We start from the raw sequence: 72089 nt of genomic DNA, 5'->3' as shown, positions 1-72089 counted from the left end.
AAACGACTACGCGAATTTACACTATTCAGGTACTAAAACGCGATGCTACAACTCTCAAATACTATAATACGCCCCAAATTTATGTATCAAACAATGCAAGTACCAAAAACACGCAAAGAAATTAAGAATTAAACTATGTAAGAAATGAGTGAGCTAGGAGTATACGACTTGCTGCTGCAGCTGCTTATCCAACGGCGGCAAGGAGCACAAAAGGCACAATGTCGACTTAAGTACAAGGAGACTGACTCTTCTTACTGTCTATGTTTAGAGCCTTTCGTGTGAGACCAGTTTTAGATTCCTATGCTTCACTTCAGGTTTACTGTATCCTTTGGACCTTCACATTACGATGAAACACAGAAATTGCATCGGAATTAAATACGAAAGCCACAATACCGATGCAAGTACAAGAAGACTGAATCTCCTTAATGTCTATGTTTTGAGCCTTTCCTGTGAGACCAGTTTTAGATTCCGATGTTTCACTTCAGGTTTACAGTATCCCTTGGACCTTTACATTGACGATGAAACACAGAAATTGCATCGCAATTAAATGCAAAATGCACAATGCCGACTTAAGAACAAGAAGACTGACTCTTCTTACTGACTATGTTTTTCAGCATTTCCTGTGAGACCAGCTTTAGATTCCGATGCTTCACTTCAGGTTTACTGTATCCCTTGGACCTTCACATTGACGATGAAACACAGAAATTGCATCGGAATTAAATACAAAATGCACAATGCCAACTTAAGTAAAAGAAGACTGACTGACTCTTCTTCCTATGAATTGATCCATTCCTGTGAGACCAGTTTTAGATTCCGATGCCTCACTTCATGTTTATTGTATCCCTTGGAACTTCCCATTGACGATGAAACACAGAAATTGCATCGGAATTAAATACAAAATGCGCAATTCTGACGTAAGTACAAGAAGACCGACTCTTATTACTGTCTATGTTTTGAGCCATTCCTGTGTCACCAGTTTTAGATTCTGATACTTCACCTCTGGTTTACTGTATCCCTTGAACCTTCACATTGACGATGAAACACGGAAATTGTATCGAAATTAAATACATAAGGAACAATGCTGACTTAGGTACAAGAAGACTGTCTCTTCTTACTGTCTATGAATGGAGCCTCTCCTATGAGACCAGTTTTAGATACCGATGCTTCACTTCAGGTTTACTGTACCCCTTGGACCTTTACATTGACGATGAAACACAGAAATGGCATCGGAATGAAATAAAAAGGCACAATGCCGACATAAGTACAACAAGACTGACTCTTCTTACTTTCGATGCTTAGAGCCTTTCCTGTGAGACCAGTTTTAGATTCCGATGCTTCACCTCAGGATTACAGTATCCCTTGGAACTTCACATTGACGATGAAACACAGAAATTGCATCGGAATTAAATACAAAATGCACAATGCTGACTTAAGTACAAAAAAACTGACTCTTCTTACTTTCTATGTTTTGAGCATTTCCTGTGAGACCAGTTTTGCGTTCCGATGCCCTACTTGAGGTTTACTGTATCCCTTGGACCTTCGCATTGACGATGAAACACAGAATTTGCATCGGAATTAAATACAAAAGGGACAATGCTGACTTAAGTACAAGAAGACTGAATCTTCTTTCTGACTATGTTTTGAGCCTTTCCAGTGAGACCTGTTTTAGATTCCGATGCTGCACTTCTGGATACTGTATCCCTTCGACCTTCACATTGACGATGAGACACGGAAATTGCTTCGGAATTAAATACAAAACGCACACTGCAACATTAGTATAAGAGGACTGACTCCTCTTAGTGTCTATGTTTTGAGCCTTTCCTGTGTCATTAGTTTTAGATTCCGATGCTTCACATCAGGTGTACTGTATCTCTTGAACGTTCACATTGACGATGAAACACAGGAATTGCATCAGAAGAAAATACAAAAGGAACAATGCTGACTTTGTACAAGTAGACTGTCTCTTCTTACTGTCTATGTTTTGATCCTTTCCTGTTAGATCAGTTTTAGATTCCGATGTTTCACTTCAGGTTTACAGTATCCCTTGGACCTTCACATTGATGATGAAACACAGAAATTGCATCGGAATTAAATACAAAAGGCACATTGCCGACATAAGTACAAGAAGACTGACTCTTCTTACTGTCTATGTTTTGAGCCTTTCCTGTGAATCCAGTTTTAGATTCCGATGCTTCACTTGAGGTTTACTGTATCCCTTGGACCTTCACATTGACGATGAAAATGAGGAATTGCATCGGAATTAAATACAAAAGGCACAATGCCGACTTAACTTCACGAAGACTGACACTTCCTACCATCTATGTTTTTGAGCCTTTCTAGTGAGACCAGGTTTAGATGCCGATGCTTCACTTCAGGTTTAGTGTATCCCTTCAGCCTTCACATATACAATGAAACACAGAAGTTGCATCGAAATTAAGTACAAAAGGCACAATGCCGACTTAAGTATAAGAAGACTAACTCTTCTTACTGTCATTGTTTTGAGCCTTTCCTGTGAGACCAGTTTTAGATTCCGTCGTTTCACTTCACGTTTACTGTATCAATTAGACCTTCACATTGACGATGAAACACAGAAATTGCATCGGAATTAAATACAAAAGGCCCAATTCTGACTTAAGTACAAGTAGACTGACTCATATTACTGTCTATGATTTGAGCCTTTCCTGTGAGACCAGTTATAGATTCCAATGCTCCACTTAAGGTTTACTGTATCCCTTGGACCTTCACATTGGCGAAGAAACACAGAAATAGCATCGGAATTAAATACAAAAGGCACAATGCCGACTTAACTTCACGAAGACTGACTCTTCTTACTATCTATGTTTTGAGCCTTTCTAGTGAGACCAGGTTTAGATGCCGATGCTTCACTTCAGGTTTACTGTATCCCTTCGACCTTCACATATACGATGAAACACAGAAATTGCATCGAAATTAAATACAAAAGACACAATGCCGACTTAAGTACAAGAAGACTAACTCTTCCTACCATCTATGTTTTTTGAGCCTTTCTAGTGAGACCAGGTTTAGATGCCGATGCTTCACTTCAGGTTTACTGTATCCTTTCAACCTTCACATATACAATGAAACACAGAAGTTGCATCAAAATTAAGTACAAAAGGCACAATGCCGACTTAAGTATAAGAAGACTAACTCTTCTTACTGTCTATGTTTTGAGCCTTTCCTGTGAGACCAGTTTCAGATTCCGATGCTTCACTTCAGGTTTACTGTATCGCTTGTTCGTTCACATTGACGATGAAACACAGAAATTGCATCGGAATTAAATTCAAAGGCACCATGCCGACTTAAGTACATATAGACTGACACTACTTACTGTCTATGTTTTCAGTCTTTCCTGTGAGACCTGTTTTAGATTCCAGTGCTTCACTTTAGATTTACTGTATCCCTTGGACCTTCACATTGACGATGAAACACAGAAATTGCATCGGAATTAAATACAAAAGGCACAATGGCGACTTAAGTACAAGAAGACTGACTCTTCTTACTGTTCGTCAGGATAGAAGTCAGGAGCGGAGGGCGTTGTAAAATGACAATTAATTGAGTGGAATGGACCCAGTTTATTCTTGTAATGATGGTACAGTGGTGCCTACGTGGGGCTGAGCAGCCCCAAGAGGGGTTGCCGTCTGCTCATCAGAGAGGCTGAGACTAGAGGAGCGACTACTCGGGGCCGAGGTCAGAAGCTAAGAGAGCGCGGAGCTGTTCCCAAGCCGCCCTCGCCGCTCCCGGCCGCGTCCCCACGTGATCCCACGATTAGTCTCTGATTGGAGGATTGATTCCGCCAACGCGCCTTGCTAGTAGCGTGCCCCCGTCAGCGCAACCAACCCGTGGGACTTGAGTCTGACCGAGGAGCACGTGGCAGGAATGTGCCGACCATGGTCTTCCGGCCAGCACCTTCCACCACAGTATGCCCAAGACGGCTACGGCCGAACATTATGCATTGAAAATTTATTTAAATAAAATTTTGTCGGCAATGATCCCTCTTGGGGGTCTCCTCCCTGCACATCCTTTCCCCTTCCGAAGAAGGCTCTCTGGATGAAAATGAATGAGCTTATTCTAATTGATTATTCCATTTAAAAAATATATGATCATTATGAAGGGTCCCATAACATAGTGATATCAATATGTGCAAAAGTTACAAAGTGGCCTGAAGGGCCTGAAGGAAGGTTCTTGAATAACAAACTTGTGAAGTTGGTGCGACGGCAGTGGGGCGGCGCCATGCTGTGAATGTGTGTCGGCGGTATCAGTGGTGGTGGGTACCCAGGCGATGATGAGGGGCACCGGAGCACAGCACACTGAAACACTCCACCCTCGTGGGGGTGAGAGAATGCTCCCAGGCCTAACAGTGACAAGGGGGTTTTTCCCCGTAATATTACTTTGAGTTCTTAAATCTAGGATTACGATGGTAATTGCCCAAGTGGGTGAATGAGAACATTACAAAATGACAAAAATTTAAAGAGAAAACAAAATGACTTACATGAGGGTTAAAACTCGACAGTTAAATTGTGATTCCTTAGACTTTACATAGAATTACAAATCCATTACAAAATTAGTTCATTGACCTGACACCTAGACTACAACTTAATTCTAAGGGGGGGGGGGGGGGGGGGTCATGCCTGATCGCATGCACTAAGGTTGGCAGGTAGTTTCAGGTGTGGGGGTGGTACTACTTCTCGGAAGGAAGTGAAACATTTGCAAAACCCTCTTTTACAGAGTATCCAGGATACTATAATCAGAATCATTACAATGATGATTACCGAACCAGCGCTGGGTAATACAACGGTGGTTAATCGCTTGGTTTGGTGCCAATCAGCAATATGTGAGGCCACTCGGTCAAGAGCAACTTGGTTGTGTTCCTGGGTAAGGAGATGACTGATTGATTGGAGTAGATCTGAATCGTTTGTATTCGGTAAATTCTTCAGCTTCCCGTGGTGATGGATTTTAAAAGAGATTTCAGGAAGGTATAAGGTAAATGTGGGAATGGTGACATGAAAGGTGGAGTGCAATTGGGCTGATATCCTCATAGAAGCAGCGTATACGTCACATCTTGAACTATTATACACTAAGCCACTATTATTCAGTGTTACCCGGTACGATTCAGTCTCTGACATTGAACGGTGGCACACAAGGGTGGCGGTGACAGTCTGTGGAACAGCGAACAGAAAACTGTTGCCAACAGGCTGAATTATTGGTTGACGAAGTGAGACTAGAACACGAGGCCATGGAGGTGTAGCAGTTTCAGCTAAAAACAGCGACATCTCGCACTCAGTAGTGTTAGTGTGTAAAATTAGCGTGGAGCATAAGTAATGTGTTGTATGGAAGCAACTGGATAGTTCAGCGCGAGAGAGAGTGGCGTGAGTTTGTCGATCCCGACTAACTATTAAAAATTCTTGAGTCTGCCAAAGTGGTGAAGGGTAGCCCAAGAGACTGGAAAAGTGTATATTTGATAGCACTCGTATTCGCAATTTGCGCACGTGATTGGCAACCTCATTCGCATCCGAATACCGTCCGAATTACGGGTAAGTCGGACCTCCAACGCAGCATAGTAAAAGGGGAGGTTGTTTTCCCGCACGGCATAAAGCATTTGTTTAGGGGCCAAAATTTGCGACGACACATTGTGTAGGATGTGCAAGAAGGGCTCTGAGGGTAACAGATGTGGACGGAGCTTTCCTTGCAGTCCGAGTTGAATGGCCGAGTGTAACATGTGTACGTGTAACTGTGCTGTGTGTATATTAAATAAAAGAATCTGCGTGGTCTTCACAATGTCCAATGTGATAGTCAGATTACGTAATCCCGAGCGAAGATGAGTCCACTCTGCTATGGGACGAAGGCCAAGTGTCGTTAATTAATTTGAGATTTTGTACGAAGGAAGTTTTCCTTTTTTCTTTTTAATGAATAAAATGAGAAGGAATCCTGTGATCGTGGTGTGAACCTGCACAGCCTAGGCACCTCCCACGCATTGGCCACTACGCAGGGGCACCCACCCCGCTAAGGCTCGACACGGCGAGACAGGTGAAGTAATTTATAAATTTCCGAAATAATATTGAGTGGTTTTTCAGCTGTAGAAAACCCGAATGAGGGTAGGACAACTCAAGTTAACTCAATAATCATAGGATCTTTACTTACAGAAGTGCTCAATAGAGAGATTAACTGTACTGAAGTCGGAAATGAATGTCAGCGAGAGCGAGTCTGTTGCTCGTGAATACAGAGGCTGGGCGTGAAGCAGTGGAGGCGGCGCAGCGCAGCTTTATCAGCGCTGAGCCGGCAGAGTGCTGGGCTCAGATAACAGCGTCGGAGAGCGCTAGTGGCTCTGCGTCCGAGACTAAGACATTGTAAGTGCAACTTAAAAGTAACAGTTTATTGCAAAGCAATAATAAACGAATAGCTGATGTCACAAAAACGTTTGATTCCATTTTAACAGAACAACTTAAGTGTTCAACGGTAAATTGACTACGTTGTTGATTAAAAGAAACTGCTACTGAACATAACGTACATACGTACGTACTTCTCTTTCCCCTTCCGAAGAGCGGAGGGCATAAACGATAAAAGCCTTGTTCATGTACTTAGTATATGAAAATAGAGGTCTGGTAACATCAACAAGTTACACCAAGGTAGTGTGGATATGAACAGTGTGAGTGTGTTGTAAGTTGTTATTGGGCGTATGAAGTGTTGTGTAAATGTGTGACTAATGGTAGCTGATTGCGGATACGAATTGAAGGCCAATAGGTGCTATCAGAGATACTTCCAGTCGAGAAACAATGAAACTTGAAAGGGAATACCGAATATGACACAAAAATAGCGTATAACCATAAAGTGTACTAACATTAATCATAACTATAAATTGATAACAATAAAACATGACATTGAAGTAATAATAATTGACAAGAAATAAAATATAGGGAATATTTCCCGAACATAAACTTCCGAATCGGATACGAAATCCGTCAGGGGATGTTGTTTCTTAGTCGGTTGACGAAGTGCATAAGGGACTACGTCAGTAGAATCCGACAGTGTGTGTATATAACAACATTGTTCTTAAAAGTGCAGTTTGCACTGTCAGATGGTGAAAAGCAACTAATCCGTTCAGCAACGGAAAAGGCTGCCATCTGGGGAACGGTATCTGGATCTTTGGCAGAATCCGATGATTTTGCAATGGAATTGCCATGTAGAAGAAAGTGGCGTTGTATAAAATGTAATAAAAGAGCGTCTGGGGCTCAGTTCATTTGTGGTTGAGTGCCAAAGGCGTAGTGTGAGTGCAAATTGTCTCACGGTAATTGATGTATGAATTGTTTTGTGGTCAACCGAGGAGCCTAGGATTCGGTGACGTGTAAGTACAAGTTCGCGGTGCGGATGAGCTACCTGCGAGTGACTCGACTATTAAGTTCAGCAGTGCATTAGTGCAATCTGCAGACTTGGATTGACGATTATATAATTTGCAGGGCAATGGGGCAACCTGCGGACAGTGCTAAGGCAATCTGTCTAATAATTGAGGGGTAGGCAGTGCATTGGAGCTATCTGCGATACCGTGGTTCAGCGGGCCTAAGGGCGTCCGTCTAACTTAATAAGAATTAGTGTAGGCACATGGGATTCCTGTGATACATGTAATAAAAGTATCAGCGGCGTTATCAGCGACCTGCTGTACTAGGAAAATGTCGACAGTTCAAGCAATAAAAATAGCTCTGAAGCTAGAATAGCATACATGCATAAATAGCGTCACTTTTTGTGCGCGCAGTACATAACACTACATAAAATGAAAATCATGAACTATAAATCACTAGCGCTAGCATAATGACATAATTAAACACAATGACATATATTGACAGGAAAATAAAAACACAATGATGTATAATAATAATGCTGTAAGTAGTCGGAACGCTCAACGTTAACATGTAACACTGACCATCTGGGGCTGGCTGCTAGGCTGCGTGTATGTTAGTTTTAAAACTGACGATAACAAATTGAACTGAAAGGACAACTAGGCACAGTTCCCGTAGCGCTTACATCACCGGCTAATCAGACGCAAAGTACGTATCTCACAATGGATCATCGGCCGATATTTTGGGGCAAGACTGCAACAAGGGAGAGCAATATCTCGGTGTAAATGGGTGGTAAGATTAAAAGACCGGTACTGTCGGAAGAGGGTACCTAACATGCTGTAGAGGCCTCCTCATCGACAGAAGAAGGAAAACAGGATAGAACAATGACCACGGCGGTAGAGTAAAATAAATGGGGAGGGCAAAAATAACTGCGTAGCAACCAAGGAACAATCGTCCACCGATATACGGCAGCCCGGACGATTGGTCGTTTGTGCCTCGTCAGTAGCGTGAAAAACCCGTGGCATTGCATTGGTTTGCCCATATCTGGCTGTAGTTTGTAGCTTACACAATGAATCAAAGCAGTAGTGAAATTTCACTTATAGGATTGGCAGACTAAGGTATGCAGAATAATGTAAATCGTTAAGAACTTCGTGTGATTTATCCAGCTAATGTGAAACAAAACGAGGAAAAGAATTTAAACAATGGATCACATTGGGATGTTTGAATGAATTTTGTTTGCCGTGTCTTCCGGCTGCATGAAAGAAACCAACCTGGAGCTGTTAGCGAGCGCGCAGCGCACGCGTAGGTGCGGAGTAGGCACCGGCACGTCAGCGGTTATGTGAGACGGCGTGTAGCCGCGAGAGACCGGCCGCTACTGCAGCGACAAATATCACGCGCTTAGCGTGTACCAGAAATAACGATGAATTAGAAATTGCTAATTATCTAGAATAAGAGTTTTTTAAAAAGGCTGTTAGTTATATAAAATGATGGCAAATACATCGTAGTCTGTCATACACGGAGGATAGGGCAGTAATTTGCGGTTTGTTTTTGTAACTACTAGGACGCGCCGCGTGTTGAGACGCTGGAGGCGGCAGCGCACGTGGTGATAAGATACGTCATCGCGCGGAGCGCTGTTACTGGCTGAGAAAGAATGATGGCCGCTGGCCAGTTCTTGGCGAGGAGAAGGGACAGCGCTGAAGAGAGGAGGGGAGGCGACAGCTGATGTGTTGCCCCGCCAACAGCTGGTCCCGTAAACAAAGCGTACGAGGCGTATGCATTTCAAGTCCTGGCTTTATCTGTTCCGATTACTTACGATTAGCTGCAGCAAATACAGAACTACGACATATAGTACAATACACTAGACGTCAACGTAACAAGTATTAAGAAAAGCTCGGAGTAAAAATACTCCACATGTACTGGTTTGCCAAATAGATGGCAATAGAGGACATTGAAGAATCTTATTCGGAGTTAGCAGCCGCGGTTCTGCCAACACCAAGTGTAATGGTTGCATTTGAGGCAAGTCAGTTGCGTGACGTCTAATGCGTGGCATTGCTTGCAAAACATAAAACATAATCATACATATAAAAATGAGCAAAAATACATGACACTGGAAGTTGACAATTGAGAATGGCTGGGAGCTCCGTGGTGGTCAGGCACGTCTTGCTTCCAAGTCCCTGGAGAAATTGACTTAAACTAATCTGCAATAAAACATAACATAAAACTCTAATTAGGCGTGATTAATCACGCGGCCTCAACCCATAAGGGTGTCTATTCCGCAAAGGGTATCTACAACCCTGTGGAGGTAATCTCCTCCGTTTTTTCTTTCGTCTTTGTTCCACTTGAGGTGGAGGTGACACAGGCGGATCGGGGGCTGCGACCTGTTGTGGTGACACAGCCCTACCGTGGTAAGGTTGCAGGCGGTCAAAGTGCACTATCACCGTACGATCGGTTAATTGCAGTTCTGCATTGACTGGTGAGGTCAACCGTACAATCCGATACGGGCCTTCAAAGCGGGGAGAGAACTTTTTAGTTCGTCCCTTTTTGATTGCCGGGTTTCGTAGTAACACTAAATCACCTGTTTGATAAGTCGGTAAAACAGCATTTTTGTTCTGCCTGTGCAACTGTTTATTAGTAGCTTTGATATTATTCCTCTTTACCTTATACCAGATCGCTTTTAGCCGGCGGGCTAAACCTTTTACTTCCTTTATTTCTACACCTTGAGGTAGTTTGTCTATTTCGAACGGCGAATTCATCGGCCGTCCAAACACAGCTTCGTAAGGGGTATACCCCGTGGATTCATGTATTCGGGTGTTGTATGCAGAAGAAATATACGGTACATATCTGTCCCAATCAGAGTGCGTTTTTGCAACATAATAGGATAACATTTTACAAATTGTACGGTGTACGCGTTCAACGCGACCGTTGGCTTTAGGATGGAAGGGAGTTGTACGCCATTTTTTGATTCTTAATAATTTACAAACTTGTACAAATAAAGCAGACATGAAATTGGTTCCTTGATCCGTTAAAATGGCATCAGGACTTCCAAAAGGTAGTATCACACGATTTACAAACTCTCTCGCCACAGTTTCAGCTGTCATGTGGGGGAGGGGAACCAAAATTAGATAACGTGAAAAGTGATCAATAACAGACAAAATGTATTTGTTACCTTGTTGCGACTGTGGAAAAGGACCTTGTAAATCTAAAGCAAGAATTTCGAAGGGTGAAGATGCCTGAGGAAGTGTTTGCAGCGGCACTCGCGGATGCCTATTTTGTGCTCGTTGTGCACACGGCAGGCAAGATCTTACATACCTGTCCACGTCACGTTGTCGGTATTGCCACCAATAACGTGTCGCAATTCGAGCGTTCGTAGCGCGTTTTCCGCTGTGACATGCTTGGATTGTATCATGGCATTGCCGTATTATACGTTGCTGCAAGCATTCCGGTATTACCAAACGATTTCCATGGGGAGTTCTTCGATACAAAAGGTCGTCTATTACTTCAAATTCTGGCAAGGTGGCGTATTTTTGACATTGAACGTCCACCTGCTGTGCTTCTTTTAACTCTTCAATTGATACCTCATCTGGTTGAATGACACCCACTTTTCTACTTAACGCATCAGCATTTTGATGCAACCGACCAGGCTTGTGCCGAACTTCAAAATCATATTCTGACAGTTTCATGGCCCAGCGCATAAGTTTGCTGCTAGGGTCTTTAAGATTCAATAACCACTGCAGAGCAGAGTGATCGGTAAGAACTGTAAACTTGCGACCATAAAGGTAACATCTAAAATAATTAATTCCAAAAAGAAGGGCAAGCAATTCCTTTTCTGTAGTACTGTAATTAGTTTCTGCCTTATTCAGTTGACGAGAGGCATACCCAACAGGTTTTTCCTCACCATCTTGCACTTGGCTTAGGACACATCCTACAGCAAAATCAGATGCGTCACAAGATAAAATAAAAGGTTCAGCGAAGTCTGGGTAAACAAGTAGAGGTGATCTAGCTAAAATAGTTTTCACTGTTTGAAAGGCGGTCGAACATTCATCCGTCCAAACAAAAGGAGTATCCTTTTTCAACAATTTAGTAAGTGGTTTGGTAATAGTAGCATAATCTTTAACAGCCGGCCGAAGTGGCCGTGCGGTTAAAGGCGCTGCAGTCTGGAACCGCAAGACCGTTACGGTCGCAGGTTCGAATCCTGCCTCGGGCATGGATGTTTGTGATGTCCTTAGGTTAGTTAGGTTTAACTAGTTCTAAGTTCTAGGGGACTAATGACCTCAGCAGTTGAGTCCCATAGTGCTCAGAGCCAGCCATAATCTTTAACAAAACGGCGGTAATAATTTGCAAGGCCAAGGAAGGATTGTAATTCCTTTAAATTTGTTGGAATAGGAAAAGTGTCTACTGCTTCAGTTAATCGTGGATCTGGTTTGACTCCGCTGGAACTGATGACATGACCTAAATACTGCACTTGTGATTGAGCAAAAGAACATTTTTCTAATTTTAAGCTTAAATTAGCATTTTGCAAGCGCAACAGTACACTGCGTAGATGTTCAGCATGTTCAGCAATGGATTTTGAAAATATAATTATATCATCAAGATACACAAGGCACATAGTAGGTTTCAACCCACGTAATAGCAGATCTGCAAATCGCTGAAAGGTTGCTGGTGCGTTGCGAAGCCCGAAAGGCATCCTTAAGAATTCATATAAGCCACTAGGAACTACAAAAGCTGTCTTAGCTCGATCTTGAGGAGCAATTGGAATTTGATGATACCCACTGCGCATGTCTAATGTTGTGAAGTACCGGCAATTGCCCAGACGATCGAGTGTTTCATCGATCCGGGGTAATGGATAATGATCTGGAGTAGTAACTTTGTTTACTGCTCGCATGTCTACACAGAGGCGATAGGATTTTTCTCCGTCTATAGATTTCTTTGGAACGACTACAATGGGGCTAGACCACGCACTAGAAGAGGGTTGTATTATTCCTGCTTCTAGTTGCTGTTGTATAGTTTCCTCTACCACTGACTGAAGATGGTAGGGAATTCGGTACCCTTTTTGAGCTATTGGCCTAGCATTTCCGGTTGGAATCTCATGTTGGATTAGATCTGTTGCTGGTAAATATTTCCTGTCTTCAAACAACCATGAATACTCATTCAATACTTCATTTATTAGCTTTTGTTCATGCAATGGGAGGTGACTAAGCTTAGCTTTAAACTTATCTGTCAGATGTGACGTGATTGTCAAAAGGTGTTGAGAGGCGGCAGCAGTCTTTTTCTTTTTCAGAGAAGGGGTTCTCATTGGCAACTCATCTTCTGTGATAACCTGTAAGCTGGCTAATACTGTACCATGCGGTATTAAAGCTTGCTTGTGACTAAAATTGTCTAGACACACGGGTACGCAATTTTCTTTCTGTACTTGCTGTGCTTTGCACAGGCTACGTTTTACGTGGACCTGCATCTGGTCAAGAGTTTCATTCTGGCAGAGTGGATCTACCAAGAAATGAACCTCTTCGGATTCACGTATCCCGACAGGCACCCAAAGGATCTTTCCTGTGCCTTCTGGTATCTCCACGGGATTATCGGCTTTTAGCATCGTTACGGGAGACTCCGAAACTTCACCTTCCCCGCGGCCGTTTCCCGAATTCTGTGATTGGCTTGCATTTCGCCTGGAATTTGCAGGCGGTTGTGGCCTACTATTTGGACAATGCGCAAATTTGGTGACCCATGTTCCTGCACTGATGACAATATGGCACGCGACATTGCTCTGCCACATGTCCTTGTCTATTACAGCGCCCACACTTAGTATCGTTCGAAAAGACACGTCGGGGCTCGCTTTGCCGCGTGGAGACGGCCACAAATCGGCTCGCCTCCTGTCTCAAGAGTGCTAATCGCACGGCTTCGTGTAAGGTGCGGGGGGAAGCTACCTTGATTTCACCCCCTATTTGAGGGTTTATGCCACGAATAAACACGTCTATCGCACGACATTCTGATTCTTCCAACAGAACATCGTTACGAGCAGAACTGGCACTTAGTGCGTACGTGTGGCATGCGACGCTTCTAATCCTGTCCGCGAATGCTTCTAAATCTTCACCCGTTTTTTGCTTAAGGGTGGAAAGCAAATCGCGATAGTAACTAGTACCACGTTTGTCTGTATACCTTTCAATCAACCCTGTTGCAAGGGACTGGACGTTAGGGGCATTTTTCAAGCTCTCGACCGACTGCACGTAGTTCCGCGCTTCGCCGGTGAGTTTCATTTTCATTACGTTTAAGAGAAATTCATCTGGCCAACCGCAAAGCTTTCCGATGTCCTGGATATTCTGGACAAGCGTTTGAATATCCTCGTGCGGCTTTCCAGCGAACGCCGGAATAAACGCTACTGCTGGGAAGCTCTGCACCAAAGTAGAGGTGGCCACTGCCACAGGTGATTCTGCACTAGTGAGTGGTGGAATCACCTGCTTCGGCTGTTCTTCCACTAGCACTGGCTTAGCAACATTAGATTGCGGAGAAGCCATTTTAAGATGATCTAGCTGTTGCTTAAGCTCCGCGTTAGTTAGAATTAATTGATTTAACTGGGACTGCAGCGCCAAGAGGGGATCTTCATCCGCTCCGGCTGCTCCTGCCTCCGATTGCTGCCTGGTGATCGGCATGTTACAATAATATGGGCATCTGCACCACCGTAGCGTCGCTAGCGACTTACATTATTTGGTGGCGCGCAGACGACGGACGGCGGCGGTGTCGACGAGCGGCGGCAGGAGCGTTGATCACGCGCGGGCGCAGCAGGCGGCGGGCGACAGCACGGACAGCTGCGACGGCGGGGCGGCGCGAGGGCCGCTCCCCGGACCCTGGCGCAGGCGGTGGCCCGTGGCAGCTACGGACAGCGGCGGCGGCGGCGGCGGCGGCGGCGTCGGCGAGCGTGACTGCATCGCGGACCCTCCTCGGCTCGCGTCCGGCGGCGAACTGCGTCACGCTTGTGGCGCGCTAGTGCGCGGCCACGCACATTCTGCAACGCAGGCGACCAGCTGGCACGTGCATGGCGCGCTGCAGCCTCGCCACGTTCGGTCTAGTTTCCCTTAATTGCTCAAACTCGGCCCCTTCGTAGTACTCATACTCAACTGATGAGTTGATTTTACAACCGTAAGGTGGGTCGCATCCCACTTCTGACACCATTTGTTCGTCAGGATAGAAGTCAGGAGCGGAGGGCGTTGTAAAATGACAATTAATTGAGTGGAATGGACCCAGTTTATTCTTGTAATGATGGTACAATGGTGCCTACGTAGGGCTGAGCAGCCCCAAGAGGGGTTGCCGTCTGCTCATCAAGGAGGCAGAGACTAGAGGAGCGACTACTCGGGGCCGAGGTCAGAAGCTAAGAGGGCGCGGAGCTGTTCCAAGCCGCCCTCGCCGCTCCCGGCCGCGTCCCCACGTGATCACACGATTAGTCTCTGATTGGAGGATTGATTCCGCCAACGCGCCTTGCTAGTAGCGTGCCCCCGTCAGCGCAACCAACCCGTGGGACTTGAGTCTGACCGAGGAGCACGTGGCAGGAATGTGCCGACCATGGTCTTCCGGCCAGCACCTTCCACCACAGTATGCCCAAGACGGCTACAGCCGAACATTATGCATTGAAAATTTATTTAAATAAAATTTTGTCGGCAATGATCCCTCTTGGGGGTCTCCTCCCTGCACATTACTGTCTATGTTTTGAGTCTTTCCTGTGAGACCAGTTTTAGATTCCGTTCTTTCACTTCAAGTTTACTGTATCAATTATACCTTCACATTGACGATGAAACACAGAAATTGCATCGGAATTAAATACAAAAGGCACAATTCTGACTTAAGTACAAGTAGACTGACTCATATTACTGTCTATGATTTGAGCCTTTCCTGTGAGACCAGTTATAGATTCCAGTGCTTCCCTTAAGGTTTACTGTATCCCTTGGACCTTCACATTGACGATAAAACACAGAAATCACATCGGAATTAAATATAAAAGGCACAATGCGGACTTAAGTACATGTAGACTGACACTACATACTGTCTATCTTTTCAGCTTTTCCTATGAGCCCTGTTTTAGATTACAGTGCTTCACTTTAGATTTACTTTATCCCATGGACCTTCACATTGACGATGAAGCACAGAAATTGCATCGGAATTAAATACAGAGGCACATTGCCGACTTAAGAACAAGGAGACAGACTCTTCTTACTGGCTATGTTTTGAGCCTTTCCTGTGAGACCAGTTTTAGATTCCGATGCTTCGCTTCAGGTTTACTGTATCACTTGGACCTTCACATTAACGATGAAACACAAAAATTGCATCGGAATTAAATGCAAAAGGCACAATGCCGACTTAAGTACAAGAAGACTGACTCTTCTTATTGTCTGTGCTTTGAGTCTTTCCTCTGAGACCTGTTTTAGATTCCGATGCTTGATTTCAGGTTTACTGTATCCCTTGAACCTTCACATTGACGATGAAACACAGAAATTGCATTGGAATTAAATACAAAATGCACAATGCCGACTTAAAAAAATGGTTCAAATGGCTCTGAGTACTATGGGACTCAACATCTTAGGTCATAAGTCCCCTAGAACTTAGAACTACTTAAACCTAACTAACCTAAGGACATCACACACACCCATGCCCGAGGCAGGATTCGAACCTGCGACCGGCCGACTCAAAGCAAAATGTGACTGTCTCCTCTTACTCTCCATGTTTTGAGCCTTCCCTGTCAGTCCAGTTTTAGATTCCGATGCCTCACGTCACGTTTACTGTATCCCTTGGAACATCCCATTGACGATGAAACACAGAAATTGCATCGGAATTAAATACAAAAGGCACAATGCCGGATTAAGTACAAGAAGACTGACTCTTCTTACTGTCTATTTTTTGAGCCTTTCCTGTGAGACCAGTATTAGATTCCCATGCTTCTCTTCAAGTTTACTGTACGCCTTGGACCTTCACATTGACGATGAAACACAGAAATTGCATCGGAAATAAATACAAATGGCACAATGCTGACTTAAGTACCAGAGGACTGAGTCTTCTTACTGTCTATGTTTTGAGCCTTTCCTGTGAGACCAATTTTAGATTCCGATGCTTCACTTCAGGCTTACTGTATCCATTGGACCTTCATGTTGACGATGAAACTCAGAAATTGCATCGGAATTAACCACAAAAGGTACAATGCCGACTTAACTTAAAGAAGACTGACTCTTCTTACTATCTATGTTTTGAGCCTTTCCAGTGAGACCAGTTATAGATTCCGATGCTTCACTTCAGGTTTACTGTATCCCTTGGACCTTTACATTGACGATGAAAGACAGAAATTGCACCGGAAACAAATATAAAAGGCACAATGCCGACTTAAGTACAAGAAGACTGACACTTCTTACTGTCGATGTTTTGAGCCTCTCCTGTGATACCAGTCATACTTTCCGATGCTTCACTACTGGTTCACTGTATTCCTTGGACCTTCACATCGTGGATGAAACACAGAAATTGCATCGGAATTAAATACATAAGGGAAAATGCCGACTTAAGTACAAGAGGACTGACTCTTCTTACTGACTATGATTTGAACCTTTCCTGTGAGACCAGTTTTGAATTACGATGCTTCACTTCAGGTTTACTGTATCACATGGACCTTCATATTGACGATGAAACACAGAAATTGCATCGGAATTAAATTCAAAACGCACAATACCGACATAAGTACAAGAGGAGTCACTCTTCTTACTGTCTATGTTTTGAGCATCTAATGTGAGACCAGTCATACTTTCCGATGCTTCACTTCAGGTTTACTGTAATCCTTGGACCTTAACATTGACGATGAAACACAGAAATTGCATCGGAATTAAATACAAAAGGCACAATGCCGACTTAGGTACAAAAAGACTGACTCTTCTTACTGTCTAAGTTTTGATCCTTTCCTGTGAGACCAGTTCTAGATTCCAATGCTTCACTTGAGGTTTACTGTATCCCATGGACCTTCACATTGACGATGACACACAGAAATTGCACCGGAATTAAATACAAAAGGCAGAATTCTGGCTTAAGTACAAGAATTCTGACTCATCTTACTGTCTATGATTTGAGCCTTTCCTGTGAGACCAGTTATAGATTCCGATGCTTCACTTGAGGTTTACTGTATCCCTTGGACCTTCACATTGACGATGAAAATGAGGAATTGCATCGGAATTAAATACAAAAGGCACAATGCCGACTTAACTTCACGAAGACTGACTCTTCCTACACTCAATGTTTTTGAGCCTTTCTAGTGAGACCAGGTTTAGATGCCGATGCTTCACTGCAAGCTTACTGTATCCATTGGACCTTCACATTGACGGTAAAACACAGGAATTGCATCGGAATTAAATACAATAGGCACAATGCTGACTTAAGTACAGGAAGACTGACTCTTTTTACTGTTTTTGTTTTGAGCCTTTCCTGTGAGACCAGTCATACTTTCCGATGCTTCACTTCTGGTTTACTGTAATCCTTGGATCTTCACATTGACGATGAAACACAGAAATGGCATCGGAATGAAATACAAAAGGCACAATGTCGTCATAAGTACAACAAGACTGACTCTTCAGACTGTCCATGTTTGAACCTTTCCTGTGATATCTTCACATTGACGATGAAACACAGAAATGGCTTCGGGATTAAATACAAAAGGCACAATGCCGACTTAAGTACAAGAAGGCTGACTCTTCTTTCTATGTTGTGAGCCTTTCCTGTGAGACCAGTTCTACTTTCCAATTCTTCACTTCAGGCTTACTGTATTCCTTGGACCTGACACTTTTACGATGAATCACAGAAATTGGATCGAAATTAAATACAAAATACACAATGCCTACTGAAAGCGAAAGAAGACTGATTCTTCTTACTGTTCATGTTTTAGGCCTTTCCTGTGATACCAGTTTCAGTTTCCGATGCTTCACTTCAGGTTTACTCTATCCCTAGACCTTCACATTGACGATGAAACTCAGAAATGGCTTCGGGATTAAATACAAAAGGCACAATGCCGACTTAAGTACAAGAAGGCTGACTCTTCTTTCTATGTTGTGAGCCTTTCCTGTGAGACCAGTTCTACTTTCCAATTCTTCACTTCAGGCTTACTGTATTCCTTGGACCTGACACATTGACGATGAATCACAGAAATTGGATCGAAATTAAATACAAAATACACAATGCCTACTGAAAGCGAAAGAAGACTGATTCTTCTTACTGTTCATGTTTTAGGCCTTTCCTGTGATACCAGTTTCAGTTTCCGATGCTTCACTTCAGGTTTACTCTATCCCTAGACCTTCACATTGACGATGAAACACAGAAATGGCTTCGGAATTAAATACAAAAGGCACAATGCCGGCTTAAGTACAAGTAGACTGACACTACATCCTGTCTATGTTTTGAGCCTTTCCTGTGAGACCAGTTTTGGTTTCCGTTGCTTTACTTCAGGTTTACTGTATCCCTTGGACCTTCACATTGACGATGAAACACAGATATTGCATCGGAATTAAATGAATCGACCCGTTGTACAATTTCAAATTCACCAGGCACTCTTTATGGGTTCCTCTAATCCATACTTGTCCCCGACTTGGCCTTTTTTGCAAGAAGAAATATATGAGTATATTGAACCAGTCGAGGTCGGACATGGCTGTGATTGCTCTCCTTCGTCGTGGACATTTCTTAATTCTGGTGGCAATAAATGGGTCAATCCTAAATCGGCATCTACATCGTCTAGAGGAGTACGTGCAATCGTGGACGAGATGGATGTGGTCGTCATCATGTTTCCATATGATAATTTCTCCAGGGTATACTGATGCGATAGAAGCAATTCGTCTACTGAATTCATCAATATCGTTCGGTCCTCTGATGACAATGACATCAGTGTAATACCATCGTTCTGAGATTTCAGATATTCGCAAAAGTTCTGGCAACCAAACGATAGTTGTGAACAGGAATTTTCGAACTTCGTCAAACAATTCAAAATGGTGAATATGTATGTCCCTAAGGGTCCATCGGTTGCTCCAAACTAGCAGTGTAATCTCGTAGCAATCCAAATGAAGATTTTCAGGGTTGGGTTCGTCAGGTGAGCTTGAACCAGCGTGAAGATGGACTGAAAGATCTCCGTCAGCGTCTCCATTAGAACTCTGCAAGTAATAATCCAGGTAAATCATCATCGTCGTCTTCGGAATCAAATACTTGGCTTAATGAGCCACCACAACGTACACTTCTGAATAAAGGACTATTGGCACAGAACCGGGGGGCCCCTTTTTTTTTATCAGTCATGAAACGACGCGACGCAGTCATGTTTCGATTCATGAGGGTCAGCAGCTGATAAAAAAAAAGTGCCCCCCGGGTCCCAAGGTCGCGATGGCGGTGTCACTGTCCCGCCGAGATAATTTGTCCTTTTAGGACAATTATCTGAGCAAGCACCCACGCCAGCAAAAGGTTGGTGCGTGTAAAAGTTGTCTTTTTGGAGTGACAGAAATGTAAGTATTGATAACTGAAATTGCTTAACAACCAATCTAGTATATAAGGGGCATAAAATTGTTGTCTTCACAGTATGTCCTCTGACTACACGTCGAAAACGTCTATTGTCTGTGACGAGCTGCCAGAAACAGTAAGTACATTTCTGTATAATGGACAGTTTGTACAAACTTGCACGAATTGCTGTTTGTGGAAGACTTACAAATGCTTTAGATGTGTATGAATTAGAAGTACCACAAACCATACGAGAAGATATATTACTGCAATTCAGATATTCAAAATTCAATTTCATGCTAAATTCATATAGACTGCCAGAATGCTATATTTTTGATAGAAGTGAAAATGTCCCGATGATTAACGAAATTGTAAATGATGCAATAGAAGCAGCTTCCAAAATAAGAGCTGGAATTCCAGTTCCATGGGAAACACTCCCTTTAACCACAATGTCTTTCTTCGATACTACTACATTCTGGCAAAGTCGATTTAAAATTAAAATGTTTTTTATGAAATTACTTATAAGCAATTCGTATTTACCATTTGTGAAAATTGTTTATATAAATTATCAGATTCCTAGCAAAATCCGTTACTACAACCACGTCTCATTGGTATGAAAATTAATATGGTTACCAAGCCACCATATTTTTCAAATGGTGTAATTTGTCCTCCACAAATTAAGCAATATAGCCACTGGTGCACGTTCTGTGCCAATAGTCCTTTATTCAGAAGTGTACGTTATGGTGGCTCATTAAGCCAAGTATTTGATTCCGAAGACGATGATGATGATTTACCTGGTTTATTACTTGCAGGGTTCTAATGGAGACGCTGACGGAGATCTTTCTGTCCATCTTCACGCTGGTTCAAGCTCACCTGACGAACCCAACCCTGAAAATCTTCATTTGGATTGCTACGAGATTACACTGCCAGTTGGGAGCAACCGATGGACCCTTAGGGACATACATATTAACAATTTTGAATTGTTTGACGAAATTCGAAAATTCCTTTTCACAACTATCGTTTGGTTGCCAGAACTTTTGCGAATATCTGAAATCTCAGAACGATGGTATTACACTGATGTCATTGTCATCAGAGGACCGAACGATATTGATGAATTCAGTAGACGAATTGCTTCTATCGCATCAGTATACCCTGGAGAAATTATCATATGGAAACATGATGACGACCACATCCACCTCGTCCACGATTGCACGTACTCCTCTAGACGATGTAGATGCCGATTTAGGATTGACCCATTTATTGCCACCAGAATTAAGAAATGTCCACGACGAAGGAGAGCAATCACAGCCATGTCCGACCTCGACTGGTTCAATATACTCATATATTTCTTCTTGCAAAAAAGGCCAAGTCGGGAACAAGTATGGATTAGAGGAACCCATAAGAGAGTGCCTGGTGAATTTGAAATTGTACAATGGGTCAGTTTCATCGAGGGATCCCTCTCAGTATTGGAAAGGGAAAACCCTCGAATTAATGATCAGTTGCAACAAGAACTCACCAGAGATGGCTCACGTAAATGGCCTCATACATAGTGCAAGCCAATCTCTGACTACCAAAGGTGCAACCCTGAAACGACGGCAAAAAAGGTACTTTCCATATTAATGTCATACAATTGCATACCACCAGAAAATTTAGTGAATGTAATACCATCAGGTCATCCATATTTTATTAATTTGATTGACCCAAAATTCAAACGATTTTTGGATGTGGGTTTAGAACTATATAAAAAAACCATAAATGATTTGGATTTACATGGTTTAGAGAATTTATTGTGTTCTGGTTCAGAAGATAATATTTTTTATTCTCATTCCACAAATGTTTGGGAGTACTATTATACTCTTCAGGATTCTCTTGCTTGGCTAAATAAACTTTTATTGTTTCAATGTGCAGATGATACTGACGATGTTACAAAATTTTTAACAAATCTTGTATCTTGGTTCAATAAAAAAGGATTGTATCAATGGCAAGAATTTGAAGATAAAAGTGTATATGTACCAAATAAAAAATTAAACACATTATGTATTGTTGGTCCACCAAATAGTGGCAAAAATTGGTTTTTTGATTGTATAATTTCACTTGGTTTAAATGTTGGCCACATTGGACGTTGTAATAATAAAACAAATCAGTTTGCATTACAAGATGCTGTTAATAGACGTGTTATTGTTGGTAATGAAATTTCTTTAGAGGAGGGTGCAATTGAAGATTTTAATAAAAGTGTGTGAAGGTATTGCTTGTAATATTAGAGTAAAGTACAAAGGAGACGCTATATTAAGATGTACTCTGTTATTGTTAATTTCAAATTCTGAACCAGTTATTTGTTCTCACCCAGATTTTAAAGATATTCGTGTACGTACAATTAGGTGGAGAAAGTTTGATGAGTTAAAAAATGCTTGTAAAAAGCCGTATCCTCTGGCTTTCTTTCAATTACTTCAAATGTATAATATTGATTATTAAATAAAAGACAAGAATTTGTACAATGTATATTTTATTGTCAATTATTATAACAAAAAAAGTATAATTGTTACATTTCAAATTACACTTGTTTAATTTCGTATTGACCCTTATAAACAGATGATTCCTCATTCCTTTTTACATTAGACATATAAATCATATCAGATACTTGAACATTTGATACAGTTGCTCTAGGATAATGTGTCTCTAGACCATCTGCATAAACTGAACATTCTGCAATAACTTCAAACAACATTTGAGTATCAGTATATTTTGTAACATCACTATTTAAACTGCTTGTGCTTAAAGCATATGTAGGATTAATGCCTACATGTAGGCTCGGTTGAACATTTGTATCGTGAAGTCTAATATTATATCCAGCAGAAGCAATATCAGCTTTTTCTATTAAATTATTATATCCTGATACTTCTGCATTTGTGACGGGAGTAACAGCTCCCACTAATTGTTCTTCCATTCTTGCCGGTTCAAAGGGTGTTAAAGAAAAACTATCACATGACATAAAAGGATTACAGTGCTTATCAGCATTAATGTTATACCTTTGAATTACATTTTGAGAAGTAGTTGTAATAGGAAACATATCAACGTTAGCTACTTTTGGAACTTTCAGAAAACCTAATGTTGGTGTATACGTATAGTCAACAATAACACTTCCAGTTCGTGCATCTGCATCTACTTCAGAAATACAAGACTGTACACATTTCCAACCCCAATTATGTAAACCCTTATTTTTTGAGCTAGAAACACACGCATAATAATATTTCAAATTAACTGGTTGTCCAAATTGATGTGCAGGCACTTTAGTAAGAAAGTCTGCTTCATCATTTCTATAACCATACCATGACTCCCAAATGGAATCAAACTGTCGTTTATGATCTATGGTAGTTGTTTCCATAGGTGCATTTGCAGTAAATGCTGTAGGCTTTACATTAATATCAGGTATTTTCAAATTAATACCTACACTTGTAATCATATTCTTATTTTGATTTAATGTTGCAAGTTCTGTATCACTTGAATTAGTCGGAAAAGCAATTCTAGGATTACGTGCAATTACTTTTACAGAACAATGAACAATTCTACTACCATCAGGTAATAAACCGAATTCAGAAGGCGTCATATACAAAAATGGCCGATCAACGGGAATTTCTGCTAAAGGAGTAATCATACATACTGCTTTTTCATGTTCAATCACTTTGTATGCTAAACCGTATGTGAAAAATCTATGAACTTTGCGATATCTTGTAATATTACCGGTATCTAATATAGAAGGAGCAGGTAATGGATCAACACGAGTATTAGGTGAATCACCCAGTACGTTAGCAGATGGTGCTGCAGTGCCTGTTAAGGCTTTTTTTTTTCTTAGATCCACCAGATTGACCTGCTGCAGCCTGTCGTTTACCTGAATCTACCTGCATTGGCGAACTCATACCTTCGTCACTGTCAGAATATGGTACTAAACGTTGTGGTTCAGAATGTTGTTGTGGTTCTTCTGATCCTTCTTCGTCTTCGTCTTCCTCGCTATCTGATACTTCGTCGTCGACGTGATGTTCGTCTACAGAACTCGTTCCAGAGGCTGAACCAGATGTTGATGGGCGGTCGTGATCTATAGGCAAACCACGGCGAACACGAGACATTAGCCATTGTTCATAGGCATACCGTTTCTGGCCTTCATGCATAAACTCCCAATTAGACCGTTCCCACGGTGGAATTTCATAATTCTGAAGGCAAGAAACGTTACAATTAAAAAATGTAACCAAAAAATTATTATGAACAAGAAAAATTAAATTTACATACCTGTTATTTCGGCATTCGGTTGTTGCGGGTACAAAGCTTTTCCGATACTTTGTTCAACAGCTGTCTTCAATTTCAGTCCGTTCTTTCCAACAAATGAATGCCAATTTCGTGTATGACTCCAGTCAATTGCAAAATCAATTATAGCTTTTGCATCCAACTGTTCAACTCGTTTTCTAAACTCTTCTTCTGTAAATGGTCGTTCTCTTGCTTCCTTTAACAGATTATCGTATCCTACGTCGTGCTCTTTAGCAATGGCATCTGCTCCACTGCGAGGTGCGTCTATATTTATAGGATTTCCAGGTCCTACGTAATCACTACCAGGTAAAGTATACCCTTTGTTCTGTACACGTTCAACTACTTTTTTAACGCCATAAGCAACACCTGCGGCGGCAGCAGTTGTGGCGCCAGCTGCTATCGCTATCTGCCCTGAAGTCGTAACACCAGGTGTGCTAATTGCGGCCCCGTCCGTGACACTCTGAGATAACAAGGGCACTGTTTCGCTAGCGGTTGCTATATCTGCATTTTGGTGACCTCGGCCACGATTTCGTGGTCTATTTGGGCGGTGCCGCCGCACTCCCAGATTACTTTCTTCTGGCCTTGTTTCTGGCACACGTTCAAATTCAACTGTTTCGCCACTCGTACCCAAATCGTCGTATGCTGGATTCTCTCCATACCGTATACGATTAGCAGCATCTTCTCTTTGCACTGTTCGAATATCATTAGTGCTACGTGAACGATTAACATTTGTTAATGGAATTCTTTCCGCCATTTCAATGTCTTCCTCTGGTCCCGGATATAAAACACCTCCGTCGTATTGTATAGAGCCATGGTTGCCCGTACTTAAATACTGATTTACCCAAGACATATTGCTGACTAAAATAAATAAATAATTGCCGCCTTTTATATACATTACGTTATTGAACAGCACGTGTTGGGCTGTCTCTCCAAAAAGATAAGTTTACACGCGCCAACCTTTTGCTGGTGTGGGTGCTTGCTCAGATAATTGTCCTAAAAGGACTAATTATCTCGGCGGGACAGTGACGCCGCCATCGCTACCTTGGGACCCGGGGGGCCCCTTTTTTTTATCAGTTGCTGACCCTCATGAATCGAAACATGACTGCGTCGCGTCGTTTCATGATTCGAGAGTTCTAATGGAGACGCTGACGGAGATCTTTCAGTCCATCTTCACGCTGGTTCAAGCTCACCTGACGAACCCAACCCTGAAAATCTTCATTTGGATTGCTACGAGATTACACTGCCAGTTGGGAGCAACCGATGGACCCTTAGGGACATACATATTCACCAATTTGAATTGTTTGACGAAGTTCGAAAATTCCTGTTCACAATTATCGTTTGGTTGCCAGAACTTTTGCGAATATCTGAAATCTCAGAACGATGGTATTACACTGATGTCATTGTCATCAGAGGACCAAACGATATTGATGAATTCAGTAGACGAATTGCTTCTATCGCATCAGTATACCCTGGAGAAATTATCATATGGAAACATGATGACGACCACATCCATCTCGTCCACGATTGCACGTACTTCTCTAGACGATGTAGATGCCGATTTAGGATTGACCCATTTATTGCCACCAGAATTAAGAAATGTCCACGACGAAGGAGAGCAATCACAGCCATGTCCGACCTCGACTGGTTCAATATACTCATATATTTCTTCTTGCAAAAAAGGCCACGTCGGGGCAAGTATGGATTAGAGGAACCCATAAGAGAGTGCCTGGTGAATTTGAAATTGTACAATGGGTCAGTTTCATCGAGGGATCCCTCTCAGTATTGGAAAGGGAAAACCCTCGAATTAATGATCAGTTGCAACAAGAACTTACCAGAGATGGCTCACGTAAATGGCCTCATACAAAGCGCAAGCCAATCTCTGACTACCAAAGGTGCAACCCTGAAACGACGGCAAAAAAGGTACTTTCATATTAATGTCATACAATTGCATACCACCAGAAAATTTAGTGAATGTAATACCATCAGGTCATCCATATTTTATTAATTTGATTGACCAAAAATTCTAACGATTTTTCGATATGGGTTTAGAACTGTATAAAAAAAAACATAAATGATTTGGATTTACATGGTATAGAGAATTTATTGTGTTCTGGTTCAGAAGATAATATTTTTTATTCTCATTCCACAAATGTTTGGGAGTACTATTATACTCTTCAGGATTCTCTTGCTTGGCTAAATAAACTCTTATTGTTTCAATATGCAGATGATACTGACGAGGTTACAAAATTTTTAACAAATCTTGTATCTTGGTTCAATAAAAAAGGATTGTATCAATGGCAAGAATTTGAAGGTAAAAGTGTATATGTACCAAATAAAAAATTAAACACATTATGTATTGTTGGTCCACCAAATAGTGGCAAAAATTGGTTTTTTGATTGTATAATTTCACTTGGTTTAAATGTTGGCCACATTGGACGTTGTAATAATAAAACAAATCAGTTTGCATTACAAGATGCTGTTAATAGACGTGTTATTGTTGGTAATGAAATTTCTTTAGAGGAGGGTGCAATTGAAGATTTTAAAAAAGTGTGTGAAGGTATTGCTTGTAATATTAGAGTAAAGTACAAAGGAGACGCTATATTAAGACGTACTCCGTTATTGTTAATTTCAAATTCTGAACCAGTTATTTGTTCTCACCCAGATTTTAAAGATATTCGTGTACGTACAATTAGGTGGAGAAAGTTTGATGAGTTAAAAAATGCTTGTAAAAAGCCGTATCCTCTGGCTTTCTTTCAATTACTTCAAATGTATAATATTGATTATTAAATAAAAGACAAGAATTTGTACAATGTATATTTTACTGTCAATTATTACAACAAATAAAAATAAAGTATAATTGTTACATTTCAAATTACACTTGTTTAATTTCGTATTGACCCTTATAAACACATGATTCCTCATTCCTTTTTACATTAGACATATAAATTGTATCAGATACTTGAACATATGATACAGTTGCTCTAGGATAATGTGTCTCTAGACCATCTGCAATAACTTCAAACAACATTTGAGTATCAGTATATTTTGTAACATCACTATTTAAACTGCTTGTGCTTAAAGCATATGTAGGATTAATGCCTACATGTAGGCTCGGTTGAACATTTGTATCGTGAAGTCTAATATTATATCCAGCAGAAGCAATATCAGCTTTTTCTATTAAATTATTATATCCTGATACTTCTGCATTTGTGACGGGAGTACCAGCTCCCACTAATTGTTCTTCCATTCTTGCCGGTTCAAAGGGTGTTAAAGAAAAACTATCACATGACATAAAAGGATTACAGTGCTTATCAGCATTAATGTTATACCTTTGAATTACATTTTGAGAAGTAGTTGTAATAGGAAACATATCAACGTTAGCTACTTTTGGAATTTTCAGAAAACCTAATGTTGGTGTATACGTATAGTCAACAATAACACTTCCAGTTCGTGCATCTGCATCTACTTCAGAAACAAAAGACTGTACACATTTCCAACCCCAATTATGTAAACCCTTATCTTTTGAGCTAGAAACACACGCATAATAATATTTCAAATTAACTGGTTGTCCAAATTGATGTGCAGGCACTTTAGTAAGAAAGTCTGCTTCATCATTTCTATAACCATACCATGACTTCCAAATGGAATCAAACTGTCGTTTATGATCTATGGCAGTTGTTTCCATAGGTGCATTTGCAGTAAATGCTGTAGGCTTTACATTAATATCAGGTATTTTCAAATTAATACCTACACTTGTAATCATATTCTTATTTTGATTTAATGTTGCAAGTTCTGTATCACTTGAATTAGTCGGAAAAGCAATTCTAGGATTACGTGCAATTACTTTTACAGAACAATGAACAATTCTACTACCATCAGGTAATAAACCGAATTCAGAAGGCGTCATATACAAAAATGGCCGATCAACGGGAATTTCTGCTAAAGGAGTAATCATACATACTGCTTTTTCATGTTCAATCACTTTGTATGCTAAACCGTATGTGAAAAATCTATGAACTTTGCGATATCTTGTAATATTACCGGTATCTAATATAGAAGGAGCAGGTAATGGATCAACACGAGTATTAGGTGAATCACCCAGTACGTTAGCAGATGGTGCTGCAGTGCCTGTTAAGGCTTTTTTTTTCTTAGATCCACCAGATTGACCTGCTGCAGCCTGTCGTTTACCTGAATCTACCTGCATTGGCGAACTCATACCTTCGTCACTGTCAGAATATGGTACTAAACGTTGTGGTTCAGAATGTTGTTGTGGTTCTTCTGATCCTTCTTCGTCTTCGTCTTCCTCGCTATCTGATACTTCGTCGTCGACGTGATGTTCGTCTACAGAACTCGGTCCAGAGGCTGAACCAGATGTTGATGGGCGGTCGTGATCTATAGGCAAACCACGGCGAACACGAGACATTAGCCATTGTTCATAGGCATACCGTTTCTGGCCTTCATGCATAAACTCCCAATTAGACCGTTCCCACGGTGGAATTTCATAATTCTGAAGGCAAGAAACGTTACAATTAAAAAATGTAACCAAAAAATTGTTATAAACAAGAAAAATTAAATTTACATACCTGTTTTTTCGGCATTCGGTTGTTGCGGGTACAAAGCTTTTCCGATACTTTGTTCAACAGCTGTCTTCAATTTCAGTCCGTTCTTTCCAACAAATGAATGCCAATTTCGTGTATGACTCCAGTCAATTGCAAAATCAATTATAGCTTTTGCATCCAACTGTTCAACTCGTTTTCTAAACTCTTCTTCTGTAAATGGTCGTTCTCTTGCTTCCTTTAACAGATTATCGTATCCTGCGTCGTGCTCTTTAGCAATGGCATCAGCTCCACTGCGAGGTGCGTCTATATTTATAGGATTTCCAGGTCCTACGTAATCACTACCAGGTAAAGTATACCCTTTGTTCTGTACACGTTCAACTACTTTTTTAACGCCATAAGCAACACCTGCGGCGGCAGCAGTTGTGGCGCCAGCTGCTATCGCTATCTGCCCTGAAGTCGTAACACCAGCTGTGCTAATTGCGGCCCCGTCCGTGACACTCTGAGATAACAAGGGCACTGTTTCGCTGGCGGTTGCTATATCTGCATTTTGGTGACCTCGGCCACGATTTCGTGGTCTATTTGGGCGGTGCCGCCGCACTCCCAGATTACTTTCTTCTGGCCTTGTTTCTGGCACACGTTCAAATTCAACTGTTTCGCCACTCGTACCCAAATCGTCGTATGCTGGATTCTCTCCATACCGTATACGATTAGCAGCATCTTCTCTTTGCACTGTTCGAATATCATTAGTGCTACGTGAACGATTAACATTTGTTAATGGAATTCTTTCCGCCATTTCAATGTCTTCCTCTGGTCCCGGATATAAAACACCTCCGTCGTATTGTATAGAGCCATGGTTGCCCGTACTTAAATACTGATTTACCCAAGACATTTTGCTGACTAAAATAAATAAATAATTGCCGCCTTTTATATACATTACGTTATTGAACAGCACGTGTTGGGCTGTCTCTCCAAAAAGACAAGTTTACACGCGCCAATCTTTTGCTGGCGTGGGTGCTTGCTCAGATAATTGTCCTAAAAGGACAAATTATCTCGGCGGGACAGTGACGCCGCCATCGCGACCTTGGGACCCGGGGGGCCCCTTTTTTTTTTATCAGTTGCTGACCCTCATGAATCGAAATATGACTGCGTCGCGTCGTTTCATGATTCGAGGGTCAGCAACTAATAAAAAAAAAGGGGCCCCCCGGGTCCCAAGGTCGCGATGGCGGCGTCACTGTCCCGCCGAGATAATTTGTCCTTTTAGGACAATTATCTGAGCAAGCACCCACGCCAGCAAAAGGTTGCCCGACACGTGCTGTTCGATAATGTAATGTACATAAAAGGTGGTAATGATTTATTTATTTTAGTCAGCAAAATGTCTTGGGTAAATCAGTATTTAAGCACGGGCAACCATGGCTCTATACAATACGACGGAGGTGTTTTATATCCGGGACCTGAGGAAGACATTGAAATGGGCGAAAGAATTCCATTAACAAATGTTAATCGTTCTCGTAGTACTAATGATATTCGAACAGTGCAAAGAGAGGATGCTGCTAATCGTATACGGTATGGCCATAATGCAGCATACGACGATTTGGATACGAGTGGCGAAACAGTTGAATTTGAACGCGTGCCTGAAACAACGCCAGAAGAAAGCAATCTTGGAGTGCGGCGGCGCCGCCCAAATAGACCACGAAATCGTGGCAGAGGTCACCCGAGTGCAGATACAGCAACCTCTAGCGAAACAGTGCCCTTGTTATCTGAAAGTGTCACGGACGGGGCCGCAATTAGCACAGCTGGTATTACAAGTTCAGGACAGATAGCGATAGCGGCTGGCGAGACGACTGCTGCTGCCGCAGGTGCTGCTTACGGCGTTAAAAAAGTAGTTGAACGTGTACAGAAGAAAGGATATACTTTACCTGGTAGTGATTACGTAGGACCTGGAAATCCTATAAATATAGACGCACCGCGCAGTGGAGCAGATGCCATTCCTAAAGAGCACGAGGTTGGATACGATAATTTGCTAAAGGAAGCAAGGGAACGACCATTTACAGAAGAAGAATTTAGACAACGAGTTCAACAATTGGATGCAAAAGCTATAATTGATTTTGCAATTGACTGGAGTCATACACGAAATTGGCATTCATTTGTTGGAAAGTACGGACTGAAATTGAAGACAGCTGTTGAACAACGTATCGGAAAAGCTTTGTACCCGCAACAACCGAATGCCGAAAAACAGGTATGTAAATTTAATTTTTCTTGTTTATCATAATTTTTTGGTTACATTTTTTAATTGTAACGTTTCTTGCCTTCAGAATTATGAAATTCCACCGTGGGAACGGTCTAATTGGGAGTTTATGCATGAAGGCCAGAAACGGTATGCCTATGAACAATGGCTAATGTCTCGTGTTCGCCGTGGTTTGCGTATAGATCACGACCGCCCATCAACATCTGGTTCAGCCTCTGGAACAAGTTCTGTAGACGAACATCGCGTCGACGAAGAAGTATCACATAGCGAAGAAGACGAAGACGAAGAAGGACCAGAAGAACCACAACAACATTCTGAACCACAACGTTTAGTACCATACTCTGACAGTGACGAAGGTATGAGTTCGCCAATGCAGGTAGATTCAGGTAAACGACAGGCTGCAGCAGGTCAATCTGGTGGATCTAAGAAAAAAAAAACGTTAACAGGCACCGCAGCACCATCTGCTAATGTACTGGGTGATTCTCCTAATACTCGTGTTGATCCATTACCTGCTCCTTCTATATTAGATACCGGTAATATTACTAGATATCGCAAAGTTCATAGATTTTTCACATACGGTTTAGCATACAAAGTGTTTGAACATGAAAAAGCAGTATGTATGATTACTCCTTTAGCAGAAATTCCCGTTGATCGGCCATTTTTGTATATGACGCCTTCTGAATTCGATTTATTGCCTGATGGTAGTAGAATTGTTCATTGTTCTGTAAAAGTAATTGCACGTAATCCTAGAATTGCTTTTCCGACTAATTCAAGTGATACAGAACTTGCAACATTAAATCAAAATAAGAATATGATTACAAGTGTAGGTATTAATTTGAAAATACCTGGTATTAATGTAAAGCCTACAGCACTTACTGCAAATGCACCTATGGAAACAACTGCCATAGATCATAAACGACAGTTTGATTCCATTTGGAAGTCATGGTATGGTTATAGAAATGATGAAGCAGACTTTCTTACTAAAGTGCCTGCACATCAATTTGGACAACCAGTTAATTTAAAATATTATTATGCGTGTGTTTCTAGCTCAAAAGATACGGGTTTACATAATTGGGATTGGAAATGTGTACAGTCTTGTGTTTCTGAAGTAGATGCAGATGCACGAACCGGAAGTGTTATTGTTGACTATACGTATACACCAACATTAGGTTTTCTGAAAATTCCAAAAGTGGCTAATGTTGATATTTTTCCTATTACAACTACTTCTCAAAATGTAATTCAAAGGTATAACATTAATGCTGATAAGCACTGTAATCCTTTTATGTCATGTGATAGTTTTTCTTTAACACCCTTTGAACCGGCAAGAATGGAAGAACAATTAGTGGGAGCTGTTACTCCCGTCACAAATGCAGAAGTATCAGGATATAATAATTTAATAGAAAAAGCTGATATTGCTTCTGCTGGATATAATATTAGACTTCACGATACAAATGTTCAACCGAGCCTACATGTAGGCATTAATCCTACATATGCTTTAAGCACAAGCAGTTTAAATAGTGATGTTAAAAAATATACTGATACTCAAATGTTGTTCGAAGTTATTGCAGAATGTTCAGTTTATGCAGATGGTCTAGAGACACATTATCCTAGAGCATCTGCCCAATGCCGGCTTAAGTACAACACGACTGACTCTTCTTCCTGTCTAAAATTTGGTCCTTTCCTGTGAGAGCAGTTTCAGATTCCGATGCTTCTCTTCATGTTTACTGTATCCCTTGGACCTTCACACATACAATGAAACACAGAAACTGTATCGGAATTAAATACAAAATGCACAATGCAGGGTTAAGTACAAGAAGACTGTCTCTTCTTACTGTCTATGATTTCAACCTTTCCTGTGAGACCAGTTTTGGAATCCGATGCATCACTTGAGGTTTACTGTATCCTTTGGACTATTACATTGACGATGAAACACAGAAATTGCATTGGAATTAAATACAAAAGGCACAAAGTTGACTTAAGTACAAGAAGACAGACTCTTCTTACTGCCTATGTTTTGAGCCTTTCCTGTGAGACCAGTTTTAGATTCCGATGCTTCACCTCAGGTTTACAGTATCCCTTGGACCTTCACATTGACGATGAAACACAGAAATTGCATCGGAATTAAATACAAAAGGCACAATGTTGACTTAAGTACAAGAGGACTGACTCTTCTTACTGTCTATGTTTTGAGCCTTTCCTTTGAAACCAGTTATAGATTCCGATGCTTCACTTGAGGTTTACTGTATCCCTTGGACCTTCACATTGACGATGAAACACAGAAATTGCATCGGAATTAAATATAAAAGGCACAATGCCGACTTAACTTCAAGAAGACTGACTCTTATCACTGTCTATGTTTTGAGCCTTTCTAGTGAGACCAGGTTTAGATGCCGATGCTTCACTTCAGGTTTACTGTATACCTTGGACGTTCACATATACTATGAAACACAGAAATTGCATCGGAATTAAATACAAAATGCACAATGCAGGTTTAAGTACAAGAAGACTGTCTCTTTTTACTGTCTATGTTTAGAGCCTTTCTTGTGAGACCAGTTTTGGAATCCGATGCATCACTTGAGGTTTACTGTATCCCTTGGACCTTCACATTGACGATGAAACACAAAAATTGCATCTTAATTAAATACAAAAGGCACAATGCTGAGTTAAGTGCAAAAAGACTGACTCTTCTTACTGTCTATGTTTTGAGCCTTTCCTGTGAGACCAGTTTTAGATTCCGATGCTTCACTTCAGTTTTACTATATCCCTTGGACCTTCAATTTGCCGATGAGACACAGAAATTGCATCGGAAATAAATACAAAAGCCACAATGCTGACATAAGTACAAGAGGAGTGACTCCTCTTACTGTCTATGTTTTGAGCCTTTCCTGTGAGACCAGTTTTAGATTCCGATGCTGCGCTTCAGGATTACTCTAACCCTTGGACCTTCACGTTGACGATGAAACACAGAAACTGCACCGGAATTATATACAAAAGCACAATGCTGACTATAGTACAAGAAGATTGACTCTCTTTAGTGTCTATGTTTGAGCATTTCCATTGAGACCAGTTTTTGGTTCCGTTGCTTCACTTCAGGTTTACTGTACCCCTTGGACCTTTACATTGACGATGAAAAACAAAAATTGCATCGGAATTAAATACAAAAGGCACGATGCTGACTTAAGTTCATGAAGACTGACTCTTCTCACTGTCTATGTTTTGAGCCTTTCCTGTGAGACCAGTTTTAGATATCGATGCTTCACGTCTGGTTTACTGTATCACTTGGACATTCACATTGACGATGAAACACAGAAATTGCATCGGAATTAAATACAAATGGCACAATGCCGTCCTAAGTACAAGAAGATGACTCTTCTTACTGTCTACGCTTTGGGCCTTTCCTGTGAGACCAGTTTCAGATTCTGATGCTGCACTTCAGGATTACTGTATCCCTTGGGCCTTCACATTGACGATGAAACACAGAAATTTGCGTCGGAATGAAATACAAAAGTCGCAATGCAGACTTTAGCACAAGAAGATTGACTCTCCTTAGTGTCTATGTTTTGAGCCTTTCCTGTGACACCAGTTTTAGGTTCCGATGTTTCACTTCATGTTACTGTATCCCTTGGACCTTCACGTTGACGATGAAACACAGAATTTGCACTGGAATTATATACAAAAGGCACAATTCTGACTTAAGTACAAGAAGACAGACTCTTTTTCTGTCTATGTTTTGAGCCTTTCCTGTGAGACCAGTTTTGGAGACCGATGCATCACTTGAGGTTTACTGTATCCCTTGGACCTTCACATTGACGATGAAACACAAAAATTGCATCTGAATTAAATACAAAAGGCACAATGCTGAGTTAAGTGCAAAAACACTGACTCTTCTTACTGTCTATGCTTTCAGCCTCTCCTGTGAGAGCAGTTTTGGATTCCTATGCTACACTTGAGGTTTACAGTATCCTTTTGACCTTCACATTGACGATGAAACACAGAAATTGCATCGGAAATAAATACAAAAGGCACAATGCTAACTTAAGTACAAGAGAACTGACTCTTCTTACTGTCTATGTTTTGAGCCTTTCCTGTGAAACCAGTTTTAGATTCCGATGCTTCACTTGAGGTTTACTGTATCCCTTGGGCCTTCACATTGACGATGAAGCACAGAAATTGCACCGGAATTAACTGCAAAAGGCACAATGCCGACTTACGTACAAGGAGACTGATCTTCTTACTGTCTATGTTTTGAGCCTTTCCTGTGAGACAAGTTTTAGATTCCGATGCTTCACTTCAGGTTTACTGTATCGCATGGACCTTAATATTGACGGTGAAGCACAGAAATTGCATCGGAATTAAATTCAAAAGGCACAATTCCGACTTAAGTACAAGAAGAGTGACTCTTCTTCGTGTCTATGTTATGACCATTTCCTGTGAGACCAGTTTTAGATTCCGATGGTTCACATCAGGTTTACTGTATTCCTTGAACCTTCACATTGACGATGAAACATTGAAATTGCATCGCAATGAAATACAAAAGGCACAATGACGACATAAGTAGAAGAGGACTAACTCTTCTTACTGTCTATGTTTTGAGCTTTTCCTGTGAAACCAGTTTTACATTCCGATGTTTCACTTGAGGTTTACTGTATCCCTTGGATCTTCACATTGCCGATGACACACAGAAATTGCATCGAAAATAAATACAAAAGCCACAATGCTGACATAAGTACAAGAAGAGTGACTCCTCTTACTGTATATGTTTTGAGCCTTACCTGTGAGACCAGTTTCAGATTCCGATGCCTCGCTTCAGGTTTATTGTATCCCTTGGACCTACACATTGACGATGAAACACAGAAATTTCCATCGGAATTAAATACAAAAGGCACAATGCCGACTTAAGTACAAGAAGAGGACTCTTCTTACTGTCTACGCTTTGGGCCTTTCCTGTGAGACCAATTTCAGATTCTGATGCTGCACTTCAGGATTACTGTATCCCTTGAACCTTCACGTTGACGATGAAACACAGAATTTGCACCGGAATTATATACAAAAGGCACAATTCTGACTTAAGTATAAGAAGACAGACTCTTTTCTGTCTATGCTCTGAGCCTTTCCTGTGAGACCAGTTTGCGATTCCGATGCTTCACTTCAGGTTTACTGTATCCCTTGGACCTTCACATTGACGATGAAACACAGAAATTGCATCGTAATTAAATACAAAATATACAATGCCGATACAAAGCAAAAGAAACTGACTCTAATTACTGCCCATGATTTGAGCCTTTCCTGTGAGACTACTTTTAGATTCCGATGCTTCACTTCAGGTTTACTGTATCCCTTGGACCTTCACATTGACGATGAAACACAGAAATAGCATCGGAATTAAATACAAAAGTCACAATGCTGACTTAAGTACAATAAGACTGAGTCTTCTTACTGTATATATTTTGAGCCTTTCCTGTGAGACCAGTTTTACATTCCGATGCTTCATTAGAGGTTTACTGTATCCCTTGGACCTACACGTTGACGATGAAACACAGAAATTTTATCGGAATTAAAATACAAATGTCACAGTGCTGAGTTTGTACAAGAAGACTGACTCTTCTTACTGTCTATGTTTTTATCCTTTATGTTAAACCACTTTTAGATTCTAATGTTTCACTTCAGGTTTACTGTATCACTTGGGCCTTTACATTGACGATGAAACACAGAAATTGCATCGGAATTAAATACAAAATGCACAATGGCGACTTAAGTACAAGGAGACTGACTCTTCTTACTGTCTATGATTTGAGCCTTTCCTGTGAAACCAGATTTAGATTCCGATGCTCACTTGAGGTTTACTGTATCCCTTGGACCTTCACATTGACGATGAAACATAGAAATTGCATCGGAATTAAATACAATAGGCACAATGCCGACTTAACTTCAAGAAGTCTGACTCTTCTTACTGTCTATGTCTTGAGCGTTTATAGTGACCCAAGGTTTAGATGCCGATATTTCACTTCAGGTTAACTGTATCACTTGGACCTTCACATATACGATGAAACGCAGAAATTCCATTGGAATTAAATACAAAATTCACAATGCCGACTTAAGTACAAGAAGACTGACTCTTCTTACTGTCTATGTTTTGAGCCTTTCCTGGGAGACATGTTTCAGATTCCGATGCTTCACTTCAGGTTTACTGTATACCTTGGCCCTTCACATTAACGATGAAACACAGAAATTGCATCGGAATTAAATACAAAATGCACAATGCCGACTTAAGTATAGGAAGACTGACTCTTCTTACTGTCTATGTTTTGGGCCATTCCTGTGAAACCAGTTTTAGATTCTGATGCTTCACTTGAGGTTAAACTGCACCGCTTCGACCTTCACATTGACGATGAAACACAGAAATTGCATCGGAATTAAATACAAAAGGCACAATGCCGACTTAAGTACTAGAAGACTCACCCTTCTTACTATCTATGTTTTCATCCTTTCCTGTGAGACCAGTTTTAGATTCCGATGATTCACTTCGTTTTTACTGTATCCCTTGGACCTTCACACATACGATGAAACACAGAAACTGCATCGGAATTAAATACAAAAGTCACAATGCCGATTTAAGTACAAGAAGAATGACTCTTCTTACTGTCTATGTTTTGAGCATTTAGTGTGAGACCAGTTTTAGATTTCGATGTTTCACTTCAGGTTTACTGCATTCCTTGGACCTTTACATTGACGATGATACACAGAAATTGCATCGGAATTAAATACAAAATGCACAATTCCGACTTGAGTACTAGAAGGCTGACTCTTCTTACTGTCTATGTTTTGGTCCTTTCCTGTGAAACCAACTTTAGATTCCGATGCTTCACTTGAGGTTAAACTGAATCCCTTGGACCTTCACATTGATGATGAAACACAGAAATTGCATCGGAATGAAATACAAAAGGGACAATGCCGACTTGAGTACAAGAAGACAGATTCTTCTTACTGTCAATGTTTGGAGCCTTTCCTGTGAGACCAGTTTTAGATTCCGATGCTTCACTTGGGGTTTACAGTATCCCTTGGACCTTCACGTTGACAATGAAACACAGAAATTGCATCGGCATTAAATGCAAATGGCACAATGCCGACTTAAGTACAAGAAGACTGACACTCCTTAGTGTCTATGTTGTGATGCTTTCCTGTGAGACAAGTTTTAGATTCCGATGCTTCACTTCAGGTTTACTGTATCGCATGGACCTTCATATTGACGATGAAACATAGAAATTGCATCTGAATTAAATTTAAAAGCTACAATACCGATTTATATACAAGAAGAGTGAGTCTTCTTACTGTCTATGTTTTGAGCCTTTCCTGTGAGACTGGTTTTAGGTTCCGATGCTTCACCTCAGGTTAACAGTATCCCTTGGACCTTTACAGTGACGACTAAACTTAGAAATTGCATCGGAATTAAATACAAAAGGCACAATGCCGACTTAAGTACAAGAAGACAGACTCTTCTTACTGCCTATGTTTTGAGCCTTTCCTGTGAGACCAGTTTTAGATTCCGATGCTTCACCTCAGGTTTACAGTATCCCTTGGACCTTCACATTGACGATGAAACACAGAAATTGCATCGGAATTAAATACAAAAGGCACAATGTTGACTTAAGTACAAGAGGACTGACTCTTCTTACTGTCTATGTTTTGAGCCTTTCCTTTGAAACCAGTTATAGATTCCGATGCTTCACTTGAGGTTTACTGTATCCCTTGGACCTTCACATTGACGATGAAACACAGAAATTGCATCGGAATTAAATATAAAAGGCACAATGCCGACTTAACTTCAAGAAGACTGACTCTTATCACTGTCTATGTTTTGAGCCTTTCTAGTGAGACCAGGTTTAGATGCCGATGCTTCACTTCAGGTTTACTGTATACCTTGGACGTTCACATATACTATGAAACACAGAAATTGCATCGGAATTAAATACAAAATGCACAATGCAGGTTTAAGTACAAGAAGACTGTCTCTTTTTACTGTCTATGTTTAGAGCCTTTCTTGTGAGACCAGTTTTGGAATCCGATGCATCACTTGAGGTTTACTGTATCCCTTGGACCTTCACATTGACGATGAAACACAAAAATTGCATCTTAATTAAATACAAAAGGCACAATGCTGAGTTAAGTGCAAAAAGACTGACTCTTCTTACTGTCTATGTTTTGAGCCTTTCCTGTGAGACCAGTTTTAGATTCCGATGCTTCACTTCAGTTTTACTATATCCCTTGGACCTTCAATTTGCCGATGAGACACAGAAATTGCATCGGAAATAAATACAAAAGCCACAATGCTGACATAAGTACAAGAGGAGTGACTCCTCTTACTGTCTATGTTTTGAGCCTTTCCTGTGAGACCAGTTTTAGATTCCGATGCTGCGCTTCAGGATTACTCTAACCCTTGGACCTTCACGTTGACGATGAAACACAGAAACTGCACCGGAATTATATACAAAAGCACAATGCTGACTATAGTACAAGAAGATTGACTCTCTTTAGTGTCTATGTTTGAGCATTTCCATTGAGACCAGTTTTTGGTTCCGTTGCTTCACTTCAGGTTTACTGTACCCCTTGGACCTTTACATTGACGATGAAAAACAAAAATTGCATCGGAATTAAATACAAAAGGCACGATGCTGACTTAAGTTCATGAAGACTGACTCTTCTCACTGTCTATGTTTTGAGCCTTTCCTGTGAGACCAGTTTTAGATATCGATGCTTCACGTCTGGTTTACTGTATCACTTGGACATTCACATTGACGATGAAACACAGAAATTGCATCGGAATTAAATACAAATGGCACAATGCCGTCCTAAGTACAAGAAGATGACTCTTCTTACTGTCTACGCTTTGGGCCTTTCCTGTGAGACCAGTTTCAGATTCTGATGCTGCACTTCAGGATTACTGTATCCCTTGGGCCTTCACATTGACGATGAAACACAGAAATTTGCGTCGGAATGAAATACAAAAGTCGCAATGCAGACTTTAGCACAAGAAGATTGACTCTCCTTAGTGTCTATGTTTTGAGCCTTTCCTGTGACACCAGTTTTAGGTTCCGATGTTTCACTTCATGTTACTGTATCCCTTGGACCTTCACGTTGACGATGAAACACAGAATTTGCACTGGAATTATATACAAAAGGCACAATTCTGACTTAAGTACAAGAAGACAGACTCTTTTTCTGTCTATGTTTTGAGCCTTTCCTGTGAGACCAGTTTTGGAGACCGATGCATCACTTGAGGTTTACTGTATCCCTTGGACCTTCACATTGACGATGAAACACAAAAATTGCATCTGAATTAAATACAAAAGGCACAATGCTGAGTTAAGTGCAAAAACACTGACTCTTCTTACTGTCTATGCTTTCAGCCTCTCCTGTGAGAGCAGTTTTGGATTCCTATGCTACACTTGAGGTTTACAGTATCCTTTTGACCTTCACATTGACGATGAAACACAGAAATTGCATCGGAAATAAATACAAAAGGCACAATGCTAACTTAAGTACAAGAGAACTGACTCTTCTTACTGTCTATGTTTTGAGCCTTTCCTGTGAAACCAGTTTTAGATTCCGATGCTTCACTTGAGGTTTACTGTATCCCTTGGGCCTTCACATTGACGATGAAGCACAGAAATTGCACCGGAATTAACTGCAAAAGGCACAATGCCGACTTACGTACAAGGAGACTGATCTTCTTACTGTCTATGTTTTGAGCCTTTCCTGTGAGACAAGTTTTAGATTCCGATGCTTCACTTCAGGTTTACTGTATCGCATGGACCTTAATATTGACGGTGAAGCACAGAAATTGCATCGGAATTAAATTCAAAAGGCACAATTCCGACTTAAGTACAAGAAGAGTGACTCTTCTTCGTGTCTATGTTATGACCATTTCCTGTGAGACCAGTTTTAGATTCCGATGGTTCACATCAGGTTTACTGTATTCCTTGAACCTTCACATTGACGATGAAACATTGAAATTGCATCGCAATGAAATACAAAAGGCACAATGACGACATAAGTAGAAGAGGACTAACTCTTCTTACTGTCTATGTTTTGAGCTTTTCCTGTGAAACCAGTTTTACATTCCGATGTTTCACTTGAGGTTTACTGTATCCCTTGGATCTTCACATTGCCGATGAGACACAGAAATTGCATCGAAAATAAATACAAAAGCCACAATGCTGACATAAGTACAAGAAGAGTGACTCCTCTTACTGTATATGTTTTGAGCCTTACCTGTGAGACCAGTTTCAGATTCCGATGCCTCGCTTCAGGTTTATTGTATCCCTTGGACCTACACATTGACGATGAAACACAGAAATTTCCATCGGAATTAAATACAAAAGGCACAATGCCGACTTAAGTACAAGAAGAGGACTCTTCTTACTGTCTACGCTTTGGGCCTTTCCTGTGAGACCAATTTCAGATTCTGATGCTGCACTTCAGGATTACTGTATCCCTTGAACCTTCACGTTGACGATGAAACACAGAATTTGCACCGGAATTATATACAAAAGGCACAATTCTGACTTAAGTATAAGAAGACAGACTCTTTTCTGTCTATGCTCTGAGCCTTTCCTGTGAGACCAGTTTGCGATTCCGATGCTTCACTTCAGGTTTACTGTATCCCTTGGACCTTCACATTGACGATGAAACAGAAATTGCATCGTAATTAAATACAAAATATACGATGCCGATACAAAGCAAAAGAAACTGACTCTAATTACTGCCCATGATTTGAGCCTTTCCTGTGAGACTACTTTTAGATTCCGATGCTTCACTTCAGGTTTACTGTATCCCTTGGACCTTCACATTGACGATGAAACACAGAAATAGCATCGGAATTAAATACAAAAGTCACAATGCTGACTTAAGTACAATAAGACTGAGTCTTCTTACTGTATATATTTTGAGCCTTTCCTGTGAGACCAGTTTTACATTCCGATGCTTCATTAGAGGTTTACTGTATCCCTTGGACCTACACGTTGACGATGAAACACAGAAATTTTATCGGAATTAAAATACAAATGTCACAGTGCTGAGTTTGTACAAGAAGACTGACTCTTCTTACTGTCTATGTTTTTATCCTTTATGTTAAACCACTTTTAGATTCTAATGTTTCACTTCAGGTTTACTGTATCACTTGGGCCTTTACATTGACGATGAAACACAGAAATTGCATCGGAATTAAATACAAAATGCACAATGGCGACTTAAGTACAAGGAGACTGACTCTTCTTACTGTCTATGATTTGAGCCTTTCCTGTGAAACCAGATTTAGATTCCGATGCTCACTTGAGGTTTACTGTATCCCTTGGACCTTCACATTGACGATGAAACATAGAAATTGCATCGGAATTAAATACAATAGGCACAATGCCGACTTAACTTCAAGAAGTCTGACTCTTCTTACTGTCTATGTCTTGAGCGTTTATAGTGACCCAAGGTTTAGATGCCGATATTTCACTTCAGGTTAACTGTATCACTTGGACCTTCACATATACGATGAAACGCAGAAATTCCATTGGAATTAAATACAAAATTCACAATGCCGACTTAAGTACAAGAAGACTGACTCTTCTTACTGTCTATGTTTTGAGCCTTTCCTGGGAGACATGTTTCAGATTCCGATGCTTCACTTCAGGTTTACTGTATACCTTGGCCCTTCACATTAACGATGAAACACAGAAATTGCATCGGAATTAAATACAAAATGCACAATGCCGACTTAAGTATAGGAAGACTGACTCTTCTTACTGTCTATGTTTTGGGCCATTCCTGTGAAACCAGTTTTAGATTCTGATGCTTCACTTGAGGTTAAACTGCACCGCTTCGACCTTCACATTGACGATGAAACACAGAAATTGCATCGGAATTAAATACAAAAGGCACAATGCCGACTTAAGTACTAGAAGACTCACCCTTCTTACTATCTATGTTTTCATCCTTTCCTGTGAGACCAGTTTTAGATTCCGATGATTCACTTCGTTTTTACTGTATCCCTTGGACCTTCACACATACGATGAAACACAGAAACTGCATCGGAATTAAATACAAAAGTCACAATGCCGATTTAAGTACAAGAAGAATGACTCTTCTTACTGTCTATGTTTTGAGCATTTAGTGTGAGACCAGTTTTAGATTTCGATGTTTCACTTCAGGTTTACTGCATTCCTTGGACCTTTACATTGACGATGATACACAGAAATTGCATCGGAATTAAATACAAAATGCACAATTCCGACTTGAGTACTAGAAGGCTGACTCTTCTTACTGTCTATGTTTTGGTCCTTTCCTGTGAAACCAACTTTAGATTCCGATGCTTCACTTGAGGTTAAACTGAATCCCTTGGACCTTCACATTGATGATGAAACACAGAAATTGCATCGGAATGAAATACAAAAGGGACAATGCCGACTTGAGTACAAGAAGACAGATTCTTCTTACTGTCAATGTTTGGAGCCTTTCCTGTGAGACCAGTTTTAGATTCCGATGCTTCACTTGGGGTTTACAGTATCCCTTGGACCTTCACGTTGACAATGAAACACAGAAATTGCATCGGCATTAAATGCAAATGGCACAATGCCGACTTAAGTACAAGAAGACTGACACTCCTTAGTGTCTATGTTGTGATGCTTTCCTGTGAGACAAGTTTTAGATTCCGATGCTTCACTTCAGGTTTACTGTATCGCATGGACCTTCATATTGACGATGAAACATAGAAATTGCATCTGAATTAAATTTAAAAGCTACAATACCGATTTATATACAAGAAGAGTGAGTCTTCTTACTGTCTATGTTTTGAGCCTTTCCTGTGAGACTGGTTTTAGGTTCCGATGCTTCACCTCAGGTTAACAGTATCCCTTGGACCTTTACAGTGACGACTAAACTTAGAAATTGCATCGGAATTAAATACAAAAGGCACAATGCCGACTTAAGTACAAGAAGACTGACTCTTCTTACTGTCTATGTTTTCATCCTTTCCTGTGAGACCAGTTTTAGATTCCGATGATTCACTTCGTATTTAGTGTGTCAATTGGACCTTCACACATACGATGAAACACAGAAATTGCATCGGAATTAAATACAAAATGCACAATGCCGACTTAAGTACAAGAAGACTGACTCTTCTGACTGTCTATGTTTTGAGCCTTTCTGTGTAATCAGTTTTAGATTCCGAAGCTTCACTTCAGGTTTACTGTATCCCTTGGACCTTCACATATACGATTAAACACAGAAATTGCATCGGAATTAAATACAAAATGCACAATGCCAACTTAAGTACTAGAAGACTGACTCTTCTTACTGTCTATGTTTGAGCCTTTCGTGTGAGACAAGTTTCAGATTCCGATGCTTCACTTCGGGTTTACTGTATCCCTTGGACCTTTACATTGACGATGAAACACGGAAATTGCATCGGAAATAAATACAAAAGGCACAATGCCGACTTAAGTACAAGAAGACTGACTACCCTTACTGTCCATGTTTTGAGCCTTTCCTGTGAGACCAGTTTCAGATTCCGATGCTTCACCTCAGGTTAACAGTATCCCTTGGATCTTCACATTGACGATTAAACACAGAAATTGCATCGGAATTAAATACAAAAGGCACAATGCCGACTTAAGTACAAGAAGACTGACTCTTCTTACTGTCTATGTTTTCATCCTTTCCTATGAGACCAGTTTTAGATTCCGATGATTCACTTCGTATTTACTGTATCAATTGGACCTTCACACATACAATGAAACACAGAAATTGCATCGGAATTAAATACAAAAGGCACAATGCCGACTTAAGTACAAGAAGACTGACTCTTCTTACTGTCTATGTTTTCATCCTTTCCTGTGAGACCAGTTTTAGATTCCGATGATTCACTTCGTATTTAGTGTGTCAATTGGACCTTCACACATACGATGAAACACAGAAATTGCATCGGAATTAAATACAAAATGCACAATGCCGACTTAAGTACAAGAAGACTGACTCTTCTGACTGTCTATGTTTTGAGCCTTTCTGTGTAATCAGTTTTAGATTCCGAAGCTTCACTTCAGGTTTACTGTATCCCTTGGACCTTCACATATACGATTAAACACAGAAATTGCATCGGAATTAAATACAAAATGCACAATGCCAACTTAAGTACTAGAAGACTGACTCTTCTTACTGTCTATGTTTGAGCCTTTCGTGTGAGACAAGTTTCAGATTCCGATGCTTCACTTCGGGTTTACTGTATCCCTTGGACCTTTACATTGACGATGAAACACGGAAATTGCATCGGAAATAAATACAAAAGGCACAATTAGGACTTAAGTACAAGAAGACTGACTACCCTTACTGTCCATGTTTTGAGCCTTTCCTGTGAGACCAGTTTCAGATTCCGATGCTTCACCTCAGGTTAACAGTATCCCTTGGATCTTCACATTGACGATTAAACACAGAAATTGCATCGGAATTAAATACAAAAGGCACAATGCCGACTTAAGTACAAGAAGACTGACTCTTCTTACTGTCTATGTTTTCATCCTTTCCTATGAGACCAGTTTTAGATTCCGATGATTCACTTCGTATTTACTGTATCAATTGGACCTTCACACATACAATGAAACACAGAAATTGCATTGGAATTAAATACAAAATGCACAATGCCGACTTAAGTACAAGAAGACTGACTCTTCTTACTGTCTATGTTTTCATCCTTTCCTGTGAGACCAGTTTTAGATTCCGATGATTCACTTCGTATTTACTGTATCAATTGGACCATGTAATGGTCCGCCTGAGTTGTTGATATCTCTAGTTGCTCTAATCGCACTATTTCACTCCCATTTACGGAACTTGTTAGCACTTGATGTTAGGTTGGCGCCATTACAATGCATTGTAGTAAACGCTGCTGCTTGCTGGATCGCTGCTGTGTCTTGATGCTGATGCTGGCTCTAAATCTGGTTGTCTAGGATTAAAAACATGAGGTCCCGTGGTATTCATGTGCTTTTGATGATAAAGAACAAACGAAACCAACGCATATGTAAACATCAAATATTTATTTCTTTGGTGGCTATTTTAATTCCACTGTCCACCAAAGACCATAACACAACACAAAGTAGTACTTCCTTTACATGTTTTTTGCATTTTTTTCCATCCCAAGCAATAACACAGAAACACACTTCACCATTCCGACTGTCTCCAACTGCCTCCGACTGCCTGTATTTATAACATTGTCAAAGAACTACTAAAAAGAGATATAGTTTATAAGTCACATGTACATCTGTTATCATAATTTGTGCAAAAAAGTTATTAATTTTTAACGAGTGACATAATTTAACATGTTATTAAAATGACAGACAGATTTGTTGACTTGACAGAATAATTCTTTGTTACAAAAAGGTCGTTTTTTAGATGTTTGTCTATTGACTTCTCTAATTTGCATAAATAAGTAAGTAACATGAATTATTAAGAATTACATTGGTTTTCGTCTAAAATAGGATTGATTACGTGAATACTGAGTGAAAACGCTCTTAGTGAACAAATAGGTTTCATTGGGTGATTTTTATTTAAGGAGATCCAAAATACCTATGTTGGCCACTATTTTTCGTACTTCATATTAATTATTTAAGATGAACTTAGTGTTTTTACATGATGACATTTGCTGTATCAGTGATCAAGTGATATTAACTTTTGTGTGGGTCAGTTATTCAGTATAATTTAATGGGTTGACTGTTTATGGAGACATGTTATGCAATCATTGTTATCACACACAATAACTTTTCTATAATCATAAATACTCATTAAACTGGTTGAATTTGGAAGGGATCGCATACTTCATTAAAGTAAAGCCTTTAATATGTTCCTTTACAATACCCCCCTCGGGTAATATCATTTACAGAATGTTAGTGATATTAGCCGACTAGGACAAATGTGTCAATTACTATGCATAATGTGTATGTGTACAACAACCGTTACACCGTTTCAAAATGACTTTTTCCTGCATATATTTTAGTTGTGTTGTTTCAAATGCACTTTGTGTTATGGCTCTCAGTATGACAGCATCATAAAAATATTTAATAATATATGAAAGTAAAAAAAATGTTAATCTTTGCTCCCAGTGAGCCACATGGAAAATGATCAAAAACAGACACAAATATATCACATGTGATTTTAAGATATGTAAAAAATATATGTAAATTATTTCAAAGTCAGCTCTCATTGAGGCACAGAATAATCAAGATAATAGAAGGAACATAAATATATTACATAGATGGACAGATCAGATGTCCATAGGAAAATATTGCAACTGTCTGCTCGTTTTGAGCCACATAAAGGAAATGAAAACAAAGAACATTATTATAAGTATGGACATGATATATAAACACAAACACTAGAGAAATCACATGTATGAATATAATATGCATTTAAAAAAAAGAAAATATTTAAAAAACTTGTCTCCCATTGAGACACATAGTCAAGATAGTACAAGAACATATTAATACCAAAATTGCACACTTAATTTGGTCACAACATAACACAAACATCAAATTTGCTAAACATCTGATTAGCTGTGGAAAATTGTACACAAATCTTATGCCAAAAAAAAGAATAGTAACAAAATGATGGGTCTTGCACAACAATTTTTTCATTGTCTTTTATATTTGGTGCAAGTATGTCCCATATTCAACAATACAAAAAGAAAGTAATAAATGTTTGTCACCTTCTTGCCCATTGCAAGTAAAGAAGATATCACAATATTCAATAGTGACAATAAAAATATAAAAACATTGTCTCAGAGATCTGGAACTTTTGCAGGGTCTATAGGATGAGTGGTAGTTGCTATCTGACACACCCAGTAAAAATCTTTGCTGGTAAAATGCTTTACGGAAAATGGGTAAGTAACTGTATTCAAACAGGGAAATGTGCTTAATCATGTTTATATGGTTTCAATTCAGTGATGTTTCTTAATCCAAATAACCTTCTTGATCTGGGAAAGATAAGTCTATAAGCATTAGGATGTGGGCTTTCTTTTATTTCAAATGGACAAATGTCAATGTTTACTTTAACATATAATACATCATTTTCAATTTCTTTAGCTCCTAAGTCTAATGTCTCTTTCCTACACTTAGACACATCCCTCTCTGTTTGCAAAGCATTGACATTTAAACATAAACCTTTGTTTTCATGTGTTCCTCTTAACACTGTGTTGCCACTCAACAAATTATTGTTTTCACCCCATTTTTATAAAGTCCACTACGGATTCTTATCCACCATATAGGATACAAGGTTGCACTTACCTTTGCTAATTCTTTCCAAAAGGAATCTTTGTTTATACAGTTTCCATAGTTGTTCCACAAAACTTCTAAAAACTTTTCCCCTTTTCCTTGAAAACACACATTTACATTCCATCCCTTTATATTTTCTTTAATATTATTATTATTATCATTCTCATAGATTAGCGTTTCATAGTTCCCAATAGGCACTAGCTTGTCCTCAGATACACATTCCCTAGTCTGCATTTCACTTAAATTAACCTCATTATTACCCATGTTTGTCACATCACTTACCTTTATCTCATCATCACTTTTCAATTCTACAAATACTTTTATTTCTTCCTCCACACTCTCATCAATAACATCACTTGATTTAGGATCATCATTTAAATGTCCCTCTATTACTTCTTCCTCCTCCTCAACAACAACCCCATCTTCAGTTTCCCCCCTATGTATCTGAATCTCAGCAATTGAGTCTTTTGCTCCATTAAACACTTCGTCATCCCCCTTCATATCAAATAAACCCCCCAAAATAGATTCTACTTGTGGTGTGTCTGACTTGTTATTCACACCAGTATCTTTTTCATCCCAACTATGGAACTCTGCAATACCTTCAACTTCTGCACTTTCACTAACTACCTGTGCTTGAACACAGTTTTTATTAACTGTATCACTTTTACTCATAGTATCCCAAAACCTTTTATTAAATTCTAATTTATTCATTCTAACAACATCAGTATTTTCATGGTATTTACTCTTTACATTGTATCCTCTCCTTTTCCAGTTTCGGTTATGTGTTGTCCCGTCATAATATTGTCTAGCCCCAAAACTACGGACATCTAGTGGGGCTGTCCACCGTTTCCCGGCTGGTTCCCTCGGTCTGTCTGCTTGTAGTTGTCATTTTGTTCACTAGTTTCAAGAAACCCCCTTCTATCTGGTTCTCTTCCCCAATACCTATTTCTATCATTCCTGTTATCTCTCCTCAATCCTCCCTCCTGTGTATTGTTTCTGAAATCATTTTCATATCTCCTATCTCCCCTATTTGGAGCATTATTTCCAGAATTTTCAAAGTTTCTCCTCCCATAATAATCTCTATTTACATTTCTGTTCCACCCCCCATACTGGTTGTTGCCAGAGCCAAAACTTTGGTTACTTTCTCTTTCCAAGGCCCTATCTAATCTATCTACAAATTTCAGGAACTCTTCCATTGAATCGTCTGGTCCATGGACCAATTCCCACTGCAGTCTCTCTGGTAATCTTCTTTTTAAAACATCAATTTGTGTCATAATATCAAAAGAGTTATTCAAGTGAGCAAGTTTTTTCAATTGATCTCTGCAAAATTTTTGCATTCCCCCTACTTTCCCTCTATACACTGGTCCATTTAGAAATTCTGACTTTAATCTGGCTTGTATGAGTTGTGACCAAAATTTGCAAATAAATTTAGCTTCAAACTCTGCAAAAGTATTCCAAGAATCATTATTCTCATTTGCCCAGGATAGGGCCTCCCCTTCTAGAAACCGTTTAACTAACTTAATTTTTATGTTATCTGACATTCCTACAACAAACATATCTTTACGTTGGTGAATAAAGTCAATAGGGTGCAGATTTTCACCAGGAAAGCATTTCACTTGGATGTGTCCATACATTGTATTTTGATTGTAAAACATTTGTTTTGACATCAATGCATCTTCCAATTGTGTATATTTAGTGTGTATATTTTCTACTTTTGTATCTACATTGGTGGTATACAGGTTGTATTCTTGTTTAAGGTTTTCTGATATTTTGTCTATTCTCTGATCTAATCTTTTAGCTTCAGTATCTACTCTGTTGTAGATGACAGCAATGCTGTCTGTGTTAGCTTGTATGTTTTCATTTAAGCTTTCAACTTTATCTTGAAATTCTTTTCTGAAGTATATCAGCTGCTCCCTAGTGTCCTTACTGAGGGTAGTTTTAATTTCCTCACACTTCTCATTGAGATGAGTACTTAATAGATCAAAATCCAAACTTAACTTATCCAGTCTATCTGTGTTTTCTTTAAGTTTCAAACTTACTTGTTCACTTGAATGTTTAAAATCCAAACGTACTTGCTCACTTGATTGTTTAAGTTGCGAGCTTATTTGAGTTGCAAACCCTGATAGCCACTCTGTTAAGTTTAATAGTTCACCATCCCCTGGTTCAATTTTCACATTTAATACGACCTCATCACTCTCAGGTAGAGACATGTTAACAATTAATTATTTTAAATGACAACAACAAAATACCTTGCTTTATGTAGCTATGCTATGATGTCGTGATCGGTGTTCTTGTTGGCTTTCTTCACTTATATTCAGTTTTATCGAAGCTGAAGTCTTGATTGATGAATTCCATTGACATAATCCAGACGTTAATCTTCCGAGCGGTGTGATGAGTTTTTCGTAGTCGCACAAACACACTTTATTTATTTATTTATTTTTGACATATTTTCACTGTTGCCACACTGCACAAATAAACTTTTTTGGAATGCTAAGCACTTAAGAAATTTATCGCTGCACTATTATCATCGATGCACTTAAAGTTCCCGGACGAGCCCCCACTTTTGTAATGGTCCGCCTGAGTTGTTGATATCTCTAGTTGCTGTAATCGCACTATTTCACTCCCATTTACGGAGCTTGTTAGCACTTGATGTTAGGTTGGCGCCATTACAATGCATTTAGTAATCGCTGCTGCTTGCTGGATCGCTGCTGTGTCTCGATGCTGATGCTGGCTCTAAATCTGGTTTTCTAGGGTTAAAAACATGAGGTCCCGTGTTTTTCATGTGCTTTTGATGATAAAGAACAAACGAAACCAACACATATGTAAACATCAAATATTTATTACTTTGGTGGCCATCTTAGTTCCACTGTCCACCAAAGACCATAACACAACACAAAGTAGTACTTCCTTTACATGTTCTTTGCATTGTTTTTCCATCCCAAACAATAACACAGAAACACACTTCACCAAAGTGACATTCCGACTGCCTCCAACAGCCTCCGACTGCCTGTATTTATAACATTGTCAAAGAACTACTAAAAATAGATATAGTTTATAAGTCACATGTACATCTGTGATCATAATTTGTGCAAAAAAGTTATTAATTTGCATCGAGTGACATAATTTAACATGTTATTAAAATGATAGACAGATTTGTTGACTTGACAGAATAATTCCTTGTTACAAAAAGGTCGTTTTTTAGAAGTTTGTCAATTGACTTCTCTAATTTGCATAAATAAGTAAGTAACCTGAATTATTAAGAATTACATTGGTTTTCGTCTAAAACAGGATTGATTACGTGAATACTGAGTGAAAACGCTCCTAGTGAACAAATAGGTTTCACTGGGTGATTTTTATTTAAGGAGATCCAAAATACCTATGTTGGACACTATTTTTCGTACTTCATATTAATTATTTAAGATGAACTTAGTGTTTTTACATGATGACATTTGTTGTATCAGTGATCAAGTGATATTAACTTTTATGTGGGTCAGTTATTCTGTATAATTTAATGGGTTGACTGTTTATGGAGACATGTTATGCAATCATTGTTAACATACACAATAACTTTTCTATAATCATAAATACTCATTAAACTGGTTGAATTTGGAAGGGATCGCATACTTCATTAAAGTAAAGCCTTTAATATGTTCCGTTACAACCTTCACATTAACGATGAAACACAGAAATTGCATTGGAATTAAATACAAAAGGCACAATGCCGACTTAAGTACAAGAAGACTGACTCTCCTAAGTGTCTATATTTTGATCCTTTCCTGTGAGACAAGTTTTAGATTCCGATGCTTCACTTCAGGTTTACTGTATCGCATGGACTTTCATATTGTCGATGAAACATAGACATTGCATCGGAATTAAATATAAAAGCTACTATACCGACTTATGTACAAGAAGTAGGGACTCTTCTTATTGTCTATGTTTTGAGCCTTTCCTGTGAGACTGGTTTTAGGTTCCAATGCTTCACTTCAGGTTTACTGTATCCCTTGGACCATTACATTGACGATGAAAAATGGAAATTGCATCGGAAATAAATACAAAAGGCACAATTCTGACTTAAGTACAAGAAGACTGACTCTTCTGACTGTCTATGTTTTGAGCCTTTCCTGTGAAATCAGTTTTAGATTCCGAAGCTTCACTTGACGTTTACTGTATCCCTTGGACCTTCACATTGACGATGAAACACAGAAATAGCATCGGAATATAATACCAAAAGGCACAATGCCGACTTAAGTACAAGAGGACTGACTCTTCTTACTGTCTATGTTTTGAGCCTTTCCTGGGAGACAAGTTTCACATTCCGATGCTTCACTTCAGGTTTACTGTATACCTTGGCCCTTCACATTAACGATGAAACACAGAAATTGCATCGGAATTAAAATCAAAATGCACAATGCCGACCTAAGTACAAGAGGACTGACTCGTCTTACTGTCTATGTTTTGAGCCTTTCCTTGGAGACAAGTTTCACATTCCGATGCTTCACTTCAGGTTTACTGTATACCTTGGCCCTTCACATAAATGATGAAACACAGAAATTGCATCGGAATTAAATACAAAATGCACAATGCCGACTTAAGTACAAGAGGACTGACTCGTCTTACTGTCTGTTTTGAGCCTTTCCTGGGAGACAAGTTTCAGATTCCGATGCTTTACTTCAGGTTTACTGTATACCTTGGCCCTTCACATTAACGATGAAACACAGAAATTGCATCGGAATTAAATACAAAATGCACAATGCCGACTTACGTACAAGACGACTGACTCGTCTTACTGTCTATGTTTTGAGCCTTTCCGGGGAGACAAGTGTCACATTCCGATGCTTCACTTCAGGTTTACTGTATACCTTGGCCCTTCACTTTAACGATGAAGCACAGAAATTGCATCGGAATTAAAATCAAAATGCACAATACCGACCAAAGTACAAGAGGACTGACTCGTCTTACTGTCTATGTTTTGAGCCTTTCCTGGGAGACAAGTTTTAGATTCCGATGCTTCACTTCAGGTTTACTGTATACCTTGGCCCTTCACATTAACGATGAAACACAGAAATTGCATCGGAATTAAATACAAAATGCACAATGCCGCCTTAAGTACAAGAAGAATGACTCTCCTTAGTGTCTATGTTTTGAGCCTTTCCTGTGACACCAGTTTTAGATTCCGATGCTTGACCTCAGGTCTACAGTATCCCTTGGACCTTCACATTGACGATGAAACACAGAAATTGCATCGAAATTAAATACAAAAGGCTCAATGCCGAAATAAGTACTAGAAGACTCACTCTTCTTACTGTCTATGTTTTCATCGTTTCCTGTGAGACCAGTTTTAGATTCCGATGATTCACTTCGTATTTACTGTATCCGTTGGACCTTCACACATACGATGAAACACAGAAACTGCATCGGAATTAAAAACAAAAGGCAAAATACCGATTTATGTACAAGAAGAGTAACTCTTCTTACTGTCTATGTTTTGAGCCTTTCCTGTGAGTCGGGTTTTAGGTTCCGATGCTTCACTTCAGGTTTACTGTATCCCTTGGACCTTTACATTGACGATGAAAAATGGACATTGCATCGGAAATAAATACAAAAGGCACAATTAGGACTTAAGTACAAGAAGACTTACTACCCTTACTGTCCATGATTTGAGCCTTTCCTGTGAGACCAGTTTCAGATTCCGATCCTTCATCTCAGGTTGACAGTATCCCTTGGACCTTCACATTGACGATTAAACACAGAAATTGCATCGGAATTAAATACAAAAGGCACCATGCCGACTTAAGTACAAGAAGACTGACTCTTCTTACTGTCTATGTTTTCATCCTTTCCTGTGAGACCAGTTTTAGATTCCGATGATTCACTTCATATTTACTGTATCAATTGGACCTTCACACATACGATGAAACACAGAAATTGCATCGGAATTGAATAGAAAATGCACAATGCCGACTTAAGTACAAGAAGACAGAGTCTTCTTACTGTCTCTGTTTTCATCCTTTCCTGTGAGACGAGTTTTGGATTCCGATGATTCGCTTCGTATTTACTGTATCAATTGGACCTTCACATTAACGATGAAACACAGGAATTGCACCTGAATTAAATACAAGAGGCACAATGCTGACTTAGGTACAAGAGGACTGACTCTACTTACTGTCTATGTTTTGAGCCTTTTCTGTGAGACAAGTTTTAGATTCCGATGCTTCACTTCGGGTTTACTCTATCGCATCGACTTTCATATATACGATGAAACACAGAAATTGCATCGGAATGAAATTCAAAAGGCACAATGCCGACTTAACTTCAAGAAGACTTGCTTCACTTCTGGTTTACTGTATACCTTGGACCTTCACATTAATGATGAAACACAGTACTTGCATCGGAATTAAATACAAAATGCACAATGCCGACTTAAGTACAAGAGGACTGACTCGTCTTACTGTCTATGTTTTGACCCTTTCCTGGGAGACAAGTTTCAGATTCCGATGCTTCACTTCAGGTTTACTCTATACCTTGGCCCTTCACATTAACGATGAAACACAGAAATTGAATCGGAATTAAATACAAAATGCACAATGCCGACTTAAGTACAAGAGGACTGACTCGTCTTACTGTCTATGTTTTGAGTCTTTCCTGGGAGACAAGTTTCACATTCCGATGCTTCACTTCAGGTTTACTGTATACCTTGGCCCTTCACATTAACGATGAAACACAGAAATTGCATCGGAATTAAAATCAAAATGCACAATACCGACCAAAGTACAAGAGGACTGACTCGTCTTACTGTCTATGTTTTGAGCCTTTCCTGGGAGACAAGTTTAAGATTCCGATGCTTCACTTCAGGTTTACTGTATACCTTGGCCCTTCACATTAACGATGAAACACAGAAATTGCATCGGAATTAAATACAAAATGCACAATGCCGACTTAAGTACAAGAAGAATGACTCTCCTTAGTGTCTATGCCTTGAGCCTTTCCTGTGACACCAGTTTTAGATTCCGATGCTTGACCTCAGGTCTACAGTACCCCTTGGACCTTCACATTGACGATGAAACACAGAAATTGCATCGGAATTAAATACAAAAGGCTCAATACCGACATAAGTACTAGAAGACTCACTCTTCTTACTGTCTATGTTTTCATCTTTTCCTGTGAGACCAGTTTTAGATTCCGATGATTCACTTCGTATTTACTGTATCCCTTGGACCTTCACACATACGATGAAACACAGAAACTGCATCGGAATTAAATACAAAAGTCACAATGCCGATTTAAGTACAAGAAGAATGACTCTTCTTACTGTCTATGTTTTGAGCCTTTAGTGTGAGACCAGTTTTAGATTCCGATGCTTCACCTCAGGTTTACAGTATCCCTTGGACCTTCACGTTGACGATGAAACACAGTAATGGCATCGAAATTAAATACAAAAGGCACAATGCTGACTTAAGTACAAGAGGACTGACTCTTCTTACTGTCTATGTTTTGAGCCTTTCCTGTGAAATCAGTTTTAGATTCCGAAGCTTCACTTGACGTTTACTGTATCCCTTGGACCTTCACATATACGATGAAACACAGAAATTGCATCGGAATTAAATACAAAAGGCACAATGCCGACTTAAGTACTAGAAAACTGACTCTTTTTACTGTCTATGTTTTGAGCCTTTCCTGTGAGACAAGTTTCAGATTCCGATGCTTCACTTCAGGTTTACTGTATACCTTGGCCCTTCACATTAACGATGAAACACAGAAATTGCATCGGAATTAAATACAAAATGCACAATGCCGACTTAAGTACAAGGGGACTGACTCGTCGTACTGTCTATGTTTTGAGCCTTTCCTAGGAGACAAGTTTCACATTCCCATGCTTCACTTCAGGTTTACTGTATACCTTGGCCCTTCACATTGATGATGAAACACAGAAATAGCATCGGAATATAATTCCAAAAGACACAATACCGACTTAAGTACAAGAGCACTGACTCTTCTTACTGTCTATGTTTTGAGCCTTTCCTGTGAGACCAGTTTTAGATTCCGATTCTTCACTTCAGGTTTACCGTATCGCATGGACCTTCATATTGACGATGAAACACTGAAATTGCATCGGAATTAAATACAAAAGCCACAATGCCGACTTAACTTAAAGAAGACTGACTCTTCTTACTGTCTATGTTTTGAGCCTTTCTAGTGAGCCGAGGTTTAGATGCTGATGTTTCACTTCAGGTTTACTGTATCCCTTGGACCTTCACATATACGATGAAACACAGATATTGCATCGGAATTAAATACAAAAGGCACAATGCCGACTTAAGTACTAGAAAACTGACTCTTCTTACTGTCTAAGTTTTGAGCCTTTCCTGTGAGACAAGTTTCAGATTCCGATGCTTCACTTCAGGTTTACTGTATACCTTGGACCTTCACATTAATGATGAAACACAGAACTTGCATCGGAATTAAAAACAAAATGCACAATGCCGACTTAAGTACAAGAGTTCTGACTCGTCTTACTGTCTATGCTTTGAGCCTTTCCTGGGAGACAAGTTTCAGATTCCGATGCTTCACTTCAGGTTTACTGTATACCTTGACTCTTCACATTAACGATGAAACACAGAAATTGCATCGGAATTCAATACAAAATGCACAATACCGACCTAAGTACAAGAGGACTGATTCGTCTTACTGTCTATGTTTTGAGCCTTTCCTGGGAGACAAGTTTTAGATTCCGATGCTTCACTTCAGGTTTACTCTATCGCATGGACCTTCATATTGACGATGAAACACTGAAATTGCATCGGAATTAAATACAAAAGCCACAATGCCGACTTAACTTCAAGATGACTGACTCTTCTTACTGTCCATGTTTTGAGCCTTTCCTGGGAGACAAGTTTTGGATTCCGATGCTTCACTTCAGGTTTACTGTATACCTTACCCCTTCACATTAACGATGAAACACAGAAATTGCATCGGAATTAAATACAAAATGCACAATGCCGACTTAAGTACAAGAGGACTGACTCGTCTTACTGTCTATGTTTTGAGCCTTTCCTGTGAAACCAGTTTTAGATTCCGATGCTTCACTTGAGGTTTACTGTATCGCATGGACCTTCATATTGACGGTGAAACACTGAAATTGCATCGGAATTAAATACAAAAGCCACAATGCCGACTTAACTTCAAGAAGACTGACTCTTCTTACTGTCTATGTTTTGAGCCTTTCTAGTTCAAAAATGGCTCTGAGCTCTATGGGACTCAACTGCTGAGGTCATTAGTCCCCTAGAACTTAGAACTAGTTAATCCTAACTAACCTAAGGACATCACAAACATCCATGCCCGAGGCAGGATTCGAACCTGCGACCGTAGTGGTCTCGCGGTTCCAGACTGCAGCGCCAGAACCACGCGGCCACTTCGGCCGGCTGAGCCTTTCTAGTGAGCCGAGGTTTAGATGCCGATGTTTCACTTCAGGTTTACTGTATCCCTTGGACCTTCACATATGCGATGAAACACAGAAATTGCATCGGAATTAAATACAAAATGCACAATGCAGACTTAAGTACAAGAGGACTGACTCGTCTTACTGTCTATGCTTTGAGCCTTTCCTGTGAAACCAGTTTTAGATTCCGATGCTTCACTTCAGGTTTACTGTATTCCTTGGATCATCACATTGACAATGAAACACAGAAATTGCATCGGAATTAAATTTAAAAGGCGCAATTCCGACTTAAGTACAAGACGAGTGACTCTTCTTACTGTCTATATTTTGAGCATTTCCTGTGGGACTAGTTTTAGATTCCGATGCTTCACCTCGGGTTTACTGTATCCCTTGGACCTTCACACTGACGATGAAACACAGAATTTGTATCGGAAATAAATACAAAAGCACAATGCCGTCTTAACTACAAGAAGACTGAATATTCTAACTGTCCATGTTGTGAGCCTTTCCTGTGAGACCAGTTGTAGATTCCCATGAACCACTCGATGTTTACTGTATCCCTTGGACCTTCACATTAACGATGAAACACAGAAATTGCATCGGAATTAAATACAAAATGCACAATGCCGCCTTAAGTACAAGAAGAATGACTCTCCTTAGTGTCTATGTTTTGAGCCTTTCCTGTGACACCAGTTTTAGATTCCGATGCTTGACCTCAGGTCTACAGTATCCCTTGGACCTTCACATTGACGATGAAACACAGAAATTGCATCGAAATTAAATACAAAAGGCTCAATGCCGAAATAAGTACTAGAAGACTCACTCTTCTTACTGTCTATGTTTTCATCGTTTCCTGTGAGACCAGTTTTAGATTCCGATGATTCACTTCGTATTTACTGTATCCGTTGGACCTTCACACATACGATGAAACACAGAAACTGCATCGGAATTAAAAACAAAAGGCAAAATACCGATTTATGTACAAGAAGAGTAACTCTTCTTACTGTCTATGTTTTGAGCCTTTCCTGTGAGTCGGGTTTTAGGTTCCGATGCTTCACTTCAGGTTTACTGTATCCCTTGGACCTTTACATTGACGATGAAAAATGGACATTGCATCGGAAATAAATACAAAAGGCACAATTAGGACTTAAGTACAAGAAGACTTACTACCCTTACTGTCCATGATTTGAGCCTTTCCTGTGAGACCAGTTTCAGATTCCGATCCTTCATCTCAGGTTGACAGTATCCCTTGGACCTTCACATTGACGATTAAACACAGAAATTGCATCGGAATTAAATACAAAAGGCACCATGCCGACTTAAGTACAAGAAGACTGACTCTTCTTACTGTCTATGTTTTCATCCTTTCCTGTGAGACCAGTTTTAGATTCCGATGATTCACTTCATATTTACTGTATCAATTGGACCTTCACACATACGATGAAACACAGAAATTGCATCGGAATTGAATAGAAAATGCACAATGCCGACTTAAGTACAAGAAGACAGAGTCTTCTTACTGTCTCTGTTTTCATCCTTTCCTGTGAGACGAGTTTTGGATTCCGATGATTCGCTTCGTATTTACTGTATCAATTGGACCTTCACATTAACGATGAAACACAGGAATTGCACCTGAATTAAATACAAGAGGCACAATGCTGACTTAGGTACAAGAGGACTGACTCTTCTTACTGTCTATGTTTTGAGCCTTTTCTGTGAGACAAGTTTTAGATTCCGATGCTTCACTTCGGGTTTACTCTATCGCATCGACTTTCATATATACGATGAAACACAGAAATTGCATCGGAATGAAATTCAAAAGGCACAATGCCGACTTAACTTCAAGAAGACTTGCTTCACTTCTGGTTTACTGTATACCTTGGACCTTCACATTAATGATGAAACACAGTACTTGCATCGGAATTAAATACAAAATGCACAATGCCGACTTAAGTACAAGAGGACTGACTCGTCTTACTGTCTATGTTTTGACCCTTTCCTGGGAGACAAGTTTCAGATTCCGATGCTTCACTTCAGGTTTACTCTATACCTTGGCCCTTCACATTAACGATGAAACACAGAAATTGAATCGGAATTAAATACAAAATGCACAATGCCGACTTAAGTACAAGAGGACTGACTCGTCTTACTGTCTATGTTTTGAGTCTTTCCTGGGAGACAAGTTTCACATTCCGATGCTTCACTTCAGGTTTACTGTATACCTTGGCCCTTCACATTAACGATGAAACACAGAAATTGCATCGGAATTAAAATCAAAATGCACAATACCGACCAAAGTACAAGAGGACTGACTCGTCTTACTGTCTATGTTTTGAGCCTTTCCTGGGAGACAAGTTTAAGATTCCGATGCTTCACTTCAGGTTTACTGTATACCTTGGCCCTTCACATTAACGATGAAACACAGAAATTGCATCGGAATTAAATACAAAATGCACAATGCCGACTTAAGTACAAGAAGAATGACTCTCCTTAGTGTCTATGCCTTGAGCCTTTCCTGTGACACCAGTTTTAGATTCCGATGCTTGACCTCAGGTCTACAGTACCCCTTGGACCTTCACATTGACGATGAAACACAGAAATTGCATCGGAATTAAATACAAAAGGCTCAATACCGACATAAGTACTAGAAGACTCACTCTTCTTACTGTCTATGTTTTCATCTTTTCCTGTGAGACCAGTTTTAGATTCCGATGATTCACTTCGTATTTACTGTATCCCTTGGACCTTCACACATACGATGAAACACAGAAACTGCATCGGAATTAAATACAAAAGTCACAATGCCGATTTAAGTACAAGAAGAATGACTCTTCTTACTGTCTATGTTTTGAGCCTTTAGTGTGAGACCAGTTTTAGATTCCGATGCTTCACCTCAGGTTTACAGTATCCCTTGGACCTTCACGTTGACGATGAAACACAGTAATGGCATCGAAATTAAATACAAAAGGCACAATGCTGACTTAAGTACAAGAGGACTGACTCTTCTTACTGTCTATGTTTTGAGCCTTTCCTGTGAAATCAGTTTTAGATTCCGAAGCTTCACTTGACGTTTACTGTATCCCTTGGACCTTCACATATACGATGAAACACAGAAATTGCATCGGAATTAAATACAAAAGGCACAATGCCGACTTAAGTACTAGAAAACTGACTCTTTTTACTGTCTATGTTTTGAGCCTTTCCTGTGAGACAAGTTTCAGATTCCGATGCTTCACTTCAGGTTTACTGTATACCTTGGCCCTTCACATTAACGATGAAACACAGAAATTGCATCGGAATTAAATACAAAATGCACAATGCCGACTTAAGTACAAGGGGACTGACTCGTCGTACTGTCTATGTTTTGAGCCTTTCCTAGGAGACAAGTTTCACATTCCCATGCTTCACTTCAGGTTTACTGTATACCTTGGCCCTTCACATTGATGATGAAACACAGAAATAGCATCGGAATATAATTCCAAAAGACACAATGCCGACTTAAGTACAAGAGCACTGACTCTTCTTACTGTCTATGTTTTGAGCCTTTCCTGTGAGACCAGTTTTAGATTCCGATTCTTCACTTCAGGTTTACCGTATCGCATGGACCTTCATATTGACGATGAAACACTGAAATTGCATCGGAATTAAATACAAAAGCCACAATGCCGACTTAACTTAAAGAAGACTGACTCTTCTTACTGTCTATGTTTTGAGCCTTTCTAGTGAGCCGAGGTTTAGATGCTGATGTTTCACTTCAGGTTTACTGTATCCCTTGGACCTTCACATATACGATGAAACACAGATATTGCATCGGAATTAAATACAAAAGGCACAATGCCGACTTAAGTACTAGAAAACTGACTCTTCTTACTGTCTAAGTTTTGAGCCTTTCCTGTGAGACAAGTTTCAGATTCCGATGCTTCACTTCAGGTTTACTGTATACCTTGGACCTTCACATTAATGATGAAACACAGAACTTGCATCGGAATTAAAAACAAAATGCACAATGCCGACTTAAGTACAAGAGTTCTGACTCGTCTTACTGTCTATGCTTTGAGCCTTTCCTGGGAGACAAGTTTCAGATTCCGATGCTTCACTTCAGGTTTACTGTATACCTTGACTCTTCACATTAACGATGAAACACAGAAATTGCATCGGAATTCAATACAAAATGCACAATACCGACCTAAGTACAAGAGGACTGATTCGTCTTACTGTCTATGTTTTGAGCCTTTCCTGGGAGACAAGTTTTAGATTCCGATGCTTCACTTCAGGTTTACTCTATCGCATGGACCTTCATATTGACGATGAAACACTGAAATTGCATCGGAATTAAATACAAAAGCCACAATGCCGACTTAACTTCAAGATGACTGACTCTTCTTACTGTCCATGTTTTGAGCCTTTCCTGGGAGACAAGTTTTGGATTCCGATGCTTCACTTCAGGTTTACTGTATACCTTACCCCTTCACATTAACGATGAAACACAGAAATTGCATCGGAATTAAATACAAAATGCACAATGCCGACTTAAGTACAAGAGGACTGACTCGTCTTACTGTCTATGTTTTGAGCCTTTCCTGTGAAACCAGTTTTAGATTCCGATGCTTCACTTGAGGTTTACTGTATCGCATGGACCTTCATATTGACGGTGAAACACTGAAATTGCATCGGAATTAAATACAAAAGCCACAATGCCGACTTAACTTCAAGAAGACTGACTCTTCTTACTGTCTATGTTTTGAGCCTTTCTAGTTCAAAAATGGCTCTGAGCTCTATGGGACTCAACTGCTGAGGTCATTAGTCCCCTAGAACTTAGAACTAGTTAATCCTAACTAACCTAAGGACATCACAAACATCCATGCCCGAGGCAGGATTCGAACCTGCGACCGTAGTGGTCTCGCGGTTCCAGACTGCAGCGCCAGAACCACGCGGCCACTTCGGCCGGCTGAGCCTTTCTAGTGAGCCGAGGTTTAGATGCCGATGTTTCACTTCAGGTTTACTGTATCCCTTGGACCTTCACATATGCGATGAAACACAGAAATTGCATCGGAATTAAATACAAAATGCACAATGCAGACTTAAGTACAAGAGGACTGACTCGTCTTACTGTCTATGCTTTGAGCCTTTCCTGTGAAACCAGTTTTAGATTCCGATGCTTCACTTCAGGTTTACTGTATTCCTTGGATCATCACATTGACAATGAAACACAGAAATTGCATCGGAATTAAATTTAAAAGGCGCAATTCCGACTTAAGTACAAGACGAGTGACTCTTCTTACTGTCTATATTTTGAGCATTTCCTGTGGGACTAGTTTTAGATTCCGATGCTTCACCTCGGGTTTACTGTATCCCTTGGACCTTCACACTGACGATGAAACACAGAATTTGTATCGGAAATAAATACAAAAGCACAATGCCGTCTTAACTACAAGAAGACTGAATATTCTAACTGTCCATGTTGTGAGCCTTTCCTGTGAGACCAGTTGTAGATTCCCATGAACCACTCGATGTTTACTGTATCCCTTGGACCTTCACATTGACGATGAAACACAGAAATTGCATCGGAATTAAATACAAAAGGCACAATGCCGTCTTAGGTACTAGAAGACTTACTCTTCTTACTGTCTATGCTTTGAGCCTTTCCTGTGAGACCAGTTTTAGATTCCGATGCCTCACTTGAGGTTTACTGTATCACTTGGACCTTCATATTGACGATGAAACACAGAAATTGCATCGGAATTAAATACAAAAGGCACAATGCCGACTTAACTTCAAGAAGACTGACTCTTCTTACTGTCTATGTTTTGGGCTTTTCTAGTGAGCCAAGATTTAGATGCCGATGTTTCACTTGAGGTTTACTGTATCCCTTGGACCTTCACATTGACGATGAAACACAAAAATGACATCGGAATTAAATAGAAAAGGCACAATGCCGACCTAAGTACATGTAGACAGACATTGCCTGCTGCTTTCGTTTCAGCCTTTCGTGTGAGACCCTTTTTAGATTCCACTGCTTCACTTTAGATTTACTATATCCCTTGGACCTTCATATGGACGATGAAACACAGAAATTGCATCGGAATTAAATACAAAATACATAATTCCGACTTTAGAAGGCTGACTCATTTTCTATGTTTTGAGCCTTTCCTGTGAGACCAGTTTTAGATTGCAATGCTTTACGTCAGATTTACTGTATCCCTTGGACCATCACATTGACGATGAAACACAGGAATTGCGTCGGAATTAAATACAAAAGGCACAATGCTGACTTACGTTCAAGAAGACTGACTCTTCTTACTGTCTATGTTTTGAGCCTTTCCTGTGAGACCAGTTTTACTTTCCGATGCTTCCCTTTATGTTTACTGTATTCCTTGGACCTTCACATTGACGATGAAATACAGAAATTGCATCGGAATTAAATACAAATGGCGCAATGCCCACAAAAGTACAAGAAGACTGAGTCTTCTTTCTATGTTGTGAGCCTTTCATGTGAGATCAGTTCTACTTTCCAATGCTTCACTTCAGGTTTACTGTGTTCCTTGGACCTTCACATTGACGACAAAACACAGAAATTGCATCGTAATTATATACAAAATGCAGAATGCCGACTTAAAGAAAAAGAAAACTGACTCTACTTACTGCCCATGTTTGAGCCTTTCCTGTGAGGCCAGTTTTCGATTCCGATGCTTCACTTCAGGTTTACTGTAACTCTTCGACCTTCACATTGACGATGAAACACAGAAATAGGATCGGAAATAAATACAAAAGTCACAATGCTGACTTAAGTACAAGAAGACTGACTCTTCTTACTGTCTATGTTTTGAGCCTTTAGAGTGAGACCAGTTTTGGATTCCGATCCTTCACTTCAGGTTTACTGTATCCCTTGGACCTTCACATTGACGATGAAACACAGATATTGCAACGTAATTAAATACAAAATGCACAATGCCGACCTAAGTACAAGAGGACTGACCCTTCTTACTGTCTATGTTTTAATCCTTTCCTCTGAGACAAGTTTTAGATTCTGATGCTTCATTTCATGTTTACTGTATCCCTTGGACCTTCACACATACGATGAAACACAGAAACTGCATCGGAATTAAATACAAAAGGCACAATGCCGACTTAAGTAAAGAAGACTGACTCCTCTTACTGTCTATGTTTTGATCCTTTCCTTTTAGACCAGATTTAGATTCCGATGTTTCACTTCAGGTGTACTGTATCCCTTGGACCATCACATTGGCGATGAAACACGGAAATTGCATCGGAATTAAATACAAAAGGCACAATGCCGACTTAAGTTCAAGAAGACTGACTCTTCTTACTGTCTAACTTTGAGCCTCTCTTGTGAGACCAGTTTTAGATTCCGGAACTTCACTTCATGTTTACTATATCCCTTGGACCTTTACATTGAAGATGAAACACAGAAATTGCAACGTAATTAAATACAAAATGCACAATGCCGACCTAAGTACAAGAAGACTGACTCTTCTTACTGTCTATGTTTTGATCCTTTCCTGTGAGACCAGTTTTAGATTCCGATGCTTCACCTCAGGTTTACTGTATCCCTTGGACCTTCACATTGACTACGAAACGCAGAAATTTCATCGGAATTAAAATACAAAACTCGCAGTGCTGACTTTGTACAAGAAGACTGACTCTTCTTACTCTCCATGATTTGATCCTTTTCTGTTAGACCAGTTTTAAATTCCGATGTTTCACTTCAGGTTTACTGTATCCCTTCGACCTTCACATTGACGATGAAACACAGAAATAGCATCGGAATAAAATACAAAAGGCACAATGCCGACTTAAGTACAAGAAGACTGACCCTTCTTACCGTCTATGTTTTGATGCTTTCTGTGAGACCAGTTTTAGATTCCGATGGTTCACTTAATATTTACTGTATCCCTTGGACCTTCACCTTTACTTCAGATTTACTGTATCCCTTGGACCATCACATTGCCGTAGAAACACAGAAATTGCATCGAAATTAAATACAAAGGGCACAATGCTGACTTAAGTTCAAGAAAACTGGCTCTTCTTACTGTCTATGTTTTGAGCCTTTCCTGTGAGATCAGTTTTACTTTCTGATGCCTCACTTCACTTTTACTGTATTCCTTGGACCTTCATATTGACGATGAAACACAGAAATTGCATCGGAATTAAATACAAAACTAACAATTCCGACTTAAGAAGACTGACTCTTTTTCTTTGATTTGTGCCTTTCCTGTGAGACCAGTTTTAGTTTGCAATGCTTTACTTCAGATTTACTGTATCCCTTGGACCATCACATTGGCGATGAAACACAGAAATTGCATCGGAATTAAATACAAAAGGCACAATGCCATCTTAACTACAATAAGACTGACTCTTCTGACTGTCCTTGTTTTGAGCCTTTCCTGTGAGACCAGTAATACTTTCCGATGCTTAACTTCAGGTTTACTGTATTCCTTGGACCTGCACATTGACGATGAAACACAGACATTGCATTGCAATTAAATACAAAAGGCACAATGCCGACTTTAGTACAAGAAGTTTGACTCTCCTTAGTGTCTAAGTTTTGATCCTTTCCTGTTAGACCAGTTTTAGATTCCGATGTTTCAGTTCAGGTTTACTGTATCCCTTGGACCATTAGATTGACGATGAAACACAGAAATTGCAACGGAATTAAATACAAAATACAGAATTACGACTTAAGAAGACTGACACATTTTCTATGTTTTGAGCCTTTCCTGTGAGACCAGTTTTAGATTGCAATGCTTTACTTCAGATTTACTGTATCCCTTGGACCATCACATTGGCGATGAAACACAGAAATTGCATCGGAATTAAATACAAAAGGCACAATGCTGACTTAAGTTCAAGAGGACTGACTCTTCTTACTGTCTATGTTTTGAACCTTTCTGTGAGACCAGTTTTAGATTCCGATGGTTCACTTCATATTTACTGTATCCCTTGGACCTTCACATAGACGATGAAACACAGAAATTTCGTCGGAATTAAAATACAAAAGGCACAGTGCTTACTTTGTACAAGAAGACTGACTCTTCTTACGGTCTATGTTTTGAGCCTTTCCTGTGAGACCAGTTTTACTTTCCGATGCCTCACTTCAGGTTTACTGTATTCGTTGGACCTTCATATTGACGATGAAACACAGAAATTGCATCGGAATTAAATACAAAAGGCGCAGTGTCGACTTAACATCAAGAAGACTAACTCTTCTTACTGTGTATGTTTTGAGCCTTGCTAGTGAGACCAGGTTTGGATGCCGATGCTTCACTTGAGGTTTACTGTATTTCTTGGACCTTCACATTGACGATGAAACACAGAAATTGTATCGGAATTAAATACAAAAGGCACAATGTCGACTTAAGTACATGTAGACAGACACTACCTACTGTCTATCGTTTCAGCCTTTCCTGTGAGACCCTTTTTAGATTCCAATGCTTCACTTTAGGTTTACTGTATCCCTTGGACCTTCACATATACGATGAAACACAGAAGTTGCATCGTAATTTAATACAAAAGGCACATTGCTGACGTAAGTACAAGAAGAATGACTCTTCTTACTGTGCCGGCCGTGGTTCCCCAGCGGTTAAAGGCGCAACAGTTTGGAAACGCGGCCGCTACGGTCGCAGGTTTGAATCCTGCCTTGGGCATGGATGTGTGTGTTGTTCTTAGGTTTGTTAGGTTTAAGTAGTTCTAAGTTCTAGGGGAGCGATGACCTTAGAAGTTAAGTCCCATAGTGCTAAGAGCCATTTGAACCTTTGAATCTTCTTACTGTCTATGTTTTGAGCCTCTCCTGTGAAACCAGATTTAGATTCCGATGCTTCACTTCATGTTTACTGTATCCCCTGGACCTTCACATTGACGATGAAACACAGAAATTGCATCGGAATTAAATACAAAAGGCACAATGCCGAATTAAGTACAAGAAGACTGACTCTTCTTACTGTCTATGTTTTGAGCCTTTCCTGTGAGACCAGATTCAGATTCCGATGCTTCACTTCAGGTTTATTGCATCCCTTTCACCTTCACATTGACGATGAAACACAGATATTGCATCTGAATTAAATAGAAATTGCACAATGCCGACTTAAGTACAAGAAGACTGACTCTTCTTACTGTCTATTTTTTCATCCTTTCCTGTGAGACCAGTTTTAGATTCCGATGGTTCACTTCATATTTTCTGTATCCCTTGGACCTTCACATAGACGATGAAACACAGAAATTTCGTCGGAATTAAAATACAAAAGGCACAGTGCTTACTTTGTACAAGAAGAATGACTCTTCTTACTGTCTATGGTTTGAGCCTTTCCTGTAAGACAAGTTTTACATTCCGATGCTTCACTTCAATGTTTACTGTATCCCTTAGACCTTCACATTGACGATGAAACACAGAAATTGCACCGGAATTAAATACAAAAGGCACTATTCTGACTTAAGTACAAAAAGACAGACTCTTCTTACTGTCTATGTTTTGAGCCTTTCCTGTGAGACAAGTTTTGGATTCCGATGCATCACTTCAGGTTTACTGTATCCCTTGGACCATCACATTGACGATAAAACACAGAAATTGCATCGGAATTAAATACAAAAGCCACAATGCTGACTTAACCTCAAGAGGACTGACTCTTCTTACTATCTATGTTTTGAGCCTTTCCTGTGAGACCAGTTTTACTTACCGATGCATCACTTCAGGTTTCTGTATTCCTTGGACCTTCACATTGACGATGAAATACAGAAATTGCATCGGAATTAAATACAAAAGGCGCAATGCCGACATAAGTACAAGAAGACTGACTCTTCCTTCTATGTTGTGAGCCTTTCGTGTGAGACCAGTTCTACTTTCCAATGCTTCAGTTCAGGTTTACTGTATCCCTTGGACCTTCACATTGACGACGAAACACAGAAATTGCATCGGAATTAAATACAAAAGGCACAGTGTTGACTTAACATCAAGAAGACTAACTCTTCTTACTGTGTATGTTTCGATCCTTTCCTGTGAAACCAGATTTAGATTCCGATGCTTCACTTCAGGTTTACTGTACCCCTGGACCTTCACATTGACGATGAAACACAGAAATTGCATCGTAATTAAATACAAAAGGCACAATGCCGAATTAAATACAAGAAACCTGACTCTTCTTACTGTCTATGGTTTGAGCCTTTACTGTAAGACAAGTTTTACACTCCGATGCTTCACTTCAATGTTTACTGTATCCCTGAGACCTTCACATTGACGATGAAACACAGAAATTGCACCGGAATTAAATACAAAAGGCACAATTCTGACTTACGTACAAGAAGACTGACACTTCTTACTGTCTATGTTTCGAGCATTTCCTGTCAGACCAGTTTTACATTCCGATGCATAACTTTAGGTTTACTGTATCCCTTGGACCTTCACATTGACGATGAAACACAGAAATTTCATCGGAATTGAAATACAAAAGTCACAATGCTGACTTAAGTACAAGAAGACTGACTCTTCTTACGGTCTATGTTTTGAGCCTTTCCTGTGAGACCAGTTTCAGATTCCGATGCTTCACCTCAGGTTTACAGTACCCCTTGGACTTTCACATTGATGATGAAACAACAGAAATTGCATCGGAATTAAATACAAAAGGCACAATGCCGACTTAAGTACAAGAAGACTGACTCTTCTTACTGCCTATGTTATGAGCCTTTCCTGTGAAACCAGTTTTAGAAACATATGCTTCACTTGAGGTTTACTGTATCCCTTGGACCTTCCCATTGAAGATGAAACACAGAATTGGCATCGGAATTAAATAGAAAACGCACAATGCCGACTTAAGTACATGTAGACAGACACTACATACTGTCTATCTTTTCAGCCTTTCCTGTGAGACCTGTTTTAGATTCCAGTGCTTCACTTTAGATTTGCTGTATCCCTTGGAAACTCACATTGTCGACGAAACACAGAAATTGCGTCGGAATTAAATACGAAAAGCACAATGCCGACTTAAGTACAAGAAGACTGACTCTTCTTACTGTCTATGCTTTGAGCCTTTCCTGTGAGACCAGTTTTCGATTCTGATGCTTCACCTCAGGTTTACAGTATACCTTGGACCTTCACATTGACGATGAAACACAGAAATTGCATCGGAATGAAATACAAAAGGCACAATTCCAACTTTAGTACAAGAAGTTTGACTCTCCTTAGTGTCTATGTTTTGAGCCTATCCTGTGAGACCGGTTTTAGGTTCCGATGCTTCACTTCAGGTTTACTGTACCCCTTGGACCTTTACATTGACGATGAAACACGGAAATTGCATCGGAAATAAATACAAAAGGCACAATGCGGACTTAAGTATAAGAAGACTAACTATTCTTACTGTCCATGATTTGAGCCTTTCCTCTGAGACCAGTTTTAGATTCCAATGCTTACTTGAGGTTTACTGTATCCCCTGGACCTTCACACATACAATGAAACAGAGAAACTCCATCGGAATTAAATACGAAAGGCACAATGGCGACTTAAGTACAAGAAGACTGACTCTTCTTACTGTCTATGTTCGAGCATTTCCTGTGAGGCGAGTTTTAGATTCCGATGCTTCACCTCAGGTTCACTGTATCCCTTGGACCTTCACATTGACGATGAAATACAGAAATTTCATCGGAATAAAAATACAAAAGGCACCGTGCTGACTTTGTACAAGAAGACTGACTCTTCGTACTGTCTAATTTTGATCCATTCCTGTTAGTCCAGTTTTAGATTCCGATGTTTCAATTCAGGTTCACTGTATCCCTTGGACCTTCACATTGACGATGAAACAGAGATATTGCATCGGAATTAAATATAAAATGCACAATGCCGACTTAAGTACAAGAAGACTGACGCTTCATACTGTCTATGTTTTGAGCCTTTTCTGTGAGGCCAGTTTTAGATTCCAGTGCTTCACTTTAGATTTATTGTATCCCTTGGACATTCACATTGACGATGAAACACAGAAATTGCATCGAAATTTTATACAAAAGGCACAATGCAACCTTAAGTACAAGAAGAGTGACTCTTCTTACTGTCTATGTTTTGAGCGTATCCTGTGAGATCAGTTTCAGTTCCGATGCTTCACTTCAGGTTTACTGTATCCCTTGGACCTTCACATTGACGATGAAACACAGAAATTGCATCGGAATTAAATACAAAAGGCACAATGCCGACGTAAGTACAAGAAGACTGACTCTTCTTGCTGTCTATGTTTTGAGCCTTTTCTGTGAAACCAGTATTAGATCCCAATGCTTACTTGAGGTTTAATCCCTTGCACCTTCACATTGACGATGAAACATAGAAATGGCATCGGAATAACATAGAAAAGGCAAAATGCCGACTTAAGTACATGTAGACAGACACTACATACTGTCTATCTTCTCAGCCCTTCCTGTGAGACCTGTTTTAGATTCCAGTGCTTCACTTTAGATTTATTGTATCCCTTGGACATTCACATTGACGATGAAACACAGAAATTGCATCGAAATTTTATACAAAAGGCACAATGCAACCTTAAGTACAAGAAGAGTGACTCTTCTTACTGTCTCTGTTTTGAGCCTTCCCTGTGAGACCAGTTTTAGATTCCGATGCTTCACCTCAGGTTTACAGTAACCCTTGTACCTTCACATTGACGATGAAACACAGCCGTTGCATCGGAATTAAATACAAAACGCACAATGCTGACATAAGTACAAAAAAACTCACTCTTGTTACTGTGTATGTTTTGAGCCTTTCCTATGAGACCAGTTTGAGATTCCTATGCTTCACTTCAGGTTTACTGTATCCCTTGGACCTTCACATTGACGATGAAACACAGAAATTGCAAGCTGCCGAAGTGGCCGTGCGGTTAAAGGCGCTGCAGTCTGGAACCGCAAGACCGCTACGGTCGCAGGTTCGAATCCTTCCTCGGGCATGGATGTTTGTGATGTCCTTAGGTTAGTTAGGTTTAACTAGTTCCAAGTTCTAGGGGACTAATGACCTCAGCAGTTGAGTCCCATAGTGCTCAGAGCCATTTGAACCATTTGAACGGAAATTGCATCGGCATTAAATACAAAAGGCACAATTTCGACTTAAGTACAAGAAGACTGACTCTTCTTACTGTCTATGTTTTGAGCCATTTCTCTGAAACCAGTCTTAGATTCCAATGCTTACTTTAGGTTTACTGTATCCCTTGGACCTTCACATTGACGATGAAACACAGAAATGGCATCGGATTTCAATAGAAAAGGCACAATGCCTTCTGAAGTACATGTACACAGACACTACATACTGTCTATCTTCTCAGCCTTTCCTGTGAGACCTGTTTTAGATTCCAGTGCTTCACTTTAGATTTATTGTATCCCTTGGACCTTGACATTGACGATGAAACACAGAAATTGCATCGGAATTAAATTCAAAAGGCACAATGC

The sequence above is a fragment of the Schistocerca nitens genome, chromosome 9 (genome assembly GCF_023898315.1).
Source record: "Schistocerca nitens isolate TAMUIC-IGC-003100 chromosome 9, iqSchNite1.1, whole genome shotgun sequence".
NCBI classification, from domain to species: domain Eukaryota; kingdom Metazoa; phylum Arthropoda; class Insecta; order Orthoptera; family Acrididae; genus Schistocerca; species Schistocerca nitens.
This window is presented reverse-complemented; position numbering follows the sequence as displayed.